A 56,544-nucleotide genomic window follows, 5' to 3' on the forward strand; every position below is an offset into this window, starting at 1 on the left:
TGCGGTTCTGTGTGCCCGAAAAAAAACTTCCTCCGGTTAAGGTCACGATACAGAATCACAATAAAAAACTTTTTCAGCACAACAGGCTATCTCCCAATGCCGTACACGCATATGCCGAAAGTTTTTTGTCTGTGTTTACCACTTATTTTTGTTTTGTGTCTGGTGCTATACCAAAGGCATTTTGGATGTTTTAATATTTGAAAATAAAAGTTATTTTTTAAAAGAAAATAAGGAAATAAGACATCGGTTCTGTTGTGCTGAAAAAGTTTTTTATTGTGATTCTATTTCTCATTACGGACTGATAAGTTTTGGGGCTACCAAGGCCAATGTGAAGGTATATTTACATAGTGTCTCCCCACCTTCCCAAGGGGTCCAGCAATGACATCCAGCTAAAATCAATGGCTCTCATTTCGACTGTATTTACACTGAGGATTTTGTGATGGAGTTTTTCATTGCAATTATAAATAGAATATTTCTGCTGTATTTTGAAGGGGGTTTTGCTTTCATGGATACTATACCCTGTGCTCTTGATAGGGGGGGTGTATGGCTGTGGATCCAGACCGAGGGATCCCCCAGTGGACGGAGGACCTAAAGTCACCCTAAAGCTTCTTTCAGAATGGAGCGAACCAATAAAGTAGCGCTCTGGAAGATGGAACATTGAATATTGCCCTGGAGACTACACTTCCCAGCAGGCTTTGCGTGCACAGCTCAGTGGGTGGAGTAAGATGGCCGTGCAGAGTTTCTGAGTCGCTCATGCGCTGAGACCTGCCAGCTGCTGCCAGTGTGTGAGTGGGCACGGAGCAGGCAGCAGTGACTGAGGAGAGGGGCACTGGTCTCAGCGTGGGCTCTGAGCAGGACGCATGGACGTGCAGGTAAAAGGGGCTCTTGAATGGAGGATGATGGCGGGGACACTGAACATATGGAAAGTGCACTTGTTACCCGCCTACTGGGGGAAACAGCTGTGCCCAGGCTGACAACTCCTGGCGTAGTCACTGAGCGGAGCGGCATGGCTGTGTAGTTTGTGGTGACGAACTATGTATATGGCAGTGAACGCCTATAGCATGTATGTCATGTGTCCATATGGCAGGATGTGTGGATGTATATGTCAGCACTGAGGGTGTATAGAAGCCAATATCAATGTATGGTGGAGTGTATATAATTGATACGAGTGTTGTGTGCTTATAAAATCTACTATATATTTATACATATGTGTGTATATATCTCTTGTAGGTGTGTCAGTTGTGAGTTTATATGATGTATATGCTGTTTCCCACTGTAACATACACCGCTGTCGCTATATATTGTAAATTAAGTCTCAGGTGACATGGGAACATCATAAGATGTCATCTGCACATCAGGAATTCCTGCTTTGTATATGTTGTGTATATATTGTGTATTGCGCCATTTTTCAGCACTGTAAGTTCTGTAACAGCATTGTGTCATCTTTGTCCTGCCATTACATCGCATTATCCTGCACCCATGTATGACGCATTATATCAGCTTCTAGTACCAACAACTTCACTAAATGCTCAGAATCCATTAAAAGAGAAACCCATATGTATATAGTGAAACATGTTGTGTACAGGACTCTGTATGTCCCATTGCAGTCTATAGAGCTGAACTTTTGTTTCATTGTATCATCTGAGATGCCTGTAGATAAATAGATACACAGTGATGGGCTGGCACAGCCTTTTAACCCTCTTCCCTTCCTCACTTAGTGCCCAGTGTCACTGTGACATGTCATGCTGCAGGCAGGTGGCACAGGTTAACTCTGCGTTTGCCTGAACTTTCAGTTCTTCATTGTTCCTATTGTTATAACTTTGTATTCATTCTAGGGCAGATTCTGTCACCCGGGGACATGAAACATCAGATATTTTTTACAATCTATTTATAATGTCCTTTCCTTGTTTTCTGATTTATAGGCTTGTGTCTTCTGTGTACAGTCATTACAACGTATCCACTATCAATAAATAGGATTATCAGATTGCCACTTGAGCATCCATAAGTACCATGTATCGGCACAGCGGATGATTCATGGCCCATCAAATCTATACCTGTTATCACTTCCAGGCTACATTGAGACATATGAAAATGAAATTTATTTAGTGCAATTTGACAATATGATTATCATTACAATACTTGTGTCACATAGGATACAAATCCAATAATGTTTGTGGCATGTATCTCTCAAGTATGTAGTCATTTGCGGTATCTAGAATGTCAGGTATAACAGGGGCGCACTTACTTATTTCAGTCTGCATCTTTAATTAGGATCCCAAGTTCTGCAGAGTTGACTCATAGAAAATGACATCTTGAGTCGGCCAGGGATCTCTTCAGTGCATTAATCTGTGTGCAGAATTTGCAGGTGTCCTCCCAAAGGCTCTGCTGCTCCATTAGAGGTCAGCATCTTTTGCATACTATAATGGTTAGATGGCTGTTTATAGATATTATATGGCGTGATGATACAAGGAGGAGGGCAGCAGGTTTTCTATTAGACTCTAGGAGCTTAAAGCTACACCTTTTGGCACCATACATTTAGACAGTCCGCATTAACTCCTTTTTTGCCAGGTTCTCCTGAATTAGATGCCAGGCCTTCCACAAAACAGACTTGACCTATTTTTGCAACGTTACTTTTTCTTATGAGCCAGATAACATTTTGTTGAGACTGTTGGGGGAGGGTGGATTGCTGGGATTACAACCAATCAGTGGCGGCCGGGAGATGCCAGCTTTATCTGCTAATGTCCTTTTGAGAATGCAGAATAGTAATCCCCATTTTAATGTCTTTTAATCCGAATTGTCTGAGTGTTTTCTGGGAGCTTTTTCTGCTGCGTCCAAGGAAGAAAGGTTTTGTGTCCAGCACTGAGGAGAGTAGGAAATAGAGAACAGTGATCTGCGATCTGTCAGCCTCCAGCTGTAGAAAAACTACACTGTAGTTCTGGCTACCACATTGCCAGTCTATATGAGGTAGCCTTTGGCTAGAATCAAGTATATAATGTCATTTAAAACAAAACCCAAATTACATAGAGACAAATACAAACAGGGCGATGGTTGGTTGGATGGCAGTCCAAACCATCAACTCTGACTCCTTTATTTTTCCACAGCCCGGCACTGATTCCTTCATAAATCACGGACAGCCATGATCTTTCAGAAGCAATATACATAACAAATGAACTTCAGTACACCATTTCAGTGTAGAATGATGACTTTGAAAACACATAAAGAATTGCAAATTCCAGATAACTGGGAAAAGAAGTGGAAGGGTTTATTCTCTCCAGAAGACTGCTGTCATAATGGAGGTCTATCAAAGCATGCATAGGTCAGTCTGGTTTGGAAGAATCCAATAGTTTTGTCCATATAGATGTACTGTATGCCTTATGGCGGTATTCACTTTTTTTTTTCTATGCACTAGCATTTAAAACCTTTTTAGATGTTAATATTCCATCCTCTTTGTGTTTTGCCTTACGTAGCCAGTGTGCAGTTTGAATAATATGTTGCCCAAAGTAGGTACCTAGCTTTGTCTGTCCTTAGTGTAGGTTTAGTTTTCAATAACATTATATCCATTTGAATATTCTTGAATTTAAAAAAAGATCAGACTTGCTCATTGGATCTTCCATTTTCGGTAGTTGTTGACTTTGTTATGCACATTGTAACACAACCATACACACTAAATTTCTAATGGCCACTATGCAGCTATCCAATTGATGATGAGACTGGTTGCACAAATGATCTCAACATCCACATTATCAACTAAACTGCCCAATCATGAGATAGTTTAGTTGTGTGTTTTGTTTGTTAATTTTTTTTTTTTTTTTTTAAAAAGGACAGCAAACGAAATGCTGATATTTTCTGCCGTAAATGTCCAGCATGGCTCATCTATTTTTTGACTTACTAAATTATCTACATGTCAGATTGGCCATCGACAAATGTAAATCTTATGGCTTGCTTAAAGTAATGTCTGTTTTTATCAGTGGTTGAAAACTCATTGTGAGGGATTGATCTCTGGATGACAGTAGGTTGTAATCTTTGCTGGTGGTGTAAAGGGAGTCATTCACCAGAAATCTCAACCCAGCCATAGTGGATTACAGGAAACATTATGCATATCTTCAGGTAGTCCACTACAGCACCATTTCCTTGACAAATCTATTTTTATGAATATAAAAATCTCAGGTATGCCAGAGCCTCCAAGACCTTTGTATGCAGGCTTGAAAACTGAGGCCTTTACATGTCTCCATTGTGCTTGAGTCTCATTTCTATACATGTTATGTTTTTTGGGCTATCTAAAAGTATCTTAGTGATCACGATAAGGTCTCTTCTACAATGCACTGTTGCTGGTTTGAAATGCTAGGGGTAGCACTGAGGCTTTGCAGCATTGGCATCTTGCAAACTTATTCCTGCGTTTGCAACATGTCCATGCATTTTCTCCCTGTGTTTGCATGGGTTTTCCCCGGGTACTCTAAAATATACAGGTACTGCAAAAAATATACTGATAGGTGATTTGACTTCTAGTAAAAGAAATTAACCCTTGTTGGTGTCGGCGATGAGTGCCTTATGGCAGCCACTAACTTCCCTACACCAGAATGCTCTCTTTGCTTTGACTCTCCCATCAGAAAAGTGCATTACAAATGTTCGTCATTGTCACTTACTTGAGAATATGTTTGTTTGTTTTTTTTAAAACTTGTTGTATTGAAAATTATATAACAAAGCAAATAATGCAATCAGGAAAAGTACATTCACAAAAGAGCGTAAAGTACAGGAAAAAATCTTAAAGAGAGATATGCCACATCACCATCCCATCACGGCCCAAACCCACCCTCCACATCAATGGCACAATAATGAACAAAATATCTCAGCGTCAGTAGTCACATGTCATATCAATAAAATGGGCCACGGACCTATCTGGCAGACGTCCCTTATCAGGACGTAAAGGCGTCCAGCGCTGAACGCATTGAGGGGGCAGAGTATTGGGTTGTGGGGGAATCGCACCACGCTCCCCATACCTTATTAAATTTCTTGGGACAGCTCCCTCCCTTTATATATAATTTGGTTAAATGGAAGAATCGAATTAACCAGCTTCCGCCATTGGGATAGCGATGGAGACTGTGGGGCCATCCATCGTAAGGCATTCCCGAAGAAAAATTTGGGTATGATGCTGCCACACCTCCTCTTCCAGTACGCCAAACAGGCAGACTACAGGAGAAAATGGGACAGGGCGATCCAGGACATCCGCCAAGAGGTCCACAACCCCCCTCCAAAAGGTTTGTATAATTGGACAACGCCACACCATGTGCCAGAAATCTGCGCGAGGACACGGACACCTAAGGCAATTCGGGCTAGGCAAATGACCCATCTTGTGCAAACGGGCCGGGGTCAGGTAGCACTGATGTAAGATAAAAATTTGAATTAGTTTATTATTAGCCGAAGGTGAAATGTATAAAGGAGACTCCAAAATATGCATGAGAAAATGTTTAGTTGTCAATTAGAAAAAAAACCTATGTAAATACTCCCCTCACCTTGAAAATGCAGTCTAATCTGCAGGCAGCATGTTTCACAGCAGGTGGAACACATTGATAAGTAGCTTTGTAGGAAAAGAAAACTTTTTTTTGATTTTTGATCTATTCCTGCTGTTACAGTGCAACAGCTTTGTACTCGTGGTGGGTGGGTATGATTGGCGCACACCTCTAGTTTCTAGATATATACAAAAATGTACCCATTCACTGAACACAAGCTATGGGATAGCCTAGACATTGTCACAGGTTGTGATAAATTTGAGTGACTCCAGGTAAAAGGCTTTGGGTCACACTTATCCCACGCTTAGCTTGCTTGGCAACTGTCATGATTTTCCTGTCAGACCACATAGCTTTCTTGCATTATCCCTTGTAGATTGCAGGTCCCCAGTACATAGAGGAGGGGAGATCAATTTGTCACAACCTCCCCCATGTAGTTCAGTGTTAATCATTGTTTCCAGGTGCCAAGAACCCTCGTTTTTACATAACATTTAGAGCCAGGAAAAGGGTAGGAAGAAGTCTGTGACCAGTGTCGGAACTGACAACATAGTGGCATGACATTAGTAGGTCCAGTCCCCGATCCCCATTATGCATTATATTATGCGGTGGCTGCATTATGGCTTGCACTTTTAAATCTGCGATTACCTATTGGTTTATTCCAACAGGTCACTCACTGATTCCCGCTTCTGTCCAGGCTACCTGCTCTTCGGCTCCAGAAGCGCTACACGTTATTTCTTGATGCTGAGCAATATCCGGGGATCATGTCCTGGTATTGTGTAGTATGCAGTAGCAGTTTTGGGCCTATGCGGAGGCAGGTCTGGACAGGAGCAGGGATTGGTGAGTAAATATGTGTGGACCAATAAAGGGGGTGTTATACCGTGTGGGGACCTGTAAGAGAAGCAAGTGTTGTATGTGCAACTTCTGATTTCTCTGGGTCAATAGTAGTCCTCCATAGTAAGGAGTTGCATTTTTTTCATGAATTATTATTATTTATTTACTTACTAGTCAAAATGGGATCTTTTGATTAGCTGAAAAGAGAAGTCTTGTTGATTTTGGGGTTGCTCTTCGTTCACGTGTCATAGACTTCTTCCAGTTGGTGTCCTTTCTGTTTAAGTCAGATGTGACTCTTCTGCATATAAAGCTGATAATGAAGTGACAGATTCAGGCACCCAAGTGTTCACTGTATACAGAAATGTGAGTTTTATGGAATCTCCCTGGCGCAGATAAGATTGAGAGAGAAGAAAGTTTCTGCTTCACTTTCCAGGAAGCAAGTAAATGAGTCTGTGAGGAGTTATACTGTGCAGGAGCAGATGAAGATCCTTCATCCTGAACTGTCACATCAAAAGCAAGTTAAAGAAGCTAATAAAAGCAGGAAATAACACAAAAGAATGGAGGAATCCCCATGGCTGATGCCCATTCATCCTTCATCATACGGCTGTGCCATTAAATGGCTAGTTCAGAGCTCCTATAGATTCCAGCCAAGGATAATGCATGACCTGAGAATCATTGGGTGTACCAGTGGTGTAACTACCGCCATATCAGCAGAGGCAGCTGCCACAGGGCCCGGGATATTAGGGGCCCGGTGACAGCCGCTACCACTGCTATCATTATACTCGGGGGTCTTTTCAGACCCCCGAGTATAATGATTGGCGAACCGGGAGAGGTAAGAAACACAAACACTGTTACTTACCTCTCCACAATCCGTGCAGGCTTCGGCCTAGTCGTCTGACATCTCCTGACCCCGGCCTGTGTCCTGGGTCATGTGACATCTGACGTCATTGAAGAGCGACTACTTCGGAGGCCGACAGCACAGGAGATGGGAGATAGGTGAGTAACAGAGTTTTTTTTTATGTTTTTCTCCCCCTGGGTCTCCGATTATTATACTCTGGGGTCTGAAAAGACCCCAGAGTATAATAATTGTTTATGGGTGTCCACAGTGGGACATAATACTGTGTGCAGGAGCCACTATGGGGGATAATACTGTGTGCAGGGGCCACTATGGGGGATAATACTGTGTGCAGGGGCCACTACGGGGGACAATAATGTGTGCAGGGGCCACTATGGGGGATAATACTGTGTGCAGGGGCCACTATGGGGGATAATACAGTGTGCAGGGGCCACTACGGGGGACAATAATGTGTGCAGGGGCCACTATGGGGGATAATACCGTGTGCAGGGGCCACTATGGGGGATAATACCGTGTGCAGGGGCCACTATGGGGGATAATACCGTGCGGAGGGGCCACTATGGAGCATGCGTAGGAGGGTGTCGGTCGGGGGGGGGGGGGGGGGGGCATGTCAAAAGTTCGCCACAGGGCCCCACCATTCCTAGTTACGCCACTGGGGTGTACTATGCATTTTGCATCCTTAACCAAAGTGTCAGAAGTACAGTAAAGATTGACACTGGCAGTAGGGAGGAATGCGATATAAGATTAAGATAATAATATTAAAATAAGATTTTTGCACACTTTATTCAAGACTTGACAGCTCCTGTAATTTTTAAGGGTATAAATACTCTGATGCCTTGTCTGGTGGCGTCTGTGTATTTTATGTCTCTCATGTTTGTATCAGTTTCCTCCTGGTGATCTGTTTTACCTCCCACAGTCCTCAGACATACAGGGAAGATAATTGGCTTCTGATGAAATTATCCAGTCGTGTGGATCTTTTGCCTACAGGAGGGAGATGGCTGGGGGGGGGGGGGAGGAGGAATGTTCTTGCATGCACTAAACTGTGGAATATGCCAGAGAATGATGATGATGAAGTATAGATGGGTGGGATTCAAATTTTTAACAGGTTCAATGGGGGGGATGAAGGCAGCGTGAGCAGCACAGTGTGCAAATGTTTTAGGGGAGGCAGTAGGTTTAGCAAATATAATGCATCGTAAAAATTTTCCACACCCCCTTTTGGAGCCCCCTCCCCATACCGTGCCTCTTTATTTTATTATGCTTATTTGTATAGCGCCATCATATTCCGCTTTACAGACATTGATAGTCACTGTCCTATATAGGACTCACAATCTATATTCCCCATCACTATGTCTTTGGGAAGACACTGGAGTACCCAGTGGAAACCCATGCAAACACGGGGAGAACATACAAACTCCTTGCAGATGTTGTCCTTGAAAGGATTCGAACCCTGGACTCCAGCGCTACAAGGCTACATTGCTAATCACTGGGCGACTGTGCTGTCCTCTTGTCTATCATAGTGTTACCTAGCCCCCTAATAAATTATGTCTCTCTGAATTTTATATGGATTATATTATATATACACCTTTCTAATATTAATATGTATCCTTAGGATAGGTCATCAATATTACATCTACAGGGGTCTGACAGCCAGGACCACACCAGATCAGTTGTTTTAAGACCGTGTGGCTACTGGCATGTTAACATTACTGGTCGCTGCACTGTCCTGGAACAGCTGATCTGCAGAGGTCCTGGCTGTCAGACCCCTGCAGACATAAAATTGTTGGCCTGTCATGAGGATATCCCATTGATATTACAAAGGTAGATAACCCCTTTTAAGGTCCATAAAGAGAAATTTGAGGTAAACGTCTGCCTCAGATTGCTCTTTGTTTTCTTGCTCCCAGGCTCCTCATGGTGAAAAGCTGAAACTGAGCTTTCCCTGACTGATTAGGCTTAGATGAATAAGGGTGTCTCGCGCCACAGACTCTGTGGTTGAATCATCAGCAAGATTGTGAGCAGGATCTTATATTTTCTGCAGCTTTCTTCGATCTCTGCCTTCTGTTGAAAACAATGGGAGGCAGAATCGGGGAGAAATCTAATGCTGATTTTGAGGCAAAACACAGTATACAGTATAATGTTCCCCATATAGTGAACTGTCACCCATTCACGATAGTGGTCCCCATAGTGTTTAATTACAATACTTGCCTGTCTAGTCCCCGACCACGCTCTTCCTCTGCTCTGGGTACACCGCTTTGACGTCAAATGTCCCCAGAGCAAGAGGGCCTGATAGTAGAGAGATGTACCGTGCTAATACTCCCCTCTCAATCCTTGCAGCTTGTAGGGTGCAAGCCACTTTAGGCCTACAAGTCAGAAAGTGGTATGGCAGAAAGCCTATGGCTTCCTGCTCTACTAGCAACAAAACTGGGGTTGAGGCTCCTGTTCTTCCTGGACCTGCGATCCATTTAAAATTTTAACAACTGGATCAGCAGAAGGGGCTTCATCCTACCCCTTTATATGGTGTAGGATCTAGTCTCCCTCCAGGCCACCGTATAGTTCAGGTACAGTTATATAGGTCATTTGTCTCTAACCTGCTGCTCCCCAACTTATGATTTATTATAGGGGGCGTTTCCATGTTCGTTGCTGTTTTCCCAACATGCTAGAACAAGTTTTCTGGATTACTGGCATTCATTTCAGTATATGCCACGTACTTGATCCTTTACCATAACTGTGCCATTTTCAGCTGTACTTCATGAGATTTCCTGCTTTTTCTTGTCACCCTGCCTCTTGTCACACTAATTATAATACTGACCACCCTATCAAAGCTGCCTGTCACCTTCCCTGGTACTGCCCTATCTTCTTGTGAGGTGACTCATCCAGTGCATTGTTTGCAGAATCCAACAGCATTTTTATAACCAAGCAGAGAGGATGAGGCGTGCACCCAAACTCCTGAATAACACATCTGCCTAGTTATATAGTGATATGGAATTGTAGTATAAGATATAGTTGGTATTCAGGATCCCTGAAAAGCCATGTCCCATGGACATCCAATTGGTAGCCATTACAGTTCTGATACTGTCACAGCTCTTCCAGACTCTGGATGACAATAATACCTAGTTAAAGGGGCTCTATCACTTGATTTTCGCTATTTTAGATAAACATATGCCTGAATAGCCTGTAAAAAGGCTATTCGGGTCCTGCTAACCGTTTAAGACTCCCCCCCCCCCCCCCCCCTTATCCAGAGCAGGGGCTACAGCTCCCTGTGTCTATCATAGATCTTCATGTGCACAGTAGATCTATGCTATGGTAGAAAAAGGGAGCTGCAGCCCCTGTTCTGTATAATCACTACTTAGAAGACGATGAAGGACCTTGTAGTGACGTCATCACAGGTCCTGTGCCACTAGCAGGGAAGAGATAGTTAGAGGCTGTGAATCAAAGGTAGGAGGAGGGACTTACATTGAGCAAAGGGTTGCACAGGAACGCTCACAGTGCACGGAAGGGCTCATTTACATATACGTTTAAAAGGTAATTCATGAAAACGGGGGGGGGGTGTCTTTTGACAAACGATTAACAGAACCTGAATAGCCTGGTGAAAATCCAGTGATAGAGCCCCTTTAAGCAGCAATGTTTGAAGTGTATGTTTTGTCACTAAAACACTAGATAGTTTTGTTTTGCAGAAATCTTGGATCGCTGGATGACAACCAAAATGGCTGTCATTACAGCTAGTTCACTTGTCACAAAAGTTTCAATCCAAATCTGCTTATGCTAGATTCACACTAGCGTTCAGCTTTCCATTCTTAAGGTTTGCTTGGGGACCCAATGAATGGAAAGCTAATCTGCTTAAAAAAACGATTACCTGCAGGTTATAATGGGGACTGCTGGGTCTCAGCCCCCCCAAAAAACACATTATTTAATCGGGTTTGGGGATGGAAACCCGAACGTATAGCGAGTGCTAGTGTAAACCTAGCCTTAGTTATGCAGCAATAACATAATCCTGGTTATTACTCCATTAATACATGGCATTGCCACCTTACCTTTCAGGAGTTATAACACTAAGGAGATACTACATCATGTTGCTTGTTGTGGCCATGGTGTGGATACATCGCTTGATATACCGGCAAACCCAAAGGGATGAACAGGGCAACGGTCTCCCTCTTTCTACAAGTTAAGCACATTGGGATACATTTGTGAAAGGTGTTTCTTTTACCACTTTATACTGTCACTTTCTCAGACTTGCGAATCTACCTGGATCAGGAGTAAAGTAGGCATTTGTATTATAGATCTAAATTACTACACAGAGTTGCCGTCTGGTCAAGAAGGGCAACAATTCCTATCTTTTGTTTCTTTTAGAGGGATTTTTTTCACTGTTGATTTTGCCGTACAGGAAACAGAACTAGTGTTTCTGTAATAAATGCAAATTACAGGAGGTGTCAGGAAAGCGGAATGTTAGCTGCTGAACCGGAAAAACTATGTGAACAAGGAATGAGGAATCTGAGATTTGAGGGAAAAAATGGGTACTAACGGACAATGCTGCTTCATCTGGTATCAGTGCTTCTATCTCTGATAATGGGAATTGACATTCTACAAAAAACTAATCAATAGCAAACCCATTTTAAAGGTAGTGTGTCACCAGAACCTGGAATATCAACCCAGCCCTGCAGATAGGTAGATTAGGATCAACTGAATCAAACAGCATACCCCCCTCACAAATTGGTGACTCTGTTGCTGTGATTTAGCTTCTTTTTTTTTTTTTTTTTTTTTGCTGTTGCCTCTTTGATGTAATGACAACTCTCTCACTGCTCCAAAGTGTTCACTTGCATCTTGACAAAAATTGAGATGTCTTGGCAACAGATGCACCAATTCAAAATGGGGAACACACAGTTTGATTCAGATGACCCTAACCTATCTATCTGTGCGGTTGGGGTCTGGTGGCTGACTCCCATTAAAGAGCCACTCAGATCCAGAGATGAATTCTCAATTCCACTGGTTTTCTATTGGCTTGACTGCAACCTTTAATATTTCTTTGGCGCTCTCTTTTGCTTCAGTGGCTGTGAAGAGCATGTCTTCTTGTGTTGGCAGCCAGCTCAGTGTGTACACTTGAGGCTTTCTATGTTGTTATCTCACAGTCTGTTCTCCTCCTCTTCGCAGTACACAGAGCTCTGCCATCCTGCTGCTTCCCTCAATTTATCCTCTTGTTACTTCCGGCCTGTGCTGTTTATTCACAGTGACTCATTTCTGTCATCTGATGGAGAATAATATATGCTGGAGATGGCACAAACCTCTCAGTGATCAGTCACTGCAGGGGGTCATTTAGTATTGTACATGCACTGAGTAGTGGGAACTGCTGGGTAATACTGTGTCCCTTCATATTCATATGCACTGTCTTCCAGTGCCAGTCAACCCTAATTCTGTATGTGTGAACAGCATACAATACTACTTTGTCCTAGATGCTGGGTATAATTTTCAGTATCTACTCCTATTCTGTATGTCTGGACAGTGCACAGTACTGCCACTCTTGTCCTGTATACTGGGTGTAATTCTCTGTATATATGGACACTGTATAGTACTGGTTCTCTTGTCCTGTATGCTGGCTGTAATTGTGCGTGTCTGCTTAGTCTATATGTAGTACTACTTCTAGTACTTCTTGTTTAGCAGAGCAGGAACTGGTTAAGCGGCTGGCAAAGGAGTAGAGAACTTGGCATGTTTTCTTTTTCAGTATCTGCTTTGAGCTCTTTGAATCTTGTGGAGTTGGCACTGAACGCAGGTTTTACCAAACAAGATTATTTCTATTTTGCCTTCGGGATTAAGAAATCTAAGACTTACCTTCCTGCCGCTCCACATGCGTCACTTGCATCGGCTACTGTTCGTGTTGTTTTCCTTGGCGCAGGCACTGCCAGGGGTAAGGAGACTCACCAGGTTCAGCATTGTTATCTGAGATTTACTAATTGTTGGGAAACCATTGATCTGTCCTCTTACAAGATGGAAACTGTTGAGTGTGACTAAGAATAAACAGAACCTTGACTTTGAGTCTGTAGGGATTGGAATGACTCAGTTGATTTGATGAAAACACTTTTGCTATTTTGTTTGTTTTTCTTAAAGGGCTACCAAGAAACAAATGCTTACCCCTGGTTATTATATCACAGTCTTAATATCTGCTCTCTGGCATTTCATAGGAATTTATCTGTTCACTTCTAGTGTATAACAATGGGGAAAATTCATTAACTTTTTTTAACGTTTTATTAATTTTTCAAATATATAAAGTAAACAACAGTACAGTAGGCAAAATAAGAGAACAGCAGAGTAAATGAGCACAGAACCAAAGATCATGGTCTTCCGGAGTATAAGAGCTATCAATAACTAACGGGAACAAGTCCAAGCGCAACACTTCAGCATAAAGGGGCCATAATAACATATAGCAATAACAATATAAAAGTAGAAAATAGGAAAAAGGAAGGGGGGGGGGATAGGTAGCGGGGGAGGCAGAAATGGGGAAAATGGGGGGGGGGGAGAGCAAAACGAGCCCTAAATCAAGACGCTAAATGAGAACAAGGACAGTCCATAGAACGCGCTGGAAACACAGCAAATGGTACCATCAACCCTCAGCAGAGGCAGATGCGGCATCTGGGGATCCCGGTCGACTCAGTGGGAGATGCCAAGTCGCCGGTATCTGTATCGCATCTTCCTGCAACGGCATCCATGAAGGAACAGGGATAGGAGAGATATTCAAAGCTTCCCAAAGGCGCGCCAAGTCCTGAGGAATACGAACCACATGCCTCTTTCCATCATGAAGTACCGAAAAGTCAAAGGGAAATAACCAGGCATAGCTAAATCCCTTAGCTCGGAGGTAATCCAAAAGTGGTTTCAACACCCAGCGCTTCTGAAGAGTAGAAGGTGCTAAGTCCTGATACAGCTTTAGCAAGTGTCCCTCATATGATAAATCAGCTGCATCCCTAGCTGCTCGAAGAAGATCCACAGTATGCATATGGGAAAAAAGGACACATACCACGTCCCGCGGCGGGGCCCCTGCACTCGGTTTGGGGCGAATGGCCCTGTGGATCCTCTCCAACTCCATTTTTGAAGCGACATCCTCACCAACTAATGAGGAGAAGATACTGGCTGCAATAGAGGGAAGTTGTTCTTGCATGTAGGTTTCTGGAAGACCCCGTATACACAGATTTCTGCAACGGGAACGATTGTCCAAGTCCTCCATCGCTAAATAAGTGTAATTGAAGTGGGCGGCATGGGTGACCAGGCGTTCGGACACGGAGGAGGCCACATGCTGCAGCTCTCCCTGACAAGCCTCCAACCTATCTACTCGGTGGGTGATATTAGCAAAGTCCACACGAAAAGCAGTGAGCTCTTTCAGCACAGGAGCCATAGCATTCGAAAGAGACTGAGACAAAGGACAGTGCAAACGAACACAATATAGTTACCTGAAGAGCTGCCGGGTGTTCTCTCTTCTGTTCACTGCGCGCGCTGATGACTTACGTCATCACGCCCGTGCTTTTTCAGAGGTCACACTCTGTAGTCAGTGTAGGCCGCGTAGTACGCGTGGCCTACACTGAGCTACACTGACAGCTTTCAGCTGGATGCGCATTTGCACAACCAGCTGAAGGCAGCGATCGCTCACTAACGGGGAATCCTGCATTGCATTCGCCGTTAGTGAGCGATCAGGGCGACAGCACGCGTGCCAGCAGAGGGGGCTCTGCGTGCCCTCTCTGGCACGCGTGCCATAGGTTCGCCATCACTGATCTAGGAGGACATTCTGGTACCATTCTTTATTCATGGCTGTGTTTTTAGGCAAGACTGTGAGAGAGCCGATTCCCTTGGCTGAGAAGCAATCCCACACATGAATGGTTTCAGGATGCTTTACAGTTGGCATGAGACAAGACTGGTGGTAGCGCTCACCTCGTCTTCTCCAAATAAGCTGTTTTCCAGATGTCCCAAACAATCGAAAAGGGGATTCATCAGAGAAAATGACTTTACCCCAGTCCTCAGCAATCCACTCCCTGTACCTTTTGCAGAATATCAGTCTGTCCCTGATGTTTTTTCTGGAGAGAAGTGGCTTCTTTGCTGCCCTCCTTGAGACCAGGTCTTGCTCCGAGAGTCTCCGCCTCACAGTGCGTGCAGATGCACTCACACCTGCCTGCTGCCATTCCTGAGCAAGCTCTGCACTGCTGGTAGCCCGATCCCGCAGCTGAAACACTTTTAAGAGACAGTCCTGGCACTTGCTGGTCTTTCTTGGGCGCCCTGGAGCCTTTTTGCCAACAAGGGAACCTCTCTCCTTGAAGTTCTTGATGATGCGATAGATTGTTGACGGAGGTGCAATCTTTCTAGCTGCGATACTCTTCCCTGTTAGGCCATTTTTGTGCAGTGCAATGATGACTGCACGTGTTTCTTTAGAGATAACCATGGTTAACAGAAGAGAAACAATGATGCTAAGCACCAGCTTCCTTTTAAAGTGTCCAGTGGTGTCATTCTTACTTAATCATGACAGATTGATCTCCAGCCCTGTCCTCATCAACACCCACACCTGTGTTAATGGAGCAATCACTGAAACGATGTTAGCTGGTCCTTTTAAGGCAGGGCTGCAATGATGTTGAAATGTGTTTTGGGAGATAAAATTTATTTTCTAGGCAAATATTGACTTTACAAGTAATTGCTGTTAAGCTGATCACTCTTTATAACATTCTGGAGTATATGCAAATTGCCATTAGAAAAACTGAAGCAGTAGACTTTGTAAAAATTAATATTTGTATCATTCTCAAAACTTTTGGCCATGACTGTAGTAGCCAACAGGTTGAAAGCCTTCTGTGCTGCTACTGCTGTTATGCTGCTGGAGATGTGAGCAGGTTCCAGATGCAAGGAGGTGGAGGTGGATGTTGAAAAAGAGGGGGGATATTCCTGAAGAGCCGGGGAGAAGCAATCCCTCTATCCCGAGGAGCTCTAGCAATGACTGAGGAGGATGAACTGCCAGGAGCTGGAATGGCTGGGAAAGTTCCAAGATGGTGGGCCCCATGGTGTGTACTGTAAAAGTAGGCCGCAAATCTCTCTGGGGGCCTAGGGGCTATGAGAATGTGCTATTGAATTCCCTTTTTCGGGGATCCCAGACCGGAAGTGTGTACCTCTAAAGGGAGTGAGTCCTCTGGGAGCTGGAGGCAACCTGGGCACTGGTAAAATGTGAAAACCGCAAAAACAAAATGGCGGCCGTGTCTCCTGGAGTCTGCCTCCGGGCAGTGAAAGTATAGGAGCCGCCGGAAACGAACTGAGCGGTGCCGGGTACCTCTCCCAAGTCCTGGGGTACGATGTACAGGCAGCTGGGAGTTCTATCTCCGCGTGGTAAGCTGCAGTCAGGTAGGCCCAATTATAGAGATGGCGTCCGGGACTGAGTAGGCTGCAGCACTAAAGGTCCCAGCTACGCGGCTGACAGCAAAAATGGTGCCACTGTAGAGCTCCCGGAGGCCTAGGGGAAAGCCTCGGGGTCACCAGTACTTTGGATGGCCTTGTTTGATGCCGTGGAGCTGTGGATTAAGACGGCAGGGTCAGGAACTCTGGAGATGTGCGTCCGCTCTTGGCAATGGCTATAAGATCAATTAAAAAAAAATAACAAATGGGTAAATTAACATCAGCTAGGTTTGGTTAATGTGAATTTGTATGCTGTCCTTTTTTTTTTTTTTCTTGTAATTAAAAAAAACTAATACCAGACTGTCCGTCACTGTCCATTAGCCATAGACATTAATGTAAGAAAAAAAAACAAATCCTGCATCCCTTGTTATTATGTCCACTAAAATAGCGGACATGTGACTGATTTGGCAAGGCAAAATTGTACTTTGTTTTTGACCTTCTGAGTTTTTCTTGCAATCATTGATACAAAACACTGATATGTGAATAAGACCTTAGGCCCTTTGAAGGCAACCATGTGATTTTTCAGTATGCCATCAGTGTCTTCTCCGTCTGTGTTTGCGAATCAGTTACCTAGCTACCCACAGGGTTTGGGTAGCTTTTTTTTGTTTTTGTGTGCCTTCCATATTTGTGAATCTGCAAATACGGATGACACACTGAAGCAATACTGTCCGTTTTTGAACATTATTTGGTGGACTGCAAAATACATACAGTCGTCTTCAACTAGCCTTACATGTTCGGGCTTCCATTCTTTGGGTCCGTTGGGGACCCGAAAATGGAAACCTAATCCTCTTACAAAGTGGTTATTATGGGGTCTGCTTGCAGGACTTTTTTCTGCACATTTTTCAAGCATATCCGGGGATGGAATCACCAAACAGAGCCTGGGCGCAGGTGTAAACCTAGTCTTAGTCTGTTAACTCCCACAAACTCAGTAGATTCATGTTCTTAAAGGGATTCTACCATTAAAAAACTTTTTTTTTTTTCTAGGTAACACGTCGGAATAGCCTTTAGAAAGGCTATTCGTCTCCTACCTTTGGAAGTGATCGCCGCCGCGCCATTCGTTCAAAATACTGGTTTGTACCAGTATGCTAATTAGTTCTCTCGCAGCGATGGGGGCGGGCCCCAGCGCAGGAAATGCGATGGGGGCATCCCCATTGCTGCTCGAAAACCGACTCCAGCGTCGCCTCTGTCGTCTTCTGCATCCTCCCCTTCCTTCTTCGGCTTCACGTCGGATGCCTGCGCAGTACGCTCTGTTCGGCGAACTTTGCGCAAAATTGCGGTGTCGGCACTATGGCCGCGGGCATGCACAGTACGTTCGGCGAATTTCGCCGAACAGAGCGTACTGCGCAGGCGTCCGACGTCAAGTCAAAGAAGGAAGGGGAGGATGCAGAAGAAGATAGAGGCGGCACTGGAGTCGGTTTTCGAGCAGCAATGGGGACGCCCCCATCGCATTTTCTGCGCTGGGGGACGCCCCCATCGCTGCGAGAGAACTAATTAGCATACCGGTACAAACCGGTATTACGAACGGCGCGGCGGAGAGCACTTCCAAATGTAGGAGACGAATAGCCTTTCTAAAGGCTATTCTGACGTGTTACCTAGAAAAAATAGTATTTAAAGGGATTCTACCATTAAAAAACTGTGTTCTGTTAAAGCCCCTGCTTCTTGTACTGTATAACTCTCAAAACCACCCCCTTCCACATTAATAGCCTTGAATCAGGAAATTCAGCGTCAGACTAATGACAGTACCTTGTAGAGCAGCTTCTATTCTTACCAAATATATATTATTTATTCTGCTTTGCAGCTCTATCTCCTTGAAGATAAGCTAAAAAGGGCCTTAGGGGAGTGTCGTCTTCTGCTTGGACTTCACCACCCTTAACTGCTTGAGTGAAGTCTCCCAGTTTGTCTGCAGTTAGGGGCCATTATATCTAAAGCAGTGTGTGAAGCCCTTGTAGGAGAACAAACGCCCCTAAAACCATTTCAGCCAATTTACATACAAATAAAACACAGATTTTCATGAGAATGGAGCTGCAATGCATAATAAAAAATAAATGTCTGGAAAGTGTAGAAGCCGCTCTACAAGTTATTGTTATTAGGTTGAAACAGATTTTCCTGCTGACAGACTCCCTTTAAGGTGTGTGACTGATGCTAAGCCCCCACTCAGGGTATGCCTGGGTACTGTTTTATGTATTATTGTGCAGTTCATGTAATGCCAATGCTGAGAACTCAATATTGTGTTGTGTGTATTGTGTGCCATTGTCACTTTAATTGCATTGTGGTATCAATGCTTCATTTCTGGTTCTGGTACTTTCTGGCGGTGCAAGGATTATCCATTTCGCCCATTCGCTGTTCAGTGTGTAGCATCTTCTCATACTTTCCAAGGTTCAGCCTACATACTCTTTGGCCTGATGCTTTACAGTCATGACTTGGTAGAAGAGTCTCCCTGTACTAGTCCTTTTTTCACGACGTTCAGGACTAAAGTCTGGAATTTCAGTAGGATCAGTGCAAAGTGACTGTTGCTTGCCTTTATTTAAAGAGCAGCAGAGTGAATGTCCTTAAGTCACCTAGTGGGACAGGGTCTGTATGAATTATGCATCACCCCTATGAGTATAGGAACGGGGGTGTCTCTGCAGGACTGTGACTGAGACAACGTTATCTGAAAAATCTGGTACCTGCATTCCGTGAAGCCATTGTCAAGCTGCGGCGGTGTAACTTCTGTAAACTGTTTTGAAGCTCCAGGTAAAATGCTCACTAAACCCTAACCTGTCAGTATGGTGTATGCTTTTTCAGTCCTACTTCTAGAAGTGCTGGTGTTACGTAGAGTCAGCTGGCTGCCCTATATATTGAAATCCAATAATGATTGAATCTGATGAATGACTCTGTCCCCTATTCAGGCTAGGTTCACGCCAGTCTCTCCATCATTTGGGTCTGCTCGGGAACCTGAACGTCAGACAGACCGCTATTTTAGCGGTTACACACGGACACCGATGGGCCCCAGTGACTATAATGGGGTTGTCTGGTGTCTGCCAATTCTAAACTAAAACTTTCAGAGAAAAGTCCTCTGTGCTAGACTTTTCTCTCTGCAAATTTTTGGTGGTTTCTGCACTGGAGCTGAATTTTCTCCTTCAGCAATGACAGCGCCGCTGGAGATACCACCTCCTTCCTAGTTCAGTAATCAGGAGTTCTTTAATAATAAGATGGCCACCCCTCTTCTCTATTTTTGTTTCCTGTCCTATGGAAGGATGATGTTGGGAGTTCTTTCCAGGGGACCGCAGTACCTTATCTAAGGATACTGGGGGCCCAAAGGTGGAGAGAGGGGCGCGTACGATCCAGGACTGGAAGTGTTGCAGGTTTGGCTTCTATTGTGTGCTGTGCTCCAGCCAGAGGTGGGGCACCATGACTTCTGGTCAGCAGAGTTTCAATGTAGGAAAGCTGAGATCATACCTCAGCCCACACAGGAAGGTTGGGGGTGGCATTGACGGTCAGCTCTATGTGGGCCCGAAGGGGGAAGAGTTTATGGTGTGCACAGGGAGGAGAAGCCAGCCAGTTCATAAGACCACACCTGCCCCCTGGCCATAAGAGGCTATGAGAGACAGGTGCAAACCAAGTGTAGCTTCTTAGGATGGAATCAGGGCAGTGCACAGAGGCCAACAACATCACCCTGGTCCCTCGTTAGGTAAGAGGGGTCTCGTGGTTATAGCATTCTTTATGCTGATGGTACAGGAAGAGTCTCCTTCTGTGTTAGCATTATATCCAACAATTTTATTTATGTTTATTTGCTCCCCTCTTTCTCAGGTCTCCTCTTGTCTTTTGGTCTGCCTGGGGTTGGCATAGGAGTGTTTTGATTTCTGTGCTGTAAATTTTTGAGATTAAGATAACAGACGTTAAATTTAGCACCTAGGAGTTTTGTAGTCTTGCTTCCTCCTGCTTCTATAAATCCCTGTGAAAAAGTATTTCCTCCCTCACAGATTTCTTTTGATTTTGCACATTTGTCATTTGTTTCTGATTATCAAACCTATTTGAATATCAGACAAATTTAACATGAGGAACTTTGACTAACCACATTTTTTTTTTAAAGCAGCGTTCAGTTTCACTAGCCACACATACTCCTGGTTACCTGTAGAACCTGTATGACAACATGAAGTGGGCTTCTTCAGGATCTTCAAGATCTCAAAAAGCTACACATTATGCCAGATCTGAAGTAGTTCAAGAATACATGAGACAGTCATTGACCTCTATCAGTCTGGTAAAGGTTACACAACCATTTCTGAGGCTTTGGGACTGTAGCGAACCGCAGTGAGTAGATTTATTGAACTCCTTCCCAGGAGTGGCCGGACTACCAAAATTACTCCAAGAGCACATAGACAAATCATCCAGAAGGTCAAAAAAGAACCTAGAACAACATCTAAAACACTTCAGGTCACACTGGTCTTACTTAAGGTCAGTGTTCATGATTCAACAATAGGTAAGAGACTGGGCAAAAATTATATCCTTGGGAAAGTTCCAAGGAGACCATTGTGATTAATCACAGTTTACTTTAATTTCCTTTGTCTGATATTGAAACTTGTTTGCTAATCTGAAAATGTAAGTATGACTAAAATGCAAAATCAAAAGAAATCTGTAAAAGGGGCAAATACCTTTTCACGCATGTTTCTGGCCTTTGTATGGATTTGTACCATATGTGAATGTAACTTTTTAGTTCTGTTCAACATGGGTGTTGCAGGTGTCAATATATCCTTATTGCTCCTTATTAAGTCTGGGTGGAGGACTGTTAATGGACAGGTTTTTTCTTATATAGTAATTCTTATTCTACCCGCCTACTTCAGATGTTTTTTTCCTCAGACATTTGGGACCAGTTTGGGTGTTTGCTATAACTAACTTAGTTCTTTACCAGTGGATGGTACTATGACTTTAATTGGGTACTGCTAGCTAGCCTACAATTGACTGTTCCTAGGACTGGTGAAATTTATTTTCGGGCAGTAATGACTTTGATATTTGACTTTTTTTTTTTTTGTGTGCTCCTGGGCCTCAGCCTGGACCAGCCTGTCTTCTTCTGAGGCAAACTGTGGGCCTCTCGGTTGTCCTTCTAGCCTTCAATCTTGCTAGTGTGGAAGGACAGAAATGTAAAGATTCAGTCCTGATAACTCAATAGTCATGGGAAGGGGTGGGCGATTAATTGGAAGATAACCAAAACCCTAAATCGGCTCAGTTATTGTTGTAAACTTTCTGACTTTGACTATTTCAATTATTTTACTTCTATATAATAATGTCTCACACTGCCATAGTCTAAAGGATATGTCACTAACTGTAAGCTATCCAGCCATGATTGCTGATATGTGAATAACCAAAACCCAATTCCATCAGCATGTTTTGCCATGAAAATAGGAGGGTCTTTTAAAAGAAAAATATTTATTAATTGTAAGCGAGCTAATATGTCCAATTAATCCTGGTTGGAACCTGATCACCCAGCCCCAGTGTTGGGCGATATTAACATTTAGGCGGCAAGATTCCTCACTAATGGGATTCATCAGAGGAATGGACCTGGAATCAGCAGGTAACTTCCCCTTGATAGATCTATTGCAAATTTTCATAACTTAAAGGTGGAGAAATTTCTCCTGGTCTCTTGTGGAACCACCCCACGGGTATAAACTCCTTGGTATAGATACCTCTATGCCTTTCCTCCATGGAAGAGGGAGTCCTTAAGAATAATTATAATTAACAATACATTTTATTTATATAGTGCCAACATATTCCGCAGTACTTTACAAAATGTAGGGTTCAAGTATAGACAAAGTTACATTACAAAGAAATAGTCAATTTACACAATGGGACTATGGGTATTGTTTCCTGGCTCTGGAATCTCTCAACAGCAGATCCTTGGCCACTGATAAAAAGAAAAAAATCTCCTTGCCCAGGGTCCAGTGCTTCACCAAGGGTGAGAAGTCTTTTTTTGACTGCTTGGCTTTCGAAAAGGGGATTCTGTAAAATAAAGGATTGTTGAAGCAGGTAGCTTCTAGTTGCAAGCAGGTTACCTCACAAATATGCTTGAGAATCTGGAAAGCTTCCTTTCTTTTGCTGACAGACCCATTGATGTCCTGACTGTTCCTGATCTTCGTTTGATCTTAGAGTTTCTCCAAGCAGACTGTGTGAAAGTCTTAGGCCCAATACGTGCAGTTCTCTGCTCTTGATACTTGGATGATCACCACTAGGTCAAGTGATTTATTAAAGAAGCAGGTAGATAGACTGTCTGCTTCTGTAGACCTAGGGTTCCCCCAGGATCTAAGTTTAGTTCTTAATACCTTGGTAGTGGACCCCTTTTAACCTCTAGAATAACCATCTTTTAGTCTCCTTGAGGTTGGCCTTCCTTTTGCCCATTACTTTGGCTAGGAGAGTGGGAAAGATCACTTTTTTTTTTTCAATAATTTCATCCTTTCGCTGTTATCTTGGAGGATGTTTATTTCTCACAATCCTGCCTTCCTACTGTAGTATCCAGGTTTCATTGTTATAGAAAGTAGTGTACTCTCTTTTTGCTCCTGTCTTAACTCAGAGATGGTAAAGTTGTTAGGCACTGCTTGCTTAAATATCTGGAGATTTCCAAACTTTGGAGGAAGTTTTCACAACTTCTGGTTCAGCTCAGTGGCTGAGATAAAGGGAAGGCTGCCTCTTACCAGACAGTAGCCAGATTGTTTACAGGGGTTGTCCAGGCAAAAAGGACAACCCCTTTAACTTTTAAATCAGCCAGGGGCATTAAAAAAAAAAAAAAAAATCATACTCCCCTGTCCCTGATGCTCCAGTGTTCTCCCGCGCTTCCCGGTTCTTCTGCCCCGTTGGCTTCTCCTGGGTCTCTTCCAGATTTCAGCTGAAGCCGCTGATTAGCCTTAGCTGTCATGTGACCACTGTGGCCAATCAGCGGCTTCAGCGGAACTCTGGAAGAGACCGGTTCAGCACAAGATTCGAGACCCTCCGGGAGGAGACCAGAGCCTTGGGGACAAGTGAGTATGCTTTTTTTTTTGTTTTTGTTTTCCTCAATGCCCCCAGCTGATTTAAAAGGGTTGTACATTTTTGCCTGGGCAACCCCTTTAAGAGAACTATATATTTAGTCTAATCCTCATGTGGTTCTTCTGTCCCAGATGGTTTTGATGTGAACTTGATTAGGTCTATGTCTGTTTCCTGGGCAGAGAGGGCTAGAGCATCATTAGACCAAATGTGAACGGTGGCATTTTTCTTTTTGCCTCATAGCTTCTTCAGACATTATAGGCTGCAGCTGCCATCCAATGATGGGTTGTCCTATGGAAGGAAGGTATTATAGACAGTGGTCCTCCATAATTCTGCTATTCTCTGCACGGGTGCTTACATTGAGTAAGGGGAAGCTTGGATTACTTACTGGTAGTTGTTTTTTTCCCCCTCAACTACAGTACCTATAATTATACCATTCCGATTCAGGTTGCTTCTTGAAAATAGTGTAGAGTATTAAAAAACAAACTATACATGTGTGAGAGAGAATGATTCATACAATGTTGAAGTTCCATGGAGTTTACTAAAGAATTAGAGAAGAGGGATAGCCACTCTATTTTAAAGAACTCCCAGTTCATGTTCCTGTCCTAGGGGCAAGGCAATCTCTCCAGGGGTTCTGTCATTGACTCAAGGAAAAAAAAATTACCTGTAATTTTCCCTACATTTAGAGATTATGGGGTATCCTATCATGAGAGCTGTATGAAGATCTACAGATCCATGTAGCACCTTCTGGACTCTGAGCTGCTTACTTGATGCAGATGGGTCACTCTGATGCATGAGAGAAGAGTGAATGGTCAGTGCCCCCTTGATCTATCAGGGATTCCTGACATGAGCAGTCCTCCATTCTTGGACGGTGCAAACATATCTATATAGACTGTAGAAAAGTCACTTCAGGTCCTGACAGATCTGGACATCAGTGTGATGTCCTTTCAGAAATGTACTAGTGTGAGGAAGTAGCATTGTTAGTCTTATGAGAACCCCTGCCTTGCTGTGGTCAGTTTGCAGCACCTAGACCGTTCACTTACCCAATCCATTCTGTGCTACATGATAATGACTGCTAAGTGAAGCATAGAGCAAGTGGCTCACGTCCTATTAGACAACAATGGAATCCGTTCTGTCACCTGCTTCATGTGGACTTTTAAATCTACTTTACCTCTATTTCATATGTCTGAATTGAAAGTGTGTATGTGATTTATAATAAAGCTGGTATTTTTTTTAACCCTGCTGAAGCTGTGCCACACTGTCTTCTTTTCCTTATTAAAGGGTTTGACTAGGTATTGTATAAATACTAAAAAAAAAAAAAATAACGTCTGACGTATGACGTCACTCGCACATGTCAATTGTTTATTTCCAGTGACTACTGAGACCAAATCAGTGGCCTCAGCAGTCACTGGAAAGAAATGATTGACGTGTGAGTGACATCATTCATCGCTTTTATGCTATCCTCCTTCATGATTTGTACAATGGCATGGGGCACAGGACTTCTGGCAGTGCGGACTGAACACATGACCAAATAGACAGTGACTGTGGATAATAGAGCCCTGGAGAGAGGCGAGTATGGCTGTTGTGTTTTGTGCAAGTCCAAAATAGTTAACCCTTTTACACCTCTACCATAAACCTACATTGTAGGTTTTTGGCCTCAATTGTCAAATTATTCCATTTCTGCAAATGTCCTCTTGGTGGGACAGGGGGGGGCCCTTTTAACATACCAGGGCCCAGTTGTGACTGCTACCTTTTCACACTGTATAGCTACACTACTGATCTGGGATTTATATATTCTTCTCCTCAGCTGAATAACCAAAATGGCAGCTTCCACCTCTGTTGACTCATGTCATTTTCTCTGTATACAGAGAGTTTGTGGAAAGTGAGGTGGAAGATGCATTGTGATGTTGGCTCATGATCTGCACCAGGGGCTCACGGCCGCCTCATCCTCTGAAATGTCTCGCTCAGAGATGGATATTGATGTACTGAAGCCAGTGTTAGCCTAATGAAGCGCGGCAGCCCCCACTCCTTTCCACAGCCGTCACTCTAGCCCCCACATCTCCCAAATGTCTTCAGACGGCTGTGTCTTCCTGTGTTGACGGGAGGCTGGAAGCCATGGCTGAAGGAGCGGAGCATGGAGCACTGCGCCCTCTCTCTGCTTCCAGGACTTGTTTGCACACTACACATTAATTGCAGGAGACAGGTTTGAACATGTGATGCGCTGACATTTTATTGTGAGTTCTGCGAGGGTTTACGTAACTCCAGAGAAGCTGGTGTTGTAGACCTGTAGGATGTGGGTCAATTTCCAGGTCCAACGAGGGTCATCATCTTTTTGTATATTACTGTTTTCTTCTTCAGTCACATCCAAGGGAAAATGCAAAATGAAACTATGCTTTTGTATAGTGGTGAAAGCCACCCCCTTGCTCAGTTGTGCCACAAGGAGTCCCCTCTCTAGACAGTCTTCTACCATTTGTTGCATGCATTTATTCTGTGCATTGTAATGATAAACTACTTTGTATATAATATTAGTTCTCTATTACTATTGGTTGTGCTGCAGGTTATTTGCGTATTTTCTGTCATGCTGGGGTGTGAAGACTTTCTTTATGTAGGAGTTTTTCCATGCTTTTCTGGAGTCTTATGCTAGGTTCACACTAGCATTCGAGTTTCCAGTGTTCTAGTCTGCATGGTGACCTGAAAGAAGGAAACCTTGTCCACTTAAAAATTAGTTACATGTGGAAACCCCAAACCATAGACTATAATGAGGCCCACCAGGTTTACACCGGTTTTATACTGAAAAATCCTACTTGCAGTGAAAACCAGAGACGTGTCTGATTCAGAAATTGAAAACCCTGAGCCATTGGCAGCTTGGTGTGCAACCCCTGGGCGAAAGGGAAAGCTTCTGACATCTCTGCAGGGTGTGCAATTCTGATAGTGTCATTGACGGCCGTCAAATGTTAGTGACTTTGCTGTGAACCGTTTGTAACTGCAACTGCCTCAAGTACCTGGTGAACAATGAATCCTGCAAGTGTCTGAGTGTTTGTTAGATCACATCTTACTAAGAAACACTTGAGATAAGCGCAGCACATGGCCTGTATGTTGCACAGTCCCATTTAAATGAATGGTGGTGACAAGCGCATGGTTTTGCTTCCGCAGAGGATGCATTACCTACCACCAGAGGAACCTATCCTCTAATTCAACGTGTCCTCATAGGTGTTCGGTTCATGGAAACAAATAGCTTCCCTTTGAAAGCTGTCTAAAAAAACTTCATGTTTGCTATTTTCTAAGCTATCCATAACTCCTACAAGCAGTCCTCCTTGCAAGCTGGTCTCTAAACTGGCCCACTCTCTCAGAGCAAGGGAACATTTCTTTTAGTAAGGAATAGTGGGGGCTAAAGATGAAATTCCTGCTGTGCTGAAATTGTTGTTGTGGCACCTATTAGCAGATAGACCCAAGAACTAGACCTGATGGAAGTAGTGATAGGGATCCACTCTTGCCTGGGTAATATGGATGATGCCTGATGTCACACCATGGAAGAACAACAAACAAATTGTCCTATGTGTGGGAAGTTGACAGGCAGAATGTTGGAATCACGGCATATCTCCCCAAGATTTATGACATACGTGTTGTCCAGTGCAGGTCTTATGTAGGCCTTAGCCCAGGTGTGGGTCCTAGGTTTGTTACTGGTCCATAAAAGGCTGCATAGACTGTACTTCAGGGCAGATCCTGGGAGCGATAGGAGGTGCCTGGGTCTGTCCTGAAATACTGAGAGTCTAGTGAGACCACACTGTGCTAGTTTGTTTTTTTGGTTGGTAGTAAGCCACACGTATAGTTAGTTTTTACTGTTTAGTTAGTGCTCTGATGAGCAGGGTTTTGTTTGACAGTTTTTTTGCCTGGAGTTAAGGCTATATTTTATTTTAATCACACAAGGGTACTCCATTTTAGACACAAAAATAATAAAAAATAATAAAACCTAACTTTTATTGGCTATAGTTAAAAATCTACACCCAGTGATCATTCCAAAATAAATAAAGTGAATAAGGTGACTAAAAACAAATGACTGATACTGTTTTATAGTTGGTACAATCACCATGTATTGCTAGGTGGTACCGTCCGTATCTTTCTGTGTCACTCCCTTCCAATATATTGTTTGTTAGGGGAGTTTTAATGAACGGCATAACAACAGATGGCTTCCCAGCAAAACTCTTATCTAGCAACTAAATAATGATTCTTATTGTAAATAGGCAGGTATATATGTATATACAATTGTGTATAGTGAGTAGTGGGAACTAGGGTTAGATAATAAGTCAGGTCAACCTATAGCTAATCTTATGACTCCCCCAGGTAACCACACTATGTACTCAGCTGTATAGTAATTTCTATACTCTGGTGCCTTGCCTATTACTGCAGCGATAAATTAACATGATAGTTGGCTTCCTCTACGCGTTTCGCCACTATGGCTCATCAGGAGGATGATTATTGCTAGAGAAACGATGTATTGCGGTGAAAACCGCACTTCCTGGGGCCTCAGTGGTAGACCCCAGTACTTGTGTAGGTATGACACTGAGCGTTGTAGGGACGGGCTTTAAATAGTGTTGAGGCCGTCCCAGCTCCACCCATTCGACACGCCCATACAGCTATTCCACCAGTTCACAGCGTAATGTGGACTGGCCTCTTGGAGGCGGGGCCACGACGTACATGGGCCAATATAGCAAAAGCGCATCTGTGCTATGTTAAGAGAGATGCTGGCTACATTCCTGATAGACGGACGGAACCAAAGCACAAAAGATGAAAACTATGGGACAAGTGGTAAGTATCTAAGGTAAGTCATGTCAATATACAAATTTTAACCATTGGTGGATCGTGCAATACTATGAACAACTCATTGGATTGGAGCATTAATACAATAAAGCCAAAAAACTCCTCGCCTCCGTGTAGCCTCCGGGGTAGTAGAGATGGATACATCTATTATCAATGCTACTCTGAGTATCAAAACTAATTTCCTTATTGTTACAGATCTCTTATCCAGCATCAGGATGAACCTAAGCTCGGCCAAATAGCCCTCTTATTCATACTGTCATAATCTGTATACACCGGACAGTTCGGTATCATGCCCCGATATAGCATACTGTATCGATTACATGCTCCACTTCATCCAATTAACCCTACCAAGGATGGTGGGAGGAGTTCCACGTATTTAATGACAGGAATGAAACTTGGACAAGACACATTGTGTCATGGCTACGTTATATTGATGATGTAGTAATAATCTGGTCGGGCCCAGTAGAGAAGTTTCATCAGTTTGTTGCACTTCTAAACGAAAATACTCTTAATCTGCGGTTTACTTCATACGTGCATAAGAACCAAATTCCCTTTTTAGATGTTAAGATCTCCCTGTTAGAGGACGGAACACTCAGTACAACTTTATTCCGAAAAGAAACAGCGACTAATTCGCTACTACATTGGAATAGTCACCACCCTTTTCCATTGAAATTTTTTTGTCTAAAATGGAGTACCCTTGTGTTATTAGATGTTGAAATAGGACTCTAAACCCTGTGTATATACAATATATTTTATTTTACTTATTCTGTACCTGAAATTAAGGTTTATTTATTTTGCTTCTTTTCCAAATAAACCTGTTTGCACCAGATATTTTATCACTGTCTCTGACTGGTTGAGTTCGCACCATTGCTGCTACCGAACTACCTTCTCCACATATTGGACAATTCACAGACAGAACTTCGTCCTGCCTTGCAGGAGTCCACACACAATACAGTTTCTAGATTAGCACCAGAACACTGACCCTGCAATGACCTGTACCAGTTAAAATGGTTATACGGTTTGTAGTATTAATGACATACCCATAGGATAGGCCATCAAGATCATCTGCAGGTATCAGACACCCAGGATTCCTTCAGATCACCTGTACTGAGAGAGCACCGCTCATCAGCATCGCATGCACATATGTACTGACCCTATGGAGATGTCCAGAATCTCCCTCTCCCAAAAGATGGAAGGAACCTACGTAATGGAATATCTGACCACTGAACTGTAGACACTTCAGTGACTCTTCAATATACTAATTTTTATTATCCACAAATTAATAAGACAGACACCATTAAAAACACTAAAGGGTAGTGATAAAGCTAATGTGGATTTGCAGTCATAATAAATATCATGCTGATACTTTCCATCGATTCTGGTTTTATTGGTTCATTTGCTAAGACTCCATGATTGGTGATTTTTATGAGCAGGACATTGGTGTGAGATGGTACATGAGATCCCTGAGGTCCCTCTCCTACCACCTTTTTTATTTTTTGCTCTCTCTTTATAATTTTGCAATCTCTGATGGCTCCATATAAGCTTTTTCTCTTTGTAATTGTAGCCCTCTTTCCTTTTCATTATTCTACCTTCCTCTCTGATGTATTGTGCATGTAAGTGCCTGGGTAAGTGCCTGGTTCTTTGTCATACCATTTCTGTTTTTGGAAAGGATTCCAGGGGGTTATTGGTTCTAGGCTTGGAATAAATGTCCCTTGTTGTTATTTATTTTGTAAATTAGACGAAGCTCTAAAATAAAAAATTAAAAAAAGAAATAATTCTTAGCAATGGAAATACAATGTATAATAGAAAAGTATTCAACTTATTCAACTTTTCATTCAGATTTCAGTTATGGAACACTTGGGGGGGGGGGAGATATTGGTTAACAGCAAGAAAAGGAATGCTGTCGTCTTCAAAGCTTAAGTAACATGGACTGGAAAGGGCCAAACTGGTTCTTTTGTTGTTCCAGACTCATTAAAGGGCCAGACCTGTTTGTCAGCGCCAGCTCTTGTGCTTGGCATCTTGGATAATTGTCCATATAATGAGAGCTGTCCAGAGCCCTGAGCATCATCATCTCTTATAACTGGGATCCTAGCAGACAGCAAGGCCAGTGACATCCACCCACAGTGGCAGCAATTTAATCCATCTGCGTGGGCGAAGGTGCTGGGAAGGATTTGTGCTGCATTCTGTTACTGCTGTAATAATAAAGTAAATGTGGCGGGTCACATCCTGCTAAGCCTGGGGAATTGTCATGTTCCCTTAAAGTTACCTCCCAGTAGAGTGTACCCAAAGTATCTCACGGCAAATACAGTCTAATGTGTACGCAGTATCATATAGAGCAGCAGAAGCTGAGCAATTTGACATATCATTATGTAGGAAAAAAATCAGTATAACCAGTCATCAGTCTTTGCTATAAAGTTAAGGAGGTGATCCTATCAGAGGTTCAGCTATCTCTGTATACACGGTCCTAGTCGGGAGATTGTCGTTTACTAGGTAGGACCTTCTCCTTGACTACTTGGAATAGAAAGAGCAGTGATATAAATTGATTAAAGACAGTTTAATCAGAATCTTGTGGGACTATTAAAGGGCTATCTTATTTTATATTATCTTTGACATTCAACATACAGATTACACAGTATTTTCCATGTGAGAGAGTGATAGGTGTGGTCTGGGAAGACTAGCAGTGTGGCACCACACTGACAGAGCTGATCTCTCCATACCAAGTCTACAGAGCAGGTACTGTGCTACCTGTTGTTGTTGCCAAGGTGGGAGACTGGTAGCCAGTCTCTTGTATAGTCAGGAAAAAGTGTTCCTATGTTTAAGTCAGTTCTCAGCCAAGAAGGTGTTTGTTTTTGTTATTTGTGCCTTTGCAAAGGCGGTGTATGCACTACAAGTGAATAAAGCCTGAACTTGTGTGCAACCCAGTGTCTGTGTCCCTGTTTCCTGCACTGCTACAAGCATCTACCTGAGCGAATCCCCACAGCAGACAAGATGGCGGAAAAACTAATCTCTCTCTTTTCACAGATCTTTTCCCCTCACAGCTTGAAAGCGGACCTTTTAACGTCTCCAACAAGTCCAAGTTTTTATACTATTTAATAGCTGCTTCTCCACTGATTCTGGCATAGTGTGAATTGCTTTTCTAGCTCCCACCATTGCCAAGCAATAAGTGCAGTTTTGGTGTCTGATACACTATTCATTCTCTGTATTGTCAGGAGGGCGGTGTCAGGCAGGGCAGGCAAAGTGATACGGTCTGCCTCTGATTGGAGCTCTGAATCACGCCCCCTGCCTGACACCACCCTTCTGGCATTACAGAGCTTAAATAGCACATGAGGCACCAAAACTATCTGCACTTGTTGTTCACAATTGGTAGAGGCCAACTGCGCTGGATTTAGTGGAGCGATGCCTATTAACAAGTGCTTAGAACTAGAATGGGTGGAGGTGGTGAAAGGTCCTTTGCAACTTCTCCTGTATAAATAACAATTCTCCACAACACATTTTAGGTATTTGTTTTTTAGTGAGGTGCCAACAATATTTCTGCTTGTCACCTGCCTTTTGCCGTCTCTGAAATTTATTGAATTCCTACATCTCATGCTCTCCTAACACTGCATTAAAAAGATTTGCTGATCAGGACTTCAAAAAAGCTGAGTGACTGTTTATTTGACAATTGTAATAGTGGATATATGTTTGCTATCCCCTTTTTCCAAAACAAATACCTACATAGCAACTGTTTAGAATTTGCATTTGTTTCTGAGAATACTAGGTGGCAACTAGCATGGAATGGCTCCCACCCAAGTTTTATGGTGTCCAGAATGACGAATCTATCTAATAATACAGGGGAGTAGATTCGCTGTTCAGGAACCTGGGAAAGTTACATGAGAAAATAATTTGTTTGGATTGGAATGTTTAGCTGTGTATTTTGCACAAATCACTGATAAAGCTGCAAAAAGCAACTTCTAATCCTTTTATTTGTTCTCTCCTTTTCCTCAGTCTTCCTGCGATGTCTTTTCATTTGGGACAGTGCTGTGATTGACAGCTGTGTGGAGATAATAAACTTCAACAAGAGACAACTGTCTAAGCCTGTAATCCGCACCCAAAGCTTCTCTATACCACCCTGTGCTGAGTGCTACAAGCCATGGAAACCGCCGATGTCCCAGTAGGGAACCTGATAGACCTAGATGCTGAACCCCTTGTAGTTGTCCCACAATGTCCTGCACAGCTGGAAACGGATGAGCTCCTGATGCTAGAAGAGACAACCCCTGAGAATGGGGAAAGAGGAGAGGAGGTAGAGAGCGATGCTACAGAATCAGCTGACAGCGACAATGACATGGCATCACCAAACCGTCACTGCTGGAACCACTCACAACGCTCATCCTCTGAGTCCTTCTCATCCAATCAGAGCACAGAATCCGCCCGGGATGAGCAAATGGCAGAACAGAAGGAATTTATCAGGCAGTATGTTGACAAGATCTTCACCGGAGGGTAGGTCAAAGGCAACAGAGGCATGCTGGGAATTTTAGTGCCATTGCATTGTCAGCCACAGAGTTTAATTAGGTCTGTTCTTGCTGTCAGTATATGGAGGCCTTCAATTGTTCACAGCCTTAAATGGTGTGTGGTTTGGTTCAGAAGTTCAGCCATACTGAATGAATGGTGCACCTTTGTGAGCAGAAATGTCCTGGACGGGTTTTCAGCCTCTGGATGTAAATGATGAATGCTCACTGACAGCAAGTGGATCTTGAAAATGAAAAGAGCTTTGTAACACAGAGGGAGATATTTATTAAACTAATATTTACTAAGAATTATAAATTGCAACACAAAAAACAGACTACATGCTGTGCACCTTTTGGTTTTAGACTTTTATTTTTTGCTTGGCTGGAAAGTTGGCCAACTAATTGTTTAGTTTAGGTTTATGCCATCGTCTAAGGCTTTGTTCAGAGTATCTACATTTGTAGGTTAAGTTTTTATGTTTATGATGTAAAATTTAGTCCTGATTTGTAAATATATAACTGCATCATCTGTTTTATATCTGGCCAGAAAGTATTTCTATGCAGTAATGTTCACAAAATAGCAGTCCCACATCATTAACTCGATAAATCTGTGTTCTTGGTAGACGTGATACTTCTACACTGCCAATAATTTTGTGCATGCCCCTCATTCTAAGTAATTGAATCATTTATTGAAAGGGGCTTGTTCAGAGTTTTTGTGAAAACCTGAAATATGTGCTGTGATTGTGAACCATGATGTGCAATCTGCCCTCATCCCCTCTCTATTATAACTAGCCTTGTTTGTTTTACATGCAATTTTGCCAAGAATACCATATTTTTCGGACTATAAGACGCAAAATCTGGGGGGAAAATGAGGGTGCGTCTTATAGTCCGAATGGGGAGCATCGCCATGTTCCTGCCGCTGCTGGCTTCCTGCTGCGACAGGAGCGTGGCAATGCTGCAGGCCCCGGCACCTGTGTCTTCGTCTAAAACCCCTTCCCAGCATCCGCATTTCCATTGCTGGGGAGTGATTGATGCTGGGTCTGTAAGAATAATGGTGGCCGCTCTGCTGCAGAGCAGTCGCCATAGCAAATGGGTCTCCGCTACACGCGGAGGCCCAAAGCTAATGCCCGCAATTAGAATGCATTCTAATTGCGGGCATTAAAACTTAACCCCCCCTTCCCCCCAAAGTGTAGAATACACCCCCATACTTTTAAAGTTGCAGACCGGCTCCTGCGCCACCTGAAGGCTCCCAGGCCTGTCATAGCTATATTACTATTGCGGTTGGTCTATGACCAGCCGTAATAGTAATGTAGAGAATCTCCCATAGACGGCAATACACTTGTATTGCCGTCTATGGGACTTGCAATCAAATGATTGCAGTTTCAAGCGACCTAGGGTGAAGGGGCAATAAAATAGTGAAGAAAAAAAAAAAGCTTTAAAAAAATAAAATAAATCTTCTAAATCACCTCCTTTCCCTAGAATACATATAAAAGTAGAAAATTACTGTGAAACACATACACATTAGGAATCCCTGTGTCCGAAAATGCCCGGTCTACTGATATTTTTCAAACCACTGTGTTTTGTTTTTTTTCACCGCTTTGCCTCTGATTTAAATAAAAGGTGATCTAAGCAATAGACATTCCCCAAAATGGTATAACTAAAAATTACATCTGCCCCGCAAAAAAAACTGCTCTATGGATCTCCGTACAGCTGCAGGGTCACCTGTCAATGTGGCCTTGCAGCTGTTGCAAAACTACAACTCCCATATATTTTAATATTTTACCTTTTTTTTTTTTTGCTTCAAAATTTTTTTTTTCCCTATTTTCCTCCTCTAAAACCTAGGTGTGTCTTATAGTCCAGTGCGTCTTATAGTCCAAAAAATCCGGTAACTGCACAAGAGTAAACTGAGAAAGCTGAGAAAAGCCCAAGTGACCATTATAAAGGAGTTACAGGGACACACAACTGAAAACAGAGCAAATATATGCAGATACTCACTACGTAGTAGCATCTCCAATGCAAGCATGACACAGGAAAACATCACATTCAGGATAGCTGCTTGTTGTCTGTGAATAATATCCTACCTGTATTCATACAATCAGCCAGAAGTACATAGAAGACTTTTTTCTTATGTTATAAGCTATGTGATGCTACAGAATCTTCATTCCTGCATGTCCAATTTTGTGTCCGTGCAAAAAAGTTTCACCTCGGAGAGGCTGCATACAGACACCGGGCGGTTTGCTTTAAAAACCCATTCAAATGAATGAGTTTTTAAACTGACCGCCGACAAAGCGATCCTTATGCAGTTTTTCTGGGGATTTAGGCGGAAACCCAAAAGGCAGATACTATAAAATGCCACAATTGTTCCCGCAGCGTTTTTGCCATGGGCAAAACGCGGTGTTTCCAGCCGTGGGGTCCGGTCCTCAGGCTGCGAAAAGAAGCAGTCACTACCACCTGCATTCACTGTGTAAAGAGAGAAACCCCCTACCCCTTCACTGTCTTTCTATCTTGTTGCTAGGGGTGAAATTTCCTAGTAACAAAGGAGTCAACTGTAAATTAGATCTATGAAAGATACCAATTGGCAGGAAAGCTTAGGGAAGATTTTCAGGCAAAAAGAAGAAGCAACATTTTGAATTAAAGTGCACTGCATGTTAGCTGTATTAACTACATGTTGACTACATGACAGAATCATATGCTCTATGAAATGAGACTAAGTTGTCTGAAACGTTAGTGACCATTGAAGGTCAGAGGGTGGCAAATGTTGCACATGATGGTTATATTGCATTTCCTTCTAAAATACTGTAGAAAATGGGTGTGGTAAAAATGTACTTGTATCAAGTTGGTTGGAAAGAGAAAACCATTTAGACAAGTTAGAGCTCAACTAAAATGATTTTAAGAAAAGAAATTCCAAAATTTTATTTTAATTTTTTTTTTAAAGAAAATACAGAAATATAATTTATTGAACATATATAGACAATAATCAAAAATCTTTTTTTTTTTTTATCACACGAGAAGACAGATATATAACCACAAATAAAGTTTAGCAAGCAATGTGGTCGTAGATATATCTCATAGTACTTGCGTGGAATAGATACATAAGGGCTAAATATATAAATATAGAGCAAAATGAAGGATATAAATAAGGATAAAAATAAAGGATATAAATAAAGCTTTTCCAAAACCTAAGGACAAGAGCCAGTGACCATTTACAGACAGGAAATATAAAGGCACATAAGTTTGCCCATAAGTAACCAGCCACATATATATCAACTCACGCCAGTAACTATGGTATACTATACAACATACCATGATATACCACGTGGAAAACGCCCCGACGTGCGTTTTGCCAATAATGGCTTCATCAGGGGTGAGGACATAAATTATATTTTTGTATTTTCTTTACAAAAAAAAAGTGTGGAATGTGTTCTTGTCTTACATGCATCTTGTTTTTCACTGTTATTTGCTATAGTTTGTATAATTGGCTCAACTTTTTTATTTATATTGAGCTAAAATGATCTCAAATGCCTTAAAATGGCAACCAAAACCTGAAAGACACAAAAGGAAGCTTTGAACCTATTTTCATGTATCAAAGAATAGTCAAAATGGCATAGGCACCGCCAATGATCACCTCCAAAAAAGATTTGAAGTTAGAAAGATAGAAAGTTAGAAGTTAGAAAGATAGAAGATTTGAAGTTTCCAGGAATACTTCTAGTATCAGAAGACAATGAAGTGACGCCAAGTTACCAGCAAGAGCTCCTCGCAGAGTCCAGTTGTTGAAAAAAGACATGTCCTGAATAGGTTTTGTTATGGACTGATAAAAGCAAAATTGTTCTTTTTGGTTGTAGTGGCTGTAGACAGTATGCCAAACTACCCCCTCCCCTTCCCAAGCATTACGTTCAAGCCACAGTACATTGTGAAGATAGTAAAATATGGTGGCGCAAAAATCATGGCATGGAAATGTGTCTCATACCATGGTGTAGGGTCTATTTATGGCATATGAGGAATCATGGATCAGTTTGAATATATCATAATACTTGAGGAGATCATTTTGGTCTAAGATGAAGAAGAAACACCCTTGAAATGCCTGTTTCAACACAACAATGCCCCAAAACACTCTGGTAAGCAGACAAGATCTTGGTTACAGACAGAATTGAAGTAATGAAGTGGCCACACCAATCTCCTGGCATCAATCCCATAAAAATTTGTAGGGTGACATAAAAAAATGCGACTTACAAGTCAACGCTCGAAAATGCAGGGTTCTTGGACTGAAATACCTGTTCAGAGGTGCCAGAAGTTGGTTAACTCCAAGCAACACAGATGTCAGGCAGTTCTCAAAAACAGTTAAAGGGGTATTCCCATAACCCTTGTTCAACAACCTGCAGGCTCTGTGCTCTGTTCACTTTCTGGTTTTCTCGGCACATTGGTGGGCAGGGTTTCACTTGCTCTGCTATCTGCTCTGCTCTGCTATCTGCTATGTTTGTAGTCAGTAATGAGGGATTCGTTGTAAATGCATTACCAAAGTATGAAGCTGATGTATCTCAGCCCTTATCAGCCAAATTCAATTAAACCAGAATCAGAAATGCCGGAGCTCTCACCTCCCCCCTCCCCTATCTGAGGAGTTCCTTTACTTGTCAGACATAAACAGCTCAGAGCTGCTGCTGAGCACTCAGCCCCTCCCTCCCCCCTCCTGAGAGCAGGCAGCTACATCACTTGGGAACTGAGCAGATAAGCCCAGTGGCCATAGAAACTTGTGTAAACAATGAAGTGAATAAATTAAGATAGCGACCAAACAAAGCAGTTTTGATAAAGCAATGTATTTAGGAAAAGTCTTAAATCCACATAAACTAGCAGTATAGATAGATGCTTTTCATGGGGCAACCCCTTTAAGTGAAGTGAAATATCAAACATTTTTCAGTTTACATTAAATTTTTGACATTTTAAAGAAAATGTCGGCACTGCAATTTTTTTGAACAAAGTAATATTTTCTTCTTCTTTGCCTTCCGTAAAGAATTAACAAAACTGGATGAATGTTGTTTTGATTTGGCATTGAATACGTAGGATTTACAGGGTGTTTGTGTTTATGCATTATAATAGTTGTTAAAATGATTTTGCACTCTTTGCTTTTTTTATATATTCGCTGCTATTTTTTGAGCATCACTGTATATAATTATTCTATAGATGGTGGCCATGTGACCAGGTGACTTAACAAGGGAAAAGTGCGACTCCCTCTCCCCTAGGGCCTCCCATGTTTGCAGCTGCCAAGCCGCATCATGTTAGAAGTTAAGTCCTAAGTTGTGCTGTCAGCGCACAAAATGTGCAGATCCGACAGTCCTGCTGCCTGCGCCACTGAAGCCTGGATACCTCCAGGGAGCCAGAACCTCACGATGCTTCACTGCTGAACTGTGTATAACATGGTCGTCTCTTAACAGCAGCATAAACCTTCTCTGTGTGCAAGGGGCTGATACAGCTCCTTCTCGACCACTAGATGCCAAATCCGCAGCAGATGTTGTTAACCCTTTGACTTCCAGCAAACTACAATACGTTAAAGGGACACTACATATAAAGTATGTCTTTTCCTCAGGTACTGTATTGTTGAATATAGTTTGTTTCCTACCAACAACCATTCAGGCTGCCATAAGCCTGCATGTAGGGCAGATAAATACAATTAATTGTTCTCTGTTATCAGGCATTTTAGGCCAAGTATAGAACAATGTGGTGGTTGTAGTTTTTTTGCAACCTTCACTTTTCAACCTTGATGCATTGATTTAAAAGGCAACATTTTTACTGCGCCATTTTTCTCTATTTTAAGAATTGTATCAGAATAGAAAACAAGTGCATGACCGTTCGCAGCATTGGGCTCACTGGATGTTCTACCAGCCATTTTATTTATTTCTAATCTCAGCATTGAATCCAGTCATCCAAAACTAACAACTGCAAACCAAGCAGAATTGGGCTTCGGGGGAGAAAGGAGGATCTGCAGCTAGAGACACAAGGACAGAAAACCTCAGGATTCCAAGAGCCACCATACACAGGACAGGAGGGAGAGTGGCTTTCTGTCCCCCTCTGAATTATAGGTCAAACAGGGGGATTTGAGAATTAGCATGACAGCACCAAAACCGCGACGCTTCCCTGTTATATAGGAATATACAACACTGTCATCTAGAGACGGGGCAAGAGTAGGGTAAGCAGAAGCAGTAAGGAGCTGTATACAGGAAACGAAAGAGTTACCAGTGATGGATAAAAATACAGAAATGGCTTCAGGCAGGGATTACTGCGCTCGTCTGTTCTCTGTTGTATTCGCTGCATCCAGTAGTAGAGCATGTGTGATCACATTAGAAATACAGTCGCTTATTGAGTTGATTGTAATTATACAGGCTCCAGACGGCTGTATACACAGTCATAACTAGTTATCAGCACTGATGATGTATATCATATGGGAACAGCACTTCCTGTTTAATAAAAATTGGAAAATGTATAGCGAGTTCAGTGTGATCCTCAATCCTTGAGACCGTCATAATTAATCTGAACCAGGACATAAAATTTCAGGGCCCTAATGCAATAATCTGGACCAGAAGTCCGAGCAGTTGCATATCATGAAAACCCCTCTGACTGCAACTGACTAGAAATGAGCATATATATATATTTTTTATTACTTGCATCTGCCGGCGACTTCGTCTGCGGGTTGGCGGTGGCGCTGAGCCGCTTATATGTACGCAAACGCTGGCGCTTCTGATTGGCTGTGCACACTCATGCCAACCCCTGCACCCCCCCCCCCCCGGCCCCCATTGTCCCTCGCTGGGCACCGCGGTCTCTGTACCTACCTATACATCCCAACTTTTGAAGAGCCGAAAGAGGGACAAAATATACGCCGTGGGAAACGTAACGCCGCCCAATGTTATGTTGACTCCGCCCATTGTCATGCTTTTTTTTTTTTTATGTGCCCCCACAGTGTAATCCTGCTACAGTCACCTGCATTTTTTTATGTGCCCCCACACAGTATAATCCTACTACAGTCCCCTGTAAATTATATTCCACCCCTCCATCCGTTTATATAACCTTCATCTGCCCCCAGTTTCATGTTCCCCCACTTTTGACCACAGTTTCATGCCGTTCTTTCCCCCATTCATCTGTCCCAGTGTCATGCCGTTCCCGCCCCTTCAACTGCCCTAGTGTCATGCCATCCCCCCCTTCATCTGCTCCAGTGTCATACCGTTCCCCCTCTTCATCTGCCCCAGTGTCATGCCGTTTCCCCCTTCATCTGGCCCAGTGTCATACCATTCCCCTCCTCATCTGGCCCACTGTCATGGCATTCTCCCCCCTCCATCTGGCCCAGTGTCATGCCGTCCCCCCCCCCCCCATCTGGCCCAGTGTCATGCCGTTCTCCCCCTTTCATCTGCCCCAGTGTCATGCCATTCTCCCCCCCTTCATCTGCTCCAATGTCCTGCTGTTCCCCCCTTCATCTGCAGCAGTGTCATGCCGTTTCCCCCCTTCATCTGCCCCAGTGTCATGCCGTTTTTTCCCCCCTTCATCTGCCACAGTGTCATGCCGTTCTCCCCCCACCCCCTTCATCTGCCCCTGCCCCCACCCGCGCACCTGACCCCTACGATTCCCGGCGCTGAGGCACCTTCCTCCTCTGGCACCCCTGTCCCCTCTCTGTCTCACATGGGCCGGTCCTCTCCCACCGCAGCACCACCGTGCCGACCCCAACCGCGCAGGCCCCTCTGTCTCTCCTGCTGCACCCCGGCTCTCGCTCACCAGCCCGTTTCCTGCGGCACCCCACTGACTCTCCCGCGATGTCCACCCGTCTGCCACCCTTAAAACCCCCTCTGAAGCAATCCCACCTTTCCCGCTACCCACACACTACAGTGTCCCGTAGTACTTACCGCTCTGGCCGAGCCGATGCAGGCAGTGTTTGTCGGATAGTGCCACTGCACAGCGGCGCCGGGTCCTGAGGGAGGCTGCACACTTGCTGCCGCCGTGGAGAGAGTGCTGTGGCTAGGCAGAGCAAGCAGTATGGCTGCGGCGCTCCGAGTAGGCGCCATGCTGGCCGGGCTGGAGAGCAGCCCACCCACACACTACCTTACGCGCCTCGGGAGGTGGCCTATCTTTCCTTCCAGCTAAATATCTAGGTATGTGCGAAATCTCAGCCAAATCCGTACAGGCGTTTGGCTGTGATAGTGGAACAAACATCTAAACACACAAACTTTCACATTTATAATATTAGTAGGTTTGGATTGTTTCCCATTTGTCCATTATTTCTGCACAATTCTAAAAGTGCATATGGTGACAGTGTTGCTGTATCCCTATGTAATGCTTGTCTAAATTCCTTACACAGGGAGGATGTGGACCAGGAGGAGAAGGCTCGGTTTGGAGATCTTTGTAGTACTGAAAATGGAAAGGGAAGAGAATGGTTTGCCCGTTTCGTCAGTGCTCAGGTAAATGTTTCAGATTATATCCTTAATGGGGTACAAATTCTGGAAATAACATTCTTCTTTGTTTGTGTACAGCTATATCTGCAGCTAACTTTTAGTCACAAGTGGCCTGAAAACATGACAAATCACAAATTTGCAACTATTTTAGTCACAGAATTGGTGTAATGACTTTGAATCCCCTCTATGACTGTATCTGTGTGTGGCATAAACATTTAGGTCACATATATCCAGAAGGCATACAGATACTGAAAATATAGAACCTGTCACCAGGTGTGATAGATCGGTGATGCAACCATGAACATTTTTACCTAAATCTGTCCAGCCATTCAAAAGTTACAGTATAATCTCTTTTAGTGTCTTTGTGTGTACTAGTCAAGTGCATGGTAACACTTTGGTTTCTTTGGTTGATTTGATTGCTCTGTATGTCATGTGGTTTTACCGCCCACTTGGCTATTATACCCTAATTTGCACCAATCCTAAAGAAAGTTAGAACTTTGCAGTGGCTAAACAGATTGAGATTAAACTCCAAAATGCTCAGATGAGGATAAAACATTGGGATTTTGAGACCTGGTGACGGGTCCTCTTTTTAAATCTAAAGCTACAAGGGCAATACTTCCTAAAGGGCAATACTTCCATTTAGACATCTAGTGTGAATTAAAAAAAATAATTTATATATTTTATAGTGACCTTCATAAAAGATTACTCAAGATACACATAAACAGTAGACTAGGTAATATAGACAAGCATCCAGTTTCAGAGGAAGCCTCTTGCACGTCAAAGTGATGAAGGTGAATGTACAGGACACAAAATAGGAGTGTTTAATATAATGTGGGATAGAGTATCAAAAGTGCGGAGGAGGAGCAAAACTCTGCTTGAAATGATCATATGCATGCTAACAGATTCTGGACTATCTGAAGACTATTGGGGCGAGGCTACAATGACAGCTAGTTCTTTACAAAACCAATTCTTCTCAAGAACTATCAAGGAAACCCAAAATAAACATGGCATGTTGAGAAGCATTTCAGAATATTTCAATGCACTACATTTTGTATATTCCTGAAGAAAAACACATCAAACCTCAAAACTGAGCAGTAGAAGGAATCTTTGACAGAGCAGTGACTACTACAAAGGAGTTACTATAAGTATGGGCATAACTTTTGCTGAAGATTTGAAAGATGGAATGATGACATCATATATAATAAATCTACATGGTCATATATAAACATAATATGCTTCTAAGAGGAGCTCAACTCACTGCAATTGCTAGCAATTAAATGGACAAATGGTGCTGTGTAAAGAGCTTTTAAATCCTATACAAGCAATAGTACACAGTGATAAAGCAAATGCACATGTATGGTATTAGAGTGGAAGAGCATATAACATAATAATAGTAAACAATGCATGACACAATAATAATACAATATACTACCAAGCAATTAAAAGATGCACACACCCCAACCTACATTTCACCACACTGGCATCATCAATATCTATTGTGAGGGTGTGAACCTAGAGGGCACTGTAGAGCAACCAAAAACAGGGTTAAAACCTTGACCACACCTTGACTACACCCATACCAGAGAGAGGGGCTCAACTCCAGAGAGAGCACACATCAGGAGAGTGCTGCTGGTGACCTGCAGGAGCAGGTGGATCTTGGACCACTTAGAGACAGACAGGAGGTCTGTCCTAAGAAGACTGGAATCCAAAAGGGACTTGGCTAAGCTCAGTGTGCGCCTGACTGGTGAGAAGAAACCTCAGAAAAGTATCTTGCCCAGGGTAGATTAGACAGGGTTCAAGAAGTGATGTATTGCCCTGTGTGTGGGCTAGGCTGTTTTGTTATTTTTGTTACGGTTTTCACTTGCAAGCCACTTATTTTGGATTGCCATTACCTGATCTGCCATTTATTTTTCACTCCGCGCCACCAACACCTCTGTTACGAACAGGAAACCGCTACCTTTGATGCTAAACAACCCCCAATTGTCACGCTATGTCTATCATTATTTTTAATTTAATAAGCAAGTGTTTTATTGCAGTGATCTGTCTGCTGAGTTTCTTGGTCTGTTGTACTTTCTAAACTTTTCTTTTTAACTTTCTTCTGTCCCACAAGTGGACTTGATCCCCTATATTGTAGTATATTGTGTAGATGCCCCCTTGTGTGTCACAGAGAAAGGCAGCCAGGAGGCTATTGATTGACCTCCATTGTTCCTATTGCAACCCATAAGGCCCTGCAGTCCTATCACAATAGACCTGAGGAGGTGAGACAGGTGATCATGCCCTCTAACCCCCTTATTGCCATGATTGGTACTGATCACAGCATCTGAGGGCTTAAGCTGCGGGATTCAGAGCATTTTCCAACTCCTGCAACTTATACACATCCCATCTGTGTAATATAGCTGAAACCTAGAAGTAATGTCTTTTGTGGGACAACCACTTTAATTTTTGGGTAGTATTTGTTTTCTGTTAAAAGCCATTAGATCCGTCTCCTCCTTCACTTCTGCTTTTTCTCTCTGTTTGCAAAAAAAAGGAAGTGAAGTCCTTTTTGAGTGAGACATTATAGAATGTAAAGGGTGGGCATTACATGTGTACTAATGTGAAATACAGACTGCATTAGGTATAGAAGTGGGTTCAGTTGTGGTTTTTAATGTAACATCACCAAATATACTACGCTATATCTGTATATTAAAGTACATAGAAGGTCTCACAAAAATGGCCGTTTTGTCTCCACAGCGATGCAACTCCAAATGTGTCTCGGAGCAGACCTTTTACAGGCTGGTGCAGTCGTTTGCTGTTGTGCTCTTTGAGTAAGTATCCACATCCATGACAGCTGACGTCTGCTTGGTTACATTACTATCTCCCTCTCATTGCCCTTTTCCTCTTTATTCTTGTGCTTTTTGTAGGTGCTACCAGATGGATGACTTCGGCCCTGCCAAAAACTTGATGACTATGTGCTTCACCTACTATTATATTGGTGAGAGGCCTGTGCATCAGCGATAAGCTGGCGCGTTGCCAGTATGTCTGCCTGGTATGAGGGCACTCATTTATTAGCAGCTCTGGCATCGCATTTACACAGAAAACAATAGATATGCGAGTAAATGTAATGGATGAGGTAGGAGAAGGTAAAAAGTGTGTATCTGTTTTCAGGTAAACCGCATGTGTCCCCGACAGACTCCCGAGAGAAGCCGGTGAGCACTGGCAGCATTGACGGTTATCTGAAGTCTGCTAACAGCTGGCTCGCAGAGAAGAAAGATAATGTGGAGCGGCTACTGAGAACAACATCTGTCACCACTGAGAACATGAAGGGGTTTTTTGGGGGTCTGGAGAGCAAATTAAAGGGGCCCCTCGCCAAAAAGAATGAGTGAGTAACATGTGATGCCAGTTCATACAGTATGTGTTACATGCATAAAGGCCTGTACACAACAGAAATACTACAAGTTTCAGAATATCCTGCAGCACTTTTAAAGGGTTTATTAAATTTATTTATTAAGCTTGATCTTGGCAGACATTCATCGCAGTACACATTATTTTGACAATCCTAAATTCAAGATCAGCATATAAATACACCAGTCTTAATAATTCTGCCCACTTATGATTTCATTCCCTGCCATTTTTAATATCTCTACTTTCTGTCAGTAAATGGGAATATAGTTTTTTTACATCCTGACCTATTATTTTTTTTAAATCAGTTTTTTGTTAGTAGTGCAATCTATGTAAAACTGTGTGTATTTAAAAGGGGTTATCCTTCACCAATGGGAGCCTTTACTTGCCCCATGTGAATGGAGCAGTATTGTGCATGTTTCACTGTCACTCCATTTTGCTTCTAAGAAAATATTGCTATCCTGGAGTGCCAGTAGAAATAAATGGTTTGAAGGTTGAAAATATAAACCAGCTCCATCTACTGTACTGTACATGGGGTACTCTGGGCACTTGTGGACCCTCATTCTCCTTATCAATCCAGTGTTTAGGGATAATAATAGAAATACATTTTGTTTATATAGCACCAACACATTCCACAGCACTGTACAATTTTTAGGTTTCAAATACAGACAAAAAGATACATTACAGAGTGATAGTCAATTCACACAATGGACTGAGGGCCCTTCTCGCACTGTATATTCCTATGCCTTACAATCATTATAGCTATATACAGTGGGCAAACCTCTTAGGACATGTTTACACGGTGGAGAAATCTTTTCCACCATGTGAACTCTCCTCGCAGCTGGCCATGACAGGATGCAGTCCAGTGACATTCCGTCACAGGATCCCGCTCCTGATTAGGCCCGAATGATTGGGCCTAATTGGAAATGAGTCTCACTCTACGGCTGTCTCAGCTGCGGAATCTGAGGGAAGAAAGGGCATGTCACTACTTTTTCATGCTAGCTGAAAAAAATCGCTAGCGGGAAAAAGAAGAGAGCAATTCCCATTGAATTGAATGGGAGCCTTTTTTGCAGGCAGATTTTGAGGCGGATTCCATGTCAAAATCCGCCTGCAAAAACTCCATGTGAACTAGCCCTTAAACAGGCAGCATGTGTGTAGCTTACAAAGTATTGTCTAGACTGGATACACGTAGCAAACCCTCAGCTGTGACAATCCCATCGGGTTAAAGGGGCTGTGAATGTCCTGCTCTTTCTTTGTTTACTGGGCAGTCCTTTTGGCAGTGTTAGCCAGTCCATAATCTAAGTGGGTTCTGGGAGTCAGACCCTCATCACTGTCTTGGAAAGACCATTTAAGAATTCTTCTCACTGACAGCAAATAGATATATTGTTAATGTTGCCACATAGGTTAATAGCCCATAGTCTGACTGCAGGGATGGACAGTAATTTGTCTATTACTTGGTTCTATACATTTTCTTTCTGGTCTCTACCAGGCAAAGTGATGAGCCTTCAAGAGAGAAGCCATCCAATGACAGTAAGTCCATCAGATCTCTATCCAGCCACTTTATATTATTGTTGTTCTCACTCTTGTATCATTTATTGCTTTATTGTTTTTGTGCCTTTTAAGTTCCCCTCCAAAGTCCAGATGAAAAGAAAGGAGAGAAAATTTACCTGTACTCACACTTGAAGCAGCAGCCTATATGGTAAGACATGGCAATTTAATCCATGAATGAAACAATAAAATTAATTCCAGAATAGCAGGATCATATTAGAACAGAATCTGGTTAATACAGACAGCCCAATAGAAAAAAAAATGAATGGAGAATTATGTTTGTTCGAGCTGCTTCTAATGACCAGTCAGCAAACATTAGATCCGGTAGATTACTGAAAGCTGGCCTCTGACTGGTTGACGTGGTTTCAGATATTTTCTGGTAGTACAGAACTCTATTGCTATTCCATAAAGTCCTATGTTATATGCAATGACCTTTTTTTCCCATCTGAAAAATTTGCTTTGGTTTTGGTAACAGAAATTTGATGTTGTGCCTAGAGTTTGCCACAGGTTTGCAGTTTGACATGCCTCCGATCTAGCCACGATCATTGGGGCTGATGTGCATGTGGTCACCCACCACAGCTTATGTGTCAGTAATTGACTTGTCTGCTTTTTTTTTGTTTTTTCTCACTAATGCAGATTGCAAATCTGCTGTAAGAAACCTGCAACAACGTGAATAAGGATGTGGTTTATGGGTGGTTTTCATTTAGATTGCATCATATGAACATGTCCTAATGCAGCTCAGCAGTAATAATGTTATTACCATTTAGACTTCTTTTGATTTCTTCAGCTACATTTACATGTGGTCAAGTGATTTAATCATGAAATGGGGAAAGGAGGTTGTTTTAGACCCACTTTAGCTACTAAGTACTTGAGTGACTTATGCAGGGTTGCTGATATTTGTCTGCATGCTTACAGGCACACACTGCGGTTCTGGAATGCTGCGTTTTTTGATGCTGTACATTGTGAGAGGAGGAAGCGATCTCCCACAACCCGGTAAGATGTTATTTATATATAGCCTCCCTTCAGATGGACCATTTGGTTTGATCACCCAAACTCTATATTCTCAGCATTAGACTTTTACTCTCTGTGATAACTGATGACGTTAATAATATAAAGGTTTCCCTCCGCGCCAGCTGCCATGATTGCGCCCTCCAGCCGTCTCGTAACCTTCTGTTTCATCTCTTTACTGAGACGACCTTTTCTGGAGTCACATAATGGATAATGAGACGGTAATCACCACAATATAATGGCTTCTGTAAACATGTTGACATTCTTCTCTAATTAGGCTCTTGCCATCCCCGGAGATCACTTCTGCTCTGATGAGCCCTGGCAGGTGTTACATGACCCATGCTGCCGTCTGCGGTGGCTTTAGTGGCACAAGAGAAGTGTCACTTAGAACACTTACATACCCTATGTCAACAGGTTTGCAGGGTTTATACTGGGATTCAGAGTGGTGGGGCTGGAAATGAAAAGCACTTCACCCAAACATTGTTTGCAATTGGATTGTATTAGCCCCAGCCTCAGACAATGGCATGTTCTGGTTCTATTAAAGGGATATCACTTTAAAGAATCAATTTGTTAAAATCAAATTATTCTGGAAGGATCCCTGAACAGTTAGTTTCCTTTGCCTTCTTTTAGTTATGTCATTCTTTATTTCTTCTCTGTGCTATGACCTCTAACTTCTAATCTTTGCTGACCCTATTTCTGCTGCCAATCCAGAGGGAACACAGGGGAAGAAGAGGAGGAGAGGTTGGTTGGTCTTGTGTTTAAGATGTGCAACTTGCCATAATATACTTGCATACATGTGTTGTCAGAGTTCATATTGGCTTATTATCTGCATTTTAGACTTGTTACCTGCATGCTGCGGGCAGCTAGTTTGTGAACTAAAAAATTAGCCTATAGCACATAGCAGTGGTAACATAACTGAGACTAAACATCACTGTGCTTCACTTTTATTACAGGGTTATTTGATCTCATAAAGTGATGGCATATTTCTAGAACATGCATTTGCTCTATATTTGGTTAGGGTTGGACCTTTGGGACCCCACTGATTGTGAGAATGAAGAGGTTGCATCACTGTGTCCTTGTCACAATGTTTTTCTGCAGAGCAGCGCTCCAGGCCACCTGCTGTGCAGGGAGTTGCAGTCCTGCTGCATCATAAAGCACTTGGCCAACACTTTATAGGATGGGAATACCCCTTTAATACAAGTAACTTTTTTTGTTTCTGACTTCAGTGATGATGCGATAGCTTTGTGTCTTTGTTACGAATTATATTGTGTTATCTCTATACCATAGGGAATCTCAAATGTTTTTCAGCTTATTAGATCATAGATGTGTCAGTACTGAGCCCCCTGCAGGGTACTATAGATACTATTCTCCCGAGGCTGCCCAATTATACGATATGCATAGGAATGTCAAGATAACATGTATTGCTGAGTCTTGGATGCCCTTTGCTTCAACAACCCCTCATCAAGGGAACAGACTTTTTGGATATCCAGTTTCAATTTTGCAGCGGTTTAAAAACGAGAAACTGCAGTCGTGACTGCACATATATATGGAAATGTTTGCAGGTTCGTCACCCTGTAGCGCTGAAGTACCTCTCCCTGTCCAGCCTGTGACATTGAAGAATCACTGTAGTCATTGAGGATTTATGTTTTTCCCCATGATGAAAAAAACAAAGACTCTTCACGGTTAAAAAAATATAAATGTAACTCTAATCCAGCAGAGCTGGTCCCTGGTCCCAGGGCCACCTAAAACCTGCTCTACGATATGAAGACTCTGAAACAAATCTCATGGCTCAGTCTTATTGAGCATTTTGTATGTTATATGGGATGGAGAAAGATATTAAGTTTACATCAAGACACAGTCAATATTTTTGCTTGCTATCAATGAGTGGAGCCATTCCTTGCTCACAGTAGGGGATGTGTTACAGTTGGTTGCAGTTTAGACAGTACAGTGTAATAATACATTGTATCAGTCTGAAGTGCAGGCCGTTGAGATCAGAGGTTTTCAACTGCGTGCAGTTATAACAGACCCTCAGCAGTGAGATGTATGGATGGATTGGGTTCTCTCTAGAACACGCTGCAGTCTATAAAATGAATGCTGCTATCTGATTGGTCTCTGTGGGTTCCACAGCATGCAGCACATCGGAACACCATTGGGTTTGCTTCATGTAGGACAGGAATGTAAACCTTTATAGCTTTACAATTGGTGCTGCAGCTAATGAAGGGTTAACCCTCACCCATCTGGTAGCACTGCAGAATATAGCACTACAGTTCTGAAGGGATAAATGCCACTTTCACACCAGTCAAGTTCTCTACCATTTATCATCCCCACATGCGCCTTCAGACGCATGCTACCAGTGACAGATCCTCTGTTCTGCAGCTGCACATGAGGACGCCTCCAGCACAAGACTGCAGCTAATGACTGTTCTTCTCATCGGCTTCCATTGTGTAATTACAGTTCCCAACAATGACGCAGGGCGCTATCTCCTCCCTCTTCAGAGCCCCCTTCTACTGTTTGACATTATCTTAAGAGATAATATATTGGGAGAAATACAGGAGGTCGTGTCATCTCCCTGCTGTTTTTATACCACTGCCCTTTTCTAAAGAATTGCAGAATGTGGTACCAAGATACAGTTAGGGCCAGAAATATTTGGACAGTGACACAAGTTTTGTTATTTTAGCAGTTTACTAAAACATGTTCAGAAATACAATTATATATATAATATGGGATGAAAGTGCACACTCCCAGCTGCAATATGAGAGTTTCCACATCCAAATCGGAGAAAGGGTTTAGGAATCATAGCTCTGTAATGCATAGCCTCCTCTTTTTCAAGGGACCAAAAGTAATTGGACAATGGACTCTAAGGGCTGCAATTAACTCTGAAGGCGTCTCCCTCGTAAACCTGTAATCAATGAAGTAGTTAAAAGGTCTGGGGTTGATTCCAGGTGTGTGGTTTTGCATTTGGAAGCTGTTGCTGTGACCAGACAACATGCGGTCAAAGGAACTCTCAATTGAGGTGAAGCAGAATATCCTGAGGCTGAAAAAAAAAGAAAAAATCCATCAGAGAGATAGCAGACATGCTTGGAGTAGCAAAATCAACAGTCGGGTACATTCTAAGAAAAAAGGAATTGACTGGTGAGCTTGGGAACGCAAAAAGGCCTGGGCGTCCACGGATGACAACAGTGGTGGATGATTGCCGCATACTTTCTTTGGTCAAGAAGAACCCGTTCACAACATCAACTGAAGTCCAGAACACTCTCAGTGAAGTAGGTGTATCTGTCTCTAAGTCAACAGTAAAGAGAAGACTCCATGAAAGTAAATACAAAGGGTTCACATCTAGATGCAAACCATTCATCAATTCCAAAAATAGACAGGCCAGAGTTAAATTTGCTGAAAAACACCTCAAGAAGCCAGCTCAGTTCTGGAAAAGTATTCTATGGACAGATGAGACAAAGATCAACCTGTACCAGAATGATGGGAAGGAAAAAGTTTGGAGAAGAAAGGGAACGGCACATGATCCAAGGCACACCACATCCTCTGTAAAACATGGTGGAGGCAACGTGATGGCATGGGCATGCATGGCTTTCAATGGCACTGGGTCACTTGTGTTTATTGATGACATAACAGCAGACAAGAGTAGCCGGATGAATTCTGAAGTGTACCTGGATATACTTTCAGCCCAGATTCAGCCAAATGCTGCCAAGTTTATCGGACGGCGCTTCATAGTACAGATGGACAATGACCCCAAGCATACAGCCAAAGCTACCCAGGAGTTCATGAGTGCAAAAAAGTGGAACATTCTGCAATGGCCAAGTCAATCACCAGATCTTAACCCAATTGAGCATGCATTTCACTTGCTCAAATCCAGACTTAAGGCGGAAAGACCCACAAACAAGCAAGACCTGAAGGCTGCGGCTGTAAAGGCCTGGCAAAGCATTAAGAAGGAGGAAACCCAGCGTTTGGTGATGTCCATGGGTTCCAGACTTAAGGCAGTGATTGCCTCCAAAGGATTCGCAACAAAGTATTGAAAAAAAATATATTTTGTTTGGGTTATGTTTATTTGTCCAATTACTTTTGAGCTCCTAAAATGTGGAGTGTTTGTAAAGAAATGTGTACAATTCCTACATTTTCCATCAGATATTTTTGTTCAACCCTTCAAATTAAACGTTACAATCTGCACTTGAATTCTGTTGTAGAGGTTTCATTTCAAAACCAATGTGGTGGCATGCAGAGCCCAACTCGCGAAAATTGTGTCACTGTCCAAATATTTCTGGCCCTAACTGTACATGTATGCCCCCATTCTTCACCCACTGCCCACAATTTTCACAGAATTTTTGATGATCACACTATATTAAAGAATTGCAGGACAAGCAAGCAAGTGGCCTCCAGACATTCTCAGGCTGGGGTCCTTCTTCTCCACTTACTGTAGAAGGGAACGTGTGTGAATATCAGGTGTGTGCCCATATAGGAGTGCCGTGTGGCAGCCAGTGATAGCAATACCAGTAGTTTATGATAATACCATGACCATATAGTGTCCAGTTATAGCAGGACCAGGTTTCTCTTAGTAATAGCAGTCCCATGTAACACTCAATATAAGCAGCTCCATGTAGTGCCCGATAATAGTAATGCAATGTAATATCTCTCCCTTCTGGTAAGAGGCTGAACAATGCTTTCCTCCCTGCATCAGGATCTTGCCATTTGTGGAATTCTAGAGCTCCTCTTCTTGTATATGAGTTCTTAGTGGACAGAACCGCAGGTTGTTTCCCCTATTATCCGCATATGCTGAATATTGTGGTTTTTTTGGTATTTCACCTCAGAGATAAATGGTATCACATGACGCAAGAAGAACGCGATGACAGTCTGCAATTTAATGAGAACATCACATTTGGACAACTTGGGTAAGTGTTATAGCTGTCCTCATAAAAGTTCATGCATGTGAATATATATTTTAATATAAGGTAATTTCTGTGCTGGTTCAGTGTTATGTTCCAGCTCAGGATGGGAATTGATGGAATGTGCTGTATATTGTGATGGCTGGGCAGAAAGTCAGATTTTTGTAGAAACCTCACCCCCCCCCCCATTATATTTATCCATTATACGTATATAAGTGTAAAAGTATATTACCCCGCTAGTGCACTTTTTCTCTTTGCTCTCTTTCGCTCTCCGCCTCTCTTCTGTACTTTCTTGTTTCCTCTCTGCATTGCTTTCTTGCTTTCTCCATGCTATGCTCTCTTACTCCATCTCTCGCTTGCTCACTCTTCCCAATTTCTTATTTGTCTCTCATTCCCATTTTCCTTTTTCTAGGACATTCACACACAATATGTTGGCCTTTGGACTGAGCAAGAAGTTGTGCAGCGATTTTCTGAAGAAACAAGCAGTGATTGGGAATCTGGATGAAGGTGAGATATTGTATGTCTCTTGTCTTTAGTGGTGGTCAGTGACTTGCTCCTCTCAACTTTTAACATGACTGCTGTTCTCTGTAGTTGGAGCATCACAGTTTATAGGCCATGCTTTTTGATAGGGGAGGGTCCTAACAATGATATTTCTAGCTGACCTCAATAATAAAGACCCCCATACCTAATAATGTATTGTATGGATGCTGTCTGTGCTGATATACAGGCTGCTTGTCCATTGTGGATGGAATACAGTGCTGCCCCCTAGTTTCTTGTAGATGGTATACACTGCCAGTCACATCTAGATCTGCATACAAACTTGTACATGGCATTATGGCATCTCGAAAGATAGTTACACGGTTAAATAAGACCGCACTGTTTTTTTCCAGGGAAGACGAGTAGAAATGTTACTGCTGCTATGGAGGTTACTTGAATATAAGATTTGATGAAACTTAAAAACTGTACAAAAAGAATGAAGTTACATTGCTCAGTATTATCTATTATGTAAAGTTAGTTTAAAGGAACCGTGATGCAACTGTTAGGTTATTGTAATAAAAGATTAAATAAAAAATTATTAATATTTCGTCTTTGTTTTATTTTGTTTTCCTTGTAGAAAAGTTCAAGCAGCTGACAGACTACATTGAGCGGACGGCGGTGGAGTAGTGGCTGTCTGGGGAGAGCGAAGTGATTGTGTTATGGCCCAGCGTTGACGAGAGAGCCAAAATAAGGGCGCCTTGCATGCTTCTCCTACAACTGCCCTATGACTAGATCTCTGAAACCTGCATCCCTGGGCAGGCAGAGGGGCAGTTGGGCAATAACAAACTGTAGAGTCTGTATTTTACAACAGCGTCTTTTGTCTCCTCAGAGTATTTAATAGTTCTTACTGTTCGTGTAGTAGGAGGAAGATAGGAGAACCATGCAAGTTTTGGGAGGATATTGGAGAATTTATTTTTTTACAAGCAGGAATGGATTTTCATGGTATTACCCATCCCCTTCCCTACTGGGTGTTGTGGTACAGTTTGCTGCTAGGGACTGTTGTTCTTTGGATAATTCCCTGGTGTGTAGATATTTGTAGTCTATAGAGAAGAGCATATATAATATATACAGTATATAGGTCCTTGTGTTTGGACGTTTACAGATGTATATTTATTACCTATGAATACTTGGCACTTGATCCTCATATCCAGTTATTATAGAGTATAGAGAATATCTATTTATTTTTTAAAAGTAATAATGGAATAGTGAGGGGTGGTGACTGGAACCATGATCTGTATTTTATTTATTCTGTGGGGACCCCAGCACACCAATAAAGGAAAACTTTAGTCACTTATTTAACACCTTCCATGCTCCATAGTGTCCCTTGTAGTCAATAATACAGTACGGTTACTACATTGTAGTAGCTCGTGGTAATTTTCTCCATGGCAAATATATTTCTACCCATGAAGAAATAAGCTACGCTCCAATCACTTAGGTTATTTTTATTTCCTTGGAATAGCAAGATGCACAGTCATGTGATTGGGAAAGGTTTAGTGTCATCTACAATGATGCTTCATGGGAGACAAAACATTAATATTGGGGATTTATATGTTTCAAATGCACAGTCTTGAGCAGTATTATAATGCTAGAGATAAAATACAGATAGAAGCGCTGGCGATACGCTCTCACTTACATATAATGGGAATTTGTAGCTGTTTTCTATTCCCCACCTTCATATCCATCATGACAGTTATCTTATATGAAACTGTTTTTCTTTGTCAGTTGCTTCTCACTTGCTCTTTAGCTGCAGACTACAGGCTATTACTATGTCACACTCTCTGCTTCTTCACAGAAGTGTCCGTCTGAAATCTGGTGCTAAGGAGCAAGTACAAACTGACAGAATTTTAAATGGTAAATCTCAGGAAGACTGAACTTTGCAAGGCGCTGTGTTATTCCCTCACTGAGACGGTATAAACACAATGACTCTGATGTTAGCAGGTTAAGGCAGTTTTGCTTTCTTAGTGCAGAGATAGGTGTCTTTGTTGCTGCGTTTGCAGTTTTAAGGGATTATCTGTCACTGGGGAGATCAGCCGCTTATAGCAAACTGCTCTCTCTTTTTCCTGCTGACATGAAGAGTTAAAGAGAGGGGAATGCACAACACTATAGTGAATCTGCAAAAAGCCAAGGCAGTGCATACTGCAATCCACTACCACAGGAGCCTCAGCAACCTATCGGATCTCTGCTTTCATGAGATCTGAAATCTGATTGTGAAACCGAGCCTATAGATGGCTACAGTGAATCCCATAAGAGTTACAGACGCCCCCATAACTAGAGTCTAGTATGAAGTACACTGAATAGTGATCCAACAATTATCACAATCTGCAGCATCACCCTATGGACCAAGTATTACGGTAACCAAGAAGTCAACAATGTTCTGTTCTTACCCAATAGCTATACAATCTTACCGAGGCAGGGTTCCTCATGGATTCATAGACAGACAATTCTGTGTGCACCTACAGGGGCCATCTCCTTTTGTATTATTACTGCCAGTCTGAGCGCTCTATGGGTTATGGTATTGACGTCTGTGCTGTGAATCTGTTCTGCATTGTGCTCCTGTGGATCCTGTTTTATATATTATTTTTTAATTTTCATATTATTCATATGATGCTGGGGCCAAGTTTACCCTGTGTAATGTGAAGTGTTACAGAGTCATTACTTTTAGTGCATTGTTTTGTATCTGTTCTAGTTGTCTGCTGATCGTAGTGATGCATCAGTGGCGCATTTGTAAAGTCCGGCAGCTATGTTCCCACTATTCTGTTAACTTTTATTTACTGGTGAATGTTCTCTGAGTTCTCCATTGGTTTGACTTATTATTGCAGCCATTAGTTTCCATTCCGGTCCAAAAAACTCCCATGTGAACCCGGCCTTACTTTTCTTCAGTTCTTACCGAAAGCATGGGAAAATATATTTGCAAGTTGGAAGCCTTTCAGGTCATAGAGCCTCATCTTAAACTAGCCATACATATAAGATTATGGTTGACTAGAATGTGGCAGACTGTTGGGTCATTACCACCAATGATCTGCTCTTCATCATGCCAGACTAAATTAACAGATAAGAAAATACCCCTCTATATATACTAATAATGTATACTAAATAAAAATGTGGAAATTTTGTTAGTCACAATACCAGTTTTCTGGCATAAAAGTGGCCATTTATGACGGAAGTGTTCCACTTGGTCCATTTTCCCCTACTTGAGAATCATTAAGAGACCAGAGCTTGCTGCAATATTAAGACTGATACACAATCTTGTTAAAATTCAATTATAAGTAAAAAAAAACATTCAAAGATAATATTAGAGAAATAATATGTATAGATGTGTAAGTGATGCCAGGTCAGGATAGATTCTTCACTTGTGCATCTATTGGTATTTCTAGGTTATCTTTTTCTTGTTTTTTTTATAATTGACATTTAAGGGTCAGTTCACACGTGAACTGCCCGCGCAGGTTTTGACACGGAAAGAGACGCGGTGAGCCACGTCTCTCTCTTGTCAAAACCCGCCTGCCGCGACCATCACGGTCGTGGGTTTCCCCTCCGCTGTCGGCTCAAATGAATGAGCCGACATAGGAGGGAGCTGCCGGGGGCGGAAGCCGCGCGGCTGAGCCCGCGCGGCTTCCGCCTGAAGAAAGGACATGTGCTTTCTTTTCTCCGCTAGTGGCAGCTCGCCGCTAGCGGAAAAAAAAAGCCCGGTGGTCTACATAGACCACCATTGTAAAGGGGCGGATTTTGAAGCGAAATCCGCTGTCAAAATCCGCCCCTTTGTTCACGTGTGAACTAGCCCTTACAATAAAGGGGCTTTATATGATTTTGATAATATTGTGCAGTGTGTATCATTTGTGGCACTTGTTTGGGTAGTTGATCTTCTACAGGACAATCTGCCAT

At 42.6% G+C, this 56,544-nt stretch overlaps 1 protein-coding gene across 1 annotated transcript; it reads left to right on the forward strand.

Annotated features, from left to right (window-relative positions):
- The first annotated feature begins 700 nt into the window (after window positions 1–700).
- KIAA0513 (KIAA0513 ortholog) lies at window positions 701–56,083 on the forward strand. Its single transcript, XM_075282164.1, has 14 exons — window positions 701–872; window positions 32,383–32,430; window positions 32,472–32,874; window positions 41,212–41,311; window positions 44,036–44,109; window positions 44,206–44,276; window positions 44,450–44,663; window positions 46,173–46,213; window positions 46,307–46,382; window positions 47,147–47,224; window positions 47,951–47,980; window positions 52,054–52,134; window positions 52,541–52,635; window positions 53,243–56,083. Exons 3-14 carry the CDS (start codon window positions 32,528–32,530, stop codon window positions 53,290–53,292), a joined length of 1,257 nt encoding a protein of 418 aa, XP_075138265.1. The 5' UTR covers window positions 701–872; window positions 32,383–32,430; window positions 32,472–32,527; the 3' UTR covers window positions 53,293–56,083.
- The last annotated feature ends 461 nt before the right edge of the window (window positions 56,084–56,544 follow it).

This window comes from Leptodactylus fuscus, chromosome 7 (assembly GCF_031893055.1).
Source record: "Leptodactylus fuscus isolate aLepFus1 chromosome 7, aLepFus1.hap2, whole genome shotgun sequence".
Lineage (NCBI taxonomy): Eukaryota > Metazoa > Chordata > Amphibia > Anura > Leptodactylidae > Leptodactylus > Leptodactylus fuscus.

Excerpts from the sequence above, each read along its gene's own strand:
- KIAA0513 (XM_075282164.1), top strand. The coding sequence starts at position 32,528 with ATGGAAACCGCCGATGTCCCAGTAGGGAACCTGATAGACCTAGATGCT. Across the intron at positions 44,110-44,205 it reads TTTGCTGTTGTGCTCTTTGA|GTGCTACCAGATGGATGACT; the intron begins GTAAGTATCCAC and ends TGCTTTTTGTAG. Across the intron at positions 44,664-46,172 it reads CCCCTCGCCAAAAAGAATGA|GCAAAGTGATGAGCCTTCAA; the intron begins GTGAGTAACATG and ends GGTCTCTACCAG.